We start from the raw sequence: 62,644 nt of genomic DNA, 5'->3' as shown, positions 1-62,644 counted from the left end.
TTTAACTATAGCACGGAAGAAACTGACAAATTATCCAACATGATGTCGTCGTTTTCTTCGATGCAGCAGATGTTGTCATTGGTGTCTCCAAACTCAAGTCCCGAGTCGCACATAGTGTTTACAAATCCCGGGGAAACAACTGTACCTCTTGATATGGTACAAAACGCCCTGGAGGTCTCCCCGGGAGTAGAGCCCCTGGCTATCCCATCAGAAAACGACATCAGCAACATATCATCGCCATCGTCATGTTCAGATAATGACGGCGTCGGCATTGACGTTTCCATACCGTCGACCCTCTCACAACAAAGCAGGCAGTTTTCCAACAAGAAGCCTCCCTATTCCTACGTTGCTCTCATCACCATGGCCGTCGAGAGTTCCACAACAGGCATGATGACTCTCAACGACATCTACAACTACATCGTCAAGAGATTTCCCTACTACCAAGACAACCAACGGAGATGGCAAAACTCCATCAGACACAACCTCTCCCTCAATGACTGTTTCGTCAAGGTGCCCCGACCCCCAGGGAAACCAGGCAAGGGTAACCTGTGGGCTCTGCATCCTTCTTGTGGGGACATGTTCGGTAACGGCAGTTTCCTTCGTCGTTCCAAACGTTTCAAGTCTGCTCAAAAACAACGCCAGGATGACACCACTCTTCATCAGGTCAGTCCGAACGGACAGTTTGGTCTTTACGGGGTTCCGCCCCCCTACCCAGGTTTCAACCCCCTAAGTCTCGGTCCCTTACCCCAAGGACTGACCCAGACTTATCCTTACACCACAGCAAATAGGCCTGACCCCAGTCCCTGGACTATGACATCTCCTACAGGCTACTCTCCTCCTACAGCTGGCTACTACAACGCCAGCAGCATCAACAACTCTCTGACCGGCTCCCCTCTCTCCAGCTCTCCTCCGGGATGCTCGTCCCTGGGTGGGACCTACATGCCACAGATGCCATATCCTAGTTCTCTCACAGACTTCTCACATTCATGTTACCCAGCTCTTTACCAAGCCTTGACATTTTCGAAGAGCAGTTCAGATGTTATCAGCGATTCAGTAACCAAAGCGGAAAGTGGCTGACAATCTGTACTTTTTGATCATCGACATTGAATACGTTTTTGTACCCCACTTGCATAAAAAAGTGCTATAATATTAACCATTAACATCGCTGATCCAATTGCCGTGTGGCATTCAGCAACTTCATCACAAACGAATATATGTGATCCTGTACATATGTTATAAATGGCTAATATAATAAAATACAATTATTATAGTGATTTGTATGTGTTTCTTGTATACAATTTTCAACAGCAGTATTTCGTAAGTCGTAAAGCCTCATCTGTGCTATGACAATCCCCCACCAAATGATTTCAATATTGGGAACGCCACCTGTAACTCTACATCACTTCTGACAACTTAACTTAATGGTCTATGATTTGCCTATATTTTTAGATAATAGAATTTTGTTATAACACTTGATAATGGAGTAAACACGTGTACAGTGATGGCGTTAATCTGCTATATATGTTCAGGCCTCTGTGCAGATGCATTGTCGCTTTCCCTGGCATATTTTGAAACTGACAATCGCCATCAATCTTTTACCAAGGTGATTTATTTGTGGAACAGTCTGTATTTCAAATACATCTTTACCCCCTGTCGTTAACACTATTTAGTTCAAAATACATCCGTGACCAATGAATAGCAAATATTGGAAACCGGTTCACTAACTTACATGTATGATATTATAACGTGATATTTGATGGAACGAGCTAATGATTCGTGGGAACAAAATTATATATTTCTTATCCCATTTTCGTTTTCCAGGGTCCTCGACAAAGCTCCAATTCAGGTTAATCTTTACGTGTCTGTTAAGTCTAGCTAAACTGTTTATATTTCGTTTATATTCGTATAATGTATTTTTCCTCCGTGACATCAAATGAAAGGGAAACACTCCACACTCGACTCCCATGTGAAACACCACATGTCCATCAGATCGGTAATGTGACCAGTGCCAAACCAACATCGCATGTATCAACTATAGTACCGGTACACGAACAAACACAATATATAACGGTATACATTACAGCAACTTTACTTGAAAACCTGGGTCGTATATAATTTCTAAATATATTATGAAATATGACATATATTATGATAAATTTAACTCATCATCATAATTGTCTTGACCGCTGTTGGCCCATGATAACGGTTTTGAAATGTTCAAGATATGTGACAGCTTCAACTTAAAATCTGGACAGTTTCAACTTAGTATATGCCAGGTCAACATATCCAGGGAAGTAGCGGTGTGTGTATGTGACAGTTTCAACTTAGTATGTGCCAGGTCAACATATCCAGGGAAGTAGCGGTGTGTGTATGTGACAGTTTCAACTTAGTATGTGCCAGGTCAACATATCCAGGGATGTAGCGGTGTGTGTACGTGACAGTTTCAACTTAGTATATGCCAGGTCAACATATCCAGGGAAGTAGCGGTGTGTGTATGTGACAGTTTCAACTTAGTATGTGCCAGGTCAACATATCCAGGGAAGTAGCGGTGTGTGTATGTGACAGTTTCAACTTAGTATGTGCCAGGTCAACATATCCAGGGATGTAGCGGTGTGTGTACGTGACAGTTTCAACTTGGTATATACCAGGCCAACAAATCTAGGGAAGTAACGGTGTGTGTACGTGACAGTTTCAACTTAGTATATGCCAAGTCAACACCTACAAGGAATATCACCACTGCCGCATACCAACAATTAAATATTTTTTTAAGGTGGTTAAAAGCCTTAATATTCCAATATATTCAACTAAAACCCCAACGTTAATGCAGGGCAATATATCAGGTTAATATTGACCATGAACGTTGTTTGATATTAACAAACGTTTTAGAATAAGCCTTTAGTACCGGTACATGACGAAATCGTTGGTTTTTGTTGGTTTAGACATTATGACAAGTTTAAAAGTCAGTTCTTTATATTTGTCTTTGTCTAATGTGACAGACACCTGCATTCACTTTCCATAACGATCTGCTTTGTGAAATTTCCATTAAAATGAATTTAGCTTCCTGTCAATATTCAAAATGTTTAATCGGTAAATAAAATACTTTTGGCTCCCTGCAAAATAGGATTATAACGCTTGACGCGTGCAGTCAGTCCGCTACTGTCGCCACCTCGTGCAGTAAGACAGTTGCTACCCCGCCTACGTTGATCCGGCGGGGACCGGGGTTGGAGGCTTGTGGAGGTTTTCTGGGACGAGGTCACTGGTACAAACGTTCCGACAATGGTGCATTAGAACGCGTAAGCAAACAGAATATGGATCAATATTTTCTCTTTCATGAATTAAAGTGATAATCTCGTTCTAATTAAATTACAATTAGGCTATCAAGTCACGGATTCCGTTAATCCTAATCCAGCGCTGATTTGATCTCGTTAGTCGTTTGACGACATCAAAGAAGCCGCCAAGCCCATGTTAATGCCTACAAGTGGGAGACAGCAAGCTTCATTCATGTCCTCTCACCTCGTTGTTAAGTCACCATGTTGTTTAGACACACTGTTGTTATGTCGCCGTATAGTAACTGCCTTGGTTAAAAAAAACTTATTAGTCGTGAATCTCAGTGGGGTCGAATTTTTAAAAATGAAATATAACTTTGATATTAAAACTCTTTGCTGTTTAGTAATATGAATGTTGAGTATCAGGTAGTAAAGACATGCAAAGTACTTCTGAGGTTCTAGCTTTCTTTGTGCCAATCGTTTAAACCTACATACATAAGTAGATGTTAACGAGCATGAGATGTTTAAGTCAACACAGATAATCTGTGTTTACATTGTACAATTGCACGTCCTCGGGTGATCTGTGCAGCTGAACAGCCCCCACACCTACAACAACACCAGACAGATCAGCATAGCATGATCGGCCAATGACAGCACACATTTAATTAACGCAAATCTCTTTTTCTTCTTCTATGTGTAACTTGTATTGTTATCCAGTTTGTTCGCCAAAGACACCTGAATCTGTTCTGGTATAAATGCCCAGGATGTGGAAAGTATCGACATATAACACTAAAGCATCCTGTTCTTCCCTTGGGTAAATATGACGAGTTCAGTTATGCCTTGTGTAAACCCCTTCCAGGTGTGCCGTGATGGAGACGAGAGCACCCGCTGTCTGACGCAGCAGTGGCCGTCTTCGACATCCCTCTTCACGCCGGTATCTCACCCGTCCTTACATTCTCTACCTGTACAAAGGGACGTGGACGTTAAACACAGGCCTCAGCATACGTCTGTGACAGAAAGTGGATGGAATACTACACACACGGAGACTTTGCCCAGTGACCAATATAACCTGTCAGTACACGAGGACAACAGCATCCTGCCATCACCATCATCTTCAGTATCCTCCGACAACGACGATGATATCAATCTCAGCTTTGACAGTGTGTCAGGAACGTCGACCCTCTCACAACAAAACAGGCAGTTTTCCAACAAGAAGCCTCCCTATTCCTATGTGGCCCTCATCACCATGGCCGTCGAGAGTTCCACAACAGGCATGATGACTCTCAACGACATCTACAACTACATCGTCAAGAGATTTCCTTACTACCAAGACAACCAACGGAGATGGCAAAACTCCATCAGACACAACCTCTCCCTCAATGACTGTTTCGTCAAGGTGCCCCGACCCCCGGGGACACCAGGCAAGGGTAACCTGTGGGCTCTGCATCCATCTTGTGGGGACATGTTCGGTAACGGCAGTTTCCTCCGTCGTTCTAACCGTTTCAAGTCTGCTAAAAAACAACGCCAGGATGACACCACTCTCTATCAGGTCAGTCCGAACGGACAGTTTGGTCTTTACGGGGTTCCGCCCCCCTACCCAGGTTTCAACCCCCTAAACCTTGGCCCCTTACCCCAGGGACTGACCCAGACACTTCCCTACAGCACAGCAAACAGGCCTGACCCCAGTATCTGGACAATGGGATCTCCAACAGTCTACTCTCCAACAGCTGGCTACTACAACGCCAGCAGCGTCAACAGCTCTCTGACCGGCTCCCCTCTCTCCAGCTCTCCATCAGGACCCCAAGTGGTCTACATACCACAGATGCCATGTGCCCAGTCGGACCACACCCACACAACTTACCTGGCTCTACAACAGCACTTCGCACCCAGACAGCACACAGGACATCTTTACCCAAGCCTCAGCACAGCATTAGCAAATGATCAGTGACGAAAGACTGGAAGTGGGCTCAGTAGTGCTCTGAACAATAACCATTGTACATGTATCTCACTGTTATACATTGACTATTTATATGCTTCTCCGTATGACGCCTTTGTAATATTGAATGGCACATACAGCATTTATTTATGAATAAACTATTTATTTCCAGAATTTTAAAAGTTGCTGGTTTGTTCATGGGCATTTGGCATTGCAAAATCATTTGACAGGAACAAATCTACACGACACATTCTTATCATGGCATATTGATGTATTGCTGCATTACGTTTACATAATGTATTTTAAAGAGTTGCACAGTGAGTGAGTCAGTGGGTTTTGAACAGTCTTACAGTGAGATCAGAAAACCACAGCTTGACATAAGAGCGAAACCTATATTGACATCATGTACCTCTCCCATATTAAAAACCACTCATGGTGAATTCTATTTATCATTTTCATTTCGAAATTGTGGTATGTTATGCATCCAGATATATTTATTTATTGGGAACGTGAAACAAACTTAATATCCATATACCTTCTCTGGTATTCCTGGACCCCCAACCTGATTGAACGATATGTTACAGCATATTTGCAACTTTATATATTACAACAATAACGATGCACTTTGTTGTATTTCATCATATCTGCGGTGTAATTCCACAACTTTAGTCATTCTAACCACGCTCTAACTTGTGGAGGGGGGGGGGGGGGGGGGGGGGGGGGGGGATAGCTGACAACAATACATTTTAGTCGATGTCATGTCGCTTTCAACGAAAAGTAGGCGCCGTTTGACTGGCACTGGACTTGGAGGTATAACATGATTAATGGTTTAGTTTCAGAAAGTTACAAAACCAGCAAACATCTCATGACGAGACAAAGAAAACTAGATGATTTGAGATTGCTGATTGTTGTCTCCTGGCGATTTGAACATGACGTATGCACGGGACGCTGTTATGCGACAGGGGGGTTCCAGGAACAAATCAAGCTGGGATGTTTCTGTGCTCAGTGTGTTTGATGGAATGCTTCCTGAAATTATTTTGGAAAATTGATGGTAGTTATCAGGATTTATGTGAGAGTTATGATTCACAGAATGGTTGTTCTTGTAATCAGTTACCTGAGAGTTTTGATTGGGTGGAACATTTTTGTCATTCAACCTTTGGACAAGGTGTGTACGCGGCAAAGTGATTTGTCAGTCCATCTGACGTCTGGACCCTGCCTGCTTTACACATTTTTACACATTTTGGTGGATGGTTTGACTTTCTCAGTACGACTTCCGATAAAGCATTGGTATGTAGAGTGTGTGACGGTATAAACAGCTCTTCATCATTCGCCAAGAAAATGGTCATGGGGATGTTATTTACAGTCTGTATCTGTGACCATCAGTCTGTAACCACCCGGTAACCTTCAAGAGCAGACAACAGTGTCACCCCCTGTCATCTATCAAAGGCTGTTTCCAACATCGACGTGACCAAAGGAATCCGTGTTGTTCCCTGAATAACCAGATCACGCACACCAGTGAAAAAGTGCTGTTTCCCGTTATCTAATTTGCATACTTACGTCACTGGGGTATGACATACATGTTTTTATGTCCTAGGCTTATGTCATGAACAAATACTTTAGTTTAATGATCATAAATGATATTCACTACTGACAACTTTATTAACCTTAAACGGTCTACATATTTTGGCAAACACTATTAGATTATAAAGTAACTATCCCGTGAAGGTCCGTTTTAGAATAGGTCTTCAGCAACCCACCCTTGCCGTAAAAGGCCACTATGCTTGTCGTAAAAGGCGACAAACAAACAAACAGTAACTGAAGTACAACTGAGAGTGAAAAATGATTCTGTGGTGGTGGATACTCTCGAAAAGGTATGCTGTGTTCCAACAACTGACATAACGAGTCCATGCTGCGTTTGTGTTTCTGTAAGATACGCAGTCGCAGTAAACTGTGCCAAAGGAAACACGAGAAACAGTATTTTTCAAATAAAGGATGCTATTCAATTATGCCTGTCGGAGAGGACAAAGGTCTCTCAGAAGTCATGAGGGTGTTTTTATATTATATATGTTTGATGACACTGTATTGTATAACATGAATGTTGAGGGGGTTACCTAAAAAAAGAAATTAATGCTGTTATCGGATAGCTAGTTGGTACAGAATCAAGTATCCACTAAGACAGTTAACGACGCACTTTAAATCAGCGACATATCACAGGTGCAGTCCTCGGGAGACGGCTTCATGTTTGTTCTCCGTCCACTGACATCAAAGTCAGGTGTGAACGTTTCTGGTAAATATAAAGCGCCAACGCATCATCATTAAAACCTTGTGAACTTTTCACTAATTTCAACTATATTTTTCATATTTAGAGGTATCATGAAAGGATTAAATAGTCATCATGAAAATGTCAATTTCATGACTTGGCAGGTCCATGCGCACGGAAAGAACTTTCAAACACCAATAACGCACTACAACGCTGCTCAACACTCGCCAGAAGAAGAAAACACGATTAACGTGATAAAAGAATTAATTTGAATAAGGACTACTATTATCATTCCTTCTTTACAACTCTCTTTAGGCAGAATATACTGGGAAATATCCTTCAAGTTGATCTGTTGTTTCTGGCCCATGGGTTACAGAATAGGATGGCATTAGGACAATGCTTTGCGAAATTTAATTCTATTTATTTGCAAATTGGATATAATATACTATGTTTGAAGGCGAGTGGACCACTGTCACCATAATAACCGTAACCCAGTAACCTAAGACGTGAGCGGGTTGTAACTGGTAAGTCGCCGGCCCGTGTCGGCAGACATCAAAGGGCCACAACGAAGCGCGGGCCAGGAACAAATGGTGAATTAAATGAGGAGAGACTTACGAACATTATCTTTATCCACAAATCCAACTACTAATCGCTGTCTGAAGACAGCTACACTTGCATTGTGGTCCGGATAGATCTAGTTTAGGTGATCGAATCTCGTTACCTGTGTAAAACTTTGGAAACGGTATTGGTATTGTCAAATAGTCTGAAAGACTGCCTGGTATTGTGGAAGATGAAGAGTAGGGGGAGACATCCACAACGATGATGCAGTCTAGAAACTAGTTAACGGAAGCACATATGCACATGTAGCCTAGTGGTTAAAGAGTTCGCTCGTCACCCCAAAGGCCCAGGTTCGATTCCCGACATGGGTACAATGTGAAATCCCATTTCGGGTGTCCACCGCTGTCATATTGCAGGAGAATTGCTCAAAAGCGGCGTAAACGCATGCTTACTCACCCACTCATTTATTCACAATGATACTACACAATAATGTACCCATTTTAAAGTCGTTTAAGTTTATAACTCCATGATGCTCTGAGAAATAGTATGTATTGAGAAAAGCCCAATGGTTACGGAGAACCACATTCACAAGGTGGTGGCACGGCATGCTGGATCACGCGTGTTTGCCATGTTGTCAAATACCACCGGTAAACTTTGGTAACAGCCTGAGCAACAATCATTCCGGTCTTGTTAAATTGTATTTCGCTGTTTGGAATCGGACTGAAATTCGCTTGCATACTATCTATTTTGATTTGTTAGTGTAGAACACGCCATCTCTAAAGATCACAACAGGAACAATCTTCAGCTTAACTGACACAGATTGAATGTTGCTTCTATGATCATCGATACCAACAACAGTTGGGTGCTGATTTGTTGTGATACCAATAGCTCGTTTATCAAGCCAAAAAGGTAAACCAGTAACAATTGCTCGTGTCATATATACCCACATTCGCACATTTTTGAAGTGAAATAAAAGTATACGTGTTAAGAGTACATCCAATTTCAATTTCATAGTCGGTCACGTGCATATACTTTCCATGCAAATATATAAGGATAATGACTTAATTGATTGCTCTTGTCTTACCGTGAATGGTGGTATACTCCAGTCTGTGTTTTTTTAGGTATAGTTCCTGTTAGTATTGCCATCCTTTTGAATTGCTAGCAAATATCGAACACCAATTTTCGACTTTATTGTGCACCTTTCAGTAGTCAGTGTGGGATAGTTAATATTGATTCTAGTAGTTAAAACTGACATGTTTAACAAAGCTGATCCGTGAGTGACATATTGGTCAATCATCCCCAGGGGGTTGAGGGTCCTGGGGGTACGCCGTAGCCAGTGGGTAAGGGTTTTGATTAGGGTGTGATGTACATCTTCCAGTCAGATCACAATCAGTGGAGGAGCAGGGATCTCATTACGAAAGTGTTACATGCATTGTTCCAATGGTTCCTTCAATGACACCCACAGTCATGGCCATGTAGTTACCCGGATGTACGCTGTGTCATGAACGGGTAATAACATATAGCACATGGTATATCACAGTTCTGGCCGCACGTCATATCTGCTGTACACCAAACCTGATGTCATTCATGTGTTATTGTGATCTTAATATCAAGTACGCCTTTTAAGAGTGACTCGTCTCTATTTGTGCAGGACCGCCTCCGTGGTCTTGTGGTAGAGCGTTCGGCCGCGTCATACGGAAAGACGTTAAAAGATGGTACTCGTTGTTACCCTGCCAGAGGCTCGGCATTAAGGGGCTAAAACAAGGACTGGTCGGCTCAGAGTCAGTATACTGTCAGAGTGGTGTTTTCATGTTAAACTGCGGCATGGTATCTCAGTGAGCTAGCACTATAAATCGGCATCAGCCCGGACTAGTACAAGCAGACACACACACACACACACACACACACACACACACACACACACACACACACACACACACACACACACACACACACACACACACACACACACACACACACACACACACACACGTGCATGCATGTCGCTATATATGTGCAATTTCATCGCACCTCACCTATTTGTGCATGATAGTCAGAACAATTTAACTGGAACTGATAGATACACCTTCAGCTAATCAGTAACTGTATTTTGTAGAATTGCATGCATCTATGAAAGATCTAATATTATAAACAATTTCCGAATTTAACGTATGTAATGTACACTGAAATGAACAATAGGTTCAACAATATCTTGAAATTAAAATCTTATCTTTGGACGATTCTTATGCTTATACACGTAGGGTAGAACTTGGATTGAAATGTGGTGGAAATGGCTTTAACGTGCTTGGAATATTTACCGAAGCATTTTATTTTTGCATAATAATGGCAATTCGTTGTCAGTGAACCACAGTTATCAGCAGCTACTTGTTTGTGGAGGGGAATTTACCAGCAGTCAGTTGGCACTAAATTCACTAAATGTCCCCGTTTGATCCATTCTTTTGTAATATGTTATTTCCAGTCAAATATGCTTTGTAAATTCTTTGTTCTATTTTGCTCGTAAAGTCCACACATACCCCTACTAACATATGTAACCGTTGGTATTTTCTACACGTTTTTCATAGTTTTCACAAGAAGAATCGTGTACAATTCCTACTGACAAAAGTATGTTTTTGTATGTGTCAGAGTGACAAGATGAATGACTTCAACGTTCCAAAAGTCAACCTTTCCTTTCTGTTCGAGTAATATTCCGGCAGCTCCAGCCTTTGGTCTCTACAATACACAACACTTAGGTACAATCGAACATGATCTTTGTATGAAGATTTCAAAGAGCGTCTTACGACTCAAAAGTTGTTTGATCAAAGTTACAACGTTTAAGGTATCAGTAAAGCTTTCAAAACGTTTTATGGTGATGGAGTTTCCCAAACATATGCTCATGATATAGTCGGAACCGTACAAGCTTCTCTGTTTTTACCAGAGATATATTGCGAAAATGAAAAGGGTTTTGTCGTTTTTATGTACGACTTGATTTGATACCCTGATGTGATAGCCTGGGAGTACGCTGTCTTTATATAGCACATGCTTCATATGTACATTACACTGACCATACATGTAGTAACTTATTACATCACTAACATCAGTAGAACTGCTCTTGTTCCACGATTTAAATATACTATGTCTTTAAGTGTGCATGTAATTACCCGCGTTCCTGATCGTATTTTTTTTATTTTACAATAATTTTACAGACAAAAATCGACTTTGATATGCATAAAAAAATTTGGAAATCAAATTGGATTAAACGATCTATTTAAAAGCGCTTCCCAAGCAGGAGTGGTTTAATGGTATGAACAATGGTGGGCGGAGCTTCAGATCTGGTAGCCAATAGGAATGAACGGCCAATTAAAGATATCACGCCTTCTTGTGAACGTTACCCATTCCAAATTACCCAACAATGGCTGACTAATCAAAAGACAAAGCTATCTGTATTGAGGGGATAATCTTTGCGGCGATATAAACCTAGGGATGGAGTAACGACGGTATACATTCCTGTACCTTCTCAGTTAAACCGCTGCAGAACCGTCACTTACGCAATGTTGAATCATACTAGTGTATCTCCGTATGGCAACGTGGCTGGGGATGCTGTGATGCAGGGTGAGACACCAGTGTTGCCGTCGTACATGTTGCCTCAAACATTTACAAGAGTGGCACTCACAAGGGAGACAACTGCGCCCCCAGGAACGCCGAACAGAATAGATGACATGTTCCTCGGAGAAACAGAGCGACAACAGGCAGAATTGCTCGATAACGACCCTCTGCCTTCACCATCATCGTCACCGTGTACAGATAAGGACAGCAATAACGAACTACTCATTGACACTGTCTCAGGAAGATCAACTCTCTCAAAACAAAGCAGGCAGTTTTCCAACAAGAAGCCTCCCTATTCCTATGTGGCTCTCATCACCATGGCCGTCGAGAGTTCCACAACAGGCATGATGACTCTCAACGACATCTACAACTACATCGTCAAGAGATTCCCTTACTACCAAGACAACCAACGAAGATGGCAAAACTCCATCAGACACAACCTCTCCCTCAATGACTGTTTCGTCAAGGTGCCCCGACCCCCGGGGAAACCAGGCAAGGGTAACCTGTGGGCTCTGCATCCTTCTTGTGGGGACATGTTCGGTAACGGCAGTTTCCTCCGTCGTTCTAAACGTTTCAAGTCAGGACACAAACAGCGACAAGACGACGCACTGATTCAACGGTTCACATCATACGGACAGTTTGGTCTTTACGGGGGCCCATCCCCCTACCAAGGTTTCAACCTGAATCTTACCCCCTTACCCCAGAGACTGACCCAGACACACACACCCAACACAGCAGGCACGTCTGACCCCAGTACCTGGACTTTGGGATCTCCTAGCGTCTACTCTCCTACAGCCGGCTACTACAACGCCAGTAGCATCAACAGCTCTCTGACCGGCTCCCCTCTCTCCAGCTCTCCACCAGGACCTTACATGCCACATATGCTGTCTGCCCAGTCGGGAAGCTCGCCTCTAGCTGGGACATATATGCCACAAGTGTCATCACCGAGCTCGAGTGCTATCCAAAATTTATATAATTATTCCTATCCTCAGTTGTGTCAGTCATTCACAGGAGCTTCACAGCCTATGTATTCATATGGTATGTCCAAATGAAGGCCTTGGCTGACAATCATATCATCTCAGGATCAAAAGCATCGATAATAGTGCTATCAAATTGCTTGTCATTGATGTAAAAGGCGTACAGGTACGCCACTATATAATTATATTATACATAAACTTGGTTGACACAGCAACGACTGATGTCTATGCATATATCACAAGTGACTTGAATTGTAAATGTACTCTTTCATGCTTTGATATAAGTTATATAATTATTGATATATATGTATAATATACATTCAAAAATAAATATGCTTTATCACAAAATTGTCTATTCTTGTGTAGTGGTGTTCTTTATCTCGATGTCTTTTTTGTACATCATCATGGCATCTCAATTTGTTCAGCGTGTTATCTCCCACTGCTGGATGTTGTACGTGTGTGTGTTCTCCATGCGCTGAAGCTTCAATATTGCCTCCTCGATATGGCTCAAACATCAAGTTATGATAGCTTCAAAATTGCCTCCTCGGTATGGCTCAAACATCAAGTTATGATAGCTTCAATATTCCCTCCTCGGTATGGCTCAACATCATGTGATGATAGCTTCAATATTCCCTCCTCGGTATGGCTCAACATCATGTGATGATAGCTTCAATATTCTCTCCTCGGTATGGCTCAACATCATGTGATGATAGCTTCAATATTCCCTCCTCGGTATGGCTCAACATCATGTGATGATAGCTTCAATATTCCCTCCTCGGTATGGCTCAACATCATGTGATGATAGCTTCAATATTCCCTCCTCGGTATGGCTCAACATCATGTGATGATAGCTTCAATATTGCCTCCTCGGTATGGCTCAACATCATGTTAAAATAGCTTCAATATTCCCTCCTCGGTATGGCTAACAATTCATGATATAATTGCTTCAATATTCCCCACTGGGTATGGCTGAAACATCATGTTATCATAGCTTTAATATTCCCTCCTCGGTAGTGCTGAAACATCATGTTATCATATCTTCAATATTGCCTCCTCGGTATGGCTCAAACATCATGTTATCAAGCTTCAATATTCCCTCCTCGGTATGGCTCAAACATCATGTTATCATACCTTCAATATTCCCTCCTCAGTAGTGCTCAAACATCATGTTATCATACCTGCAATATTCCCTCCTCGGTATGGCTCAAACATCATGTTGTAATAGCGTCAATATTCCCTCCTCGGTATGGCTCAAACATCATGTTATCATACCTGCAATATTCCCTCCTCGATATGGCTCAAACATCATGTTATAATAGCGTCAATATTCCCTCCTCGGTATGGCTCAAACATCATGTTATGATATCTTCAATATTCCCTCCTCGGTAGTGCTGAAACATCATGTTATAATAGCTTCAATATTCCCTCCTCATTACATTTTTAAAAGTAATCCCATATATTATATACAACGGACACATGTATCAGAGAAGGTAATTTTTAATCATTAATGTCCAAAGAAGGATTTTAATTAACGGTGGTAACCATAATTTGTTCCAAGCACCTACGGTATTCGGTAATAACATCAACAGTTTAAACCATAAGTCCCAAACACGAGAATCTGATGGCACACAAGTTCAGTAGCATGTATGGCCACCATGTGCGTTGACAACTGCCACACAACGCCTCCGCATGGACCTTGTGATGCTTGTGAACACATGATTGGGAAGACGACGCCATTGTTGCTGCAAAATGGTTGGTTCTGGAGAGTGCGCAGACTTCTGCCAAGGGCATCCCAGACGTGTTCGATGGGATTGAGGTCGGGAGACCTTGACGGCCAGTCCATGACGTTGACTCATTCTGAAGGAAATTCCTTGTCAAAATTGCTGTGTGGGGTCTGGCATTGTCGTGTTGGAAGATCAAACCGGGTCCATGTGCTGCCATAAAAGGCAGAAGTTTTGGTGCCAGTAACTGGTCGCGGTAAGCAGCAGCGTTGAGGTTGCCACGGATGACAAGAAGCCTGGAACGTGCATTGCCACAGAAAGCACCCCACACCATGACACTTCCGCCTCGAAATCTGTCAACTTCCTGTACACAACACTGGGCGTAACGTTCATGACGGCGCCTCCACACCCTCGCCCTACCATCCGCAAATCGAAGATTAAATCGGGATTCATCACTGAAGACGACTTGATTCCAATTCCTCTGAGTTCATCGTAAGTGTCGCTGTGCCCACAATTGACGTTGACGTCTGTGTAATTGAGTCAGAATCGGCCCGCAGTATGGCCATCGTGCTTGAAGGTGAGCCGTTCTCAGACGGTTTCGAACAGTTTGCGCACAAAGTCTACCCCTAAACAGTTCATTTCTGGTTGATGTAGCCGTCAAGAATCGGTTACGGAGGTGACGTAAGACAATCTGACGATCCTCTGCATGTGATGTCACACGTGGTCGACCTGGCTGAGGGCGATCAGCGGTGGTACCCGTTTGCTGTAGAGGCGTCTGTAAATCATAAACAGTCCGTCGACTACAACCCATCGTCCTTGCGACTTCAGCTACGGACGTTCCCGTCTGCAACATGCCGATGGCACGTTCACGTTGCACATTTGAAAGGCGTGGCATGACAAATGGCCGTAAAGACTTTTGTTTTCTTGTGTTTTTCTTTTCTTGTTAATGACTGCTAACAAGTATGGCTGAAAACACGTGCGGTATTATGGCCACGTGACCAGTTGCACGTGAAAAAACACTTTTGCCACTATAGTGCTGTGCACATGATTTTGATCGATTCACCTGCACAAAAACGGGTGTTATCTGAAGACAATACGTGGCCATGACTGGTCAAATTGTTAAAATTTTAGGATTGTGAAGTGTTTAATTTGGTTCAGTATATATCCACAAGGCATTGGAGTTTATTTTGCCATATCTTTAACATGTCATGGAAGATGTCTTTTTTCTCTGACGTGCTGGTCAGTGTACCCAATAATAAGTTGATCTCCATCGAGCGACGTCATAACCTAGATTGCAGCAAATGAAGTTTCTTTTCACGCGTTGAATGTAATTGCGAGGGTATGGAATCAGCGATGGTGTTTGGCTATAAACATCCAGCGTGTATGTAAACGCATGTAAACCCAAGCTCTCAACACTACATTCTCGTGGCTACCTCCTGACACCTTCACTGAAACCATGTCTGTTTTATGGCTATGTCCGTTTCACACACAGGCCATGTACCATGCACATTGACATTAGACGCTGCATCAAGCCAGAACCAAACGATCAGAACACAGCCACAGAAACTGATATACTTCACACTTAGTTGATTTAGTCATGGAAGAAATTTCAACAAAGTTGCTATTTTCCAGTTAAGGTGTAATTTTAATCTAGATTTACTTTGAAATAGTATTAGAATACTTGGTCGCGTGCAAAGATCCCTCAATGTTGTCATTTTACAAAGATCAGGTATACGCTCCTGTGTGCACAGATCCCTCAATGTTGTCATTTTACAAAGATCAGGTATACGCTCCTGTGTGCACAGATCCTATGTAGTAGTAGTAGTAGTAGTAGTAGTAGTAGTAGTAGTAGTAGTAGTAGTGTCACATGCACTTGTACATTACATGTACATTATACGTAGATTATACATATGACGCACAGTGAATCCAGTCAATAATTGACGTATATACACAAGTCATATAGAACGCATTAACACACATGTAGTAACTTATAACAACAAATATGTTGTGACATTGTTTGCCGTCTTTTAAACATCTTAAAAAGTATTGAACTTAAACTATTTCGAAAATGTATATTATTTAAAGACATATAAACTATTGAGTTGGTCCTACACCAAAGGTGACTTAAGATCCTCGTCACTTAAAGTAAACAACAGATTATCACTATTTTGGTTTTGGTTTTCATGTAGTGTGGTCGGATTACACTAAGCTGCTTGTTGCTTTACCGGAGTATCACGGGAGGGTGTCTGTATATGCTGAGGAACAAGACACCTTCACTTTGATGCTTGAGCCGACAAGAAACAAGGACTTGGCAATAGATAAATAATAGACTCTAACGTGCTGTGTCTGATATGGATCATCACGTGGTGACTTTGTTCATTTCGGGAAGGTAATCAAGTGGAAACAAGTCTTCTCAATTTGATGTGTAAATATTAAACGAAACAAACTGACGTTAAGATTTCAACTCTTTGATACAGCAAGATGGTGTCCTGTATGTACAAATGCGTATGAAGACGGTGGCCAGTGACATTAACCATTCGATCGCCGATCATGTTTAATTAGATGACATACGATAGTAAACTTCATGTGGGTATAAATATGTATTAGACACAATTATGATATTCAGTATTTCAGGCCGTATGGTCATAAGTACAGTTTGTCTTACATATATGACTTAGTCACGTGAATTTGTAGAACATTTTCACCTTACAGAAAATACATTGCTCCAGAAAATATCAAACGATTTTATAGTGTTTTCGGAATTGAGAATTTTTATACGCAACCGATTTATATTTATATGTTTTTTTCACAAATCAGGAATGTATGTTTACAGCACAATTTATTCAGAATTAAATTCTTTATTTATTAATGTCATAAATAAATCGCACACTGTATTACTAGAGTGTTAGTAATTGAACAAGTCCATCTTGCGGGGAATTGTTCGGTAACGGCAGTTTCCTCCGTCGGCACAAAAACAACGTCGAGAAGATCCTTCATTCCATCCTGCCAGTCCCTACGGACAGTTATGCGGGTTGTATAGTGGTCCATCTCCTTACACAAGTTTCAACCCCCTGAGTCTCAGCTCCTTACCCCAGGGACTGACCCAGACACACCCCTACAGCACAGCTCCTTACCCCAGGGACTGACCCAGACACACCCCTACTGCACAGCTCCTTACCCCAAGGACTGACCAAGACACACCCCTACAGCACAGCTCCTCACCCCAGGGACTGACCCAGACCCCCCCCCCCCCCCCCCCTACAGAACAGCTCCTTACCCCAGGGACTGACCCAGACACATCCCTACAGCACAACTCCTTACCCCAGGGACTGACCCAATCACACCCCTACAGCACAGCTCCTCACCCCAGGGACTGACCCAGACACACCCCTACAGCACAGCTCCTTACCCCAGGGACTGACCCAGACGCACCCCTACAACACAGCTCCTTACCCCAGGGACTGACCCAGACACACCCCTACAGCACAGCTCCTTACCCCAGGGACTGACCCAGACACACCCCTACAGCACAGCTCCCTACCCCAGGGACTGACCCAGACACACCCCTAAAGTACAACATGTAAACCTGAGCCCAGTATCTGGACTTTGGGATCTCCTACAGTCCAATCTCCTCTAGTCCTGCACCATGACCGTGGAATATATTTATTCTATGAAAAATAAATAAATCTAGAAACGCATACAAAAGCAAGTCTAGGCAGCTCTAGCTAGCTCTATTCCACAGCATAGGGAAATATTGTTTTTATTTTTAGAGTTAACTATCAGTTGATATTGAACCTACGCGTATTGACTATTGTGACAAGTGAATTGAGACACTGTATACAACCACATATACACACGGGGCGGTCGGGTAGCCTAGTGGTTAAAGCGTTCGCTCGTCACGCCGAAGACCCGGGTTCGATTCCCGACATGGGTACAATGTGTGAAGCCCATTTCTGGTGTCCCCCGCCGTGATATTGCTGGAATATTGCTAAAAGCGGCGTAAAATCAAACTCACTCACTCACTCACTCACATATACACACCTAGTGTCATTGAATGTTTATCCCGTTTATGAACAGAAATTCCACTGTTAAATAAAATGTACTTTTTTCTATTTACATATGAATATATATATATATATGTATTAATAAAAATCTTTTTAACATTTCTCTTTTTTTTCATATGTGAATTCCAGTGTTCGTTTTACTGTGCGATCACTCAATCGTTTTTAATCCCTGTTAAGTAAGGTCTTGTCGGGTAGGTTGGTTAGACATGCCCGTCTGTCAATGAAACGTATTCGTCATTATTGGTATTGGTAGTAGCTACATCTACGAGATACACAGATTCCTACAGCTGTGTAGTAACTCGACGAACCTACATCATGATCTGGCATCAAGGAAACAATCTGCAGAAGCGACACCTGGCGATTGTTACGTGAATACCGCTCGCTGATTCAATATTTATACTAGACTTTAGCCCACGACAATGGGCTTACAGTGACTGGTCACAGACTATTACTTGTGCTTGACCGGCTTACATGATTCTAGCTCCGGCGAAACTGTGTAACATTCGTCTTGCAATTCTTCAAATGTTTCGTCCAAAAAATGTGACCGGCCATTCATCTGCTTGTGTCAGTACTTTGTGTTCAATGTTATCAAGTGCAAATTCAATAACAGTAACAATTACATAATGCATTCACATAAAATCACATGTAAGTTGTCTACAGATATATACAGACATTTAAAATAGAATTTTCAATATTTAAAAAAAGAAATTCTAACAGGAAAAGGACTTCAGTCAATTTTGATAGATTTCAAATTGGAAAATGGCTGTAGCGGCATATTGTCTTAATTCTACCAATTTCAAGAACATGACATGGATATTTACAGCTTGACAGCACGTCAAGCACAATGAGATTCACAATCTGGAAACTGCCGTCTGTAAGGCATTACTATCTGGGATTTCCCAGCAATAGTGTAGCGTCTGTGAAATCATGGAAGGTGAGATGTGTATCTACCTAAATGAAGTTTCTTCAGTGTCTTACAAACACTCTGTGATGTAGTTTGTTTGCCCGGCTTGTGTTGAGTAGATGTCATTGTAGTGTTCTTTGACCATGCAACACTATGATACTTCAGTGTGAGTGTGTTGTTCAGTGTATGGAATATGATAACGCTCAATGCTGTGTTGGGGTGACGCCTGCTTTATCATTAATCCTGCTGTACTAAAGGGTACTTCTGGTTTGTTTCTGCTTCACGAAATATACCAGATCCTTCCCCCTCACCAACAAACGACGTACACTGTTCTGCAGTGATTAGTGTAACATAAATCAAACATTTCCAATCATGGTATATTTAACTTCAAGAAACATTTTCCTTGGATAAATGTGATAGCTACGCGATTAATTGCAAAGGGCAATGAAGAACGAAGAGTGGTATTTTTCACGATAAAACATTGTTCGATCATTATTCCATTTCTGGAGATTTGAATATGTGCTCGCAATTTGATGACGTCATATATTGGACGACGTTATTTTTTAGAGGGAAATGTCTAGTAAGTTGTTCCCCATAGATGTAGCTGGGCTGCGAGACAAACGCAGTGGCCGGACGATCGCATACTAAAGCGGGAGAGATATGACAATTGGTATGAGGAGAAAAGGTGTAGACAATCGACGTGAGGATTGTGAGAATATTCGGGAAAAAACAAACTTAATCCACCTGTTCGTAAAATGGACTTTTCCGTTGTCGGATTCTATTCTGGGAGTGATCATTATTAAAATGTGGTTTAATATTGTTAAAGCTTGTACACTTTTTTCAACATCCTTAAAGAGGCCGTAAATAATGTTGATGTCACACATAAGAAAAAAAACAAGATTTATATTTCGGTCTTCTGTGATATTGGATTCTGGCGTCTGGCGTCTGCATTGTCCCCTGCCGCTGTCGCCACCGTACTTACTCTGATTTCAGTATCGGGGCGATAGAAAGGGAGAAATGCAGTTTTACAGTAATCCATTTTGGAAATACGGTAGTCAATAGCCAGTTGATAAAGGGCGGCCGTGCTACTGACGGTGAATTAGGAAGCGTAAGAAAACAATAACTGCATCAATATTGTACTTGCTATGAACAACAGTCATAATCGGTATTTGATAAAACAATAGATTTTCTACATGTGGCTGGGCCTTCGAATCTTAATCCAGTTTCCTTTAAATCTTGTTACCTGGGCGGCTTCATCAAAGCATGTGGTGTTTTTCTAACATGTTCACGAACACCTCTAACATAATTGCTAAACCCCATGTAATGAACAGCATTGGGTGACAATCACATGGAGTTTGTCACCTTTACCAGATGATTTCATCAACTGGTATTCCACTTTCCGAGAAGCCAATCTCTGTAACACTTTCAGGTGTGCAATAATACACACATGTGCTGTAATAGAAGCAATCGATATAAGGAGGAAATATCTGTTGTTCAACTAAAACTGCAATGATGTTGCATTACTACCTGTAATGCTATCCCTTCCTCCTGGGTGTACAACATTAATATGACCATACAAATGTTTTGAATAATATAGACCTCTAAATAAAGAAGTGTTAATCTAGCTCACTATTTACAGAGTTGAAATATTCCGACAAACAGTATACACTATAACGTAGGGACAATTTCACAGTTTGTACAACATCATTTGTCCAATGAAGGGATCTAAATTTAATTAAGAGAACTGCTGACACAGATTATGCGTTGTTTCTGTAATGATCGATGCTGACAACCCGAGAAGTGTGATGCTGCGTGTTTATTGTGACGTCAGTAAGTGTAGAGACAACACATTAACTGAGTCATTAAGGCTCCCCGATACGATTACTTGCGTCATCCTTCACCAACATGCCACATCACTATTCTCTGAGCATTTGAGTATTTTTGCAATGTCCATGTTTAGCCTAAAATATCCCCTTCGTGCATACAAAGTCATAGCTTGAATATTAGAAGACGAATAGATTCTATTGCGATAATTTAAATTATTATCATCATTCCACTGACAACAACAAATGGAAAATACCTTGTAACAAATGAAAACTTGAGCAACAACTATATCAATATATTGGCCTGTTAATTTGTTTTTAATCATTCATTCTCGTACATTGTTCAGACAAAGGGGTATGTATGTAGGAGGTGTACTTGTACAAGATCTTGATACCACTCAGCTGCTGACACAGATTGGGTGTTATTTCAGTGATGATCGATACTGAATTGTTGTGATGTCAATAAGTGTAGAAACAACCTTTTAACGAATCCCTACGTCTCCCCGATTCGATTACCGCCTCCATGGCCCGTGACGTATCCGACATGTGGTGGTTATGTCACTTGGGACCATTCACTTACAACACATACATATGCCCAGCCTATCCCACTAAATATGTCACCAGGTGTCGCTGGTTTCAAAATGTACATACAGGTCACCATCACTCATTATAGTTCGACACAAAGATATGCCGATCCTTTGATCATAAATGTAGTGCATGTATCCCTCCTCTCATAGCGGGCTGTAGTGTATCCATTTACAGCATCTAATTTACAAGAACATTGGAATTATGATACCCAGCTCGAGATACTTGCCGTGAATCAAGACAAACAATTTAACGTATTTTGATACGTAGAATACGTCTTGTTCATTTGGCCTTTACCTTTACTTTTATCATCTAGACATATATTTGGTAAAATGTAATTTGTTCTACAGGGTTATGACATCAGTGTTGATTTAAGCTTTAGAACTTGACATGTACTTGATCCCCCGAGGGCTACTGGAACCCTATGGATATAGGTTGAGCTGCCTCAGTGAAAAGAGGGGTAGGAAAGCCTTTATCAAAATGTGTACTTATGTAATTACAAGTGTTGCCTTGTGGCCAAAATTCCTTTGTGTTATTCATCTAATGTAGAAACACATTCATCGCCATATATATTTTATTCGGCTTATGGTTTTTTGTGGAACATTAATTTAACTATGGTGAAGAGAAGTAGGTAGACATTTTTCACAGTATCATACATGTTCATTATGCAGGCTAGAGGTTCCTATCAATGTGGAACAAATGATTGGTCTGTAAGTAGGTAGGCGGGACTTATGTTTACCAGTAGCCAATAGCATCCGGGCGCATTATACACTGGCCACACCTCCTGTAATTCACCGAGAGTAGTACAGTCCAATTTACAATATAACAATAGATTCTCTCTCGGGGAGCAAATTGGAATTGTAAGATGTTTTCTTGGGGGATTAGTACAGGGATATATACTCCGCCGACAAATGTGAAGGCATACAGTCTCACTGTTACTCAGTTATAACACACTGGGTTTTCTGAGATAACAAAATGTTGTTCAATCCAGCAACGTTTCAGTATGGAAATGCCGTTGCCGACCCAGCTATGGCAATGACGATGACACCTCCATATGCAACACAGCTTCCTCCTTCGTCCAAGTTCCAGGTCGAGTCATATGTACCTTTACGTGAAGCTGACGTCAGGCCTGAACTCTCTCCTAGAGACATGAGGGAGTCTCTTCAACAGCATCGAGTTCCAGGCGGCGATCACAACACCTTGCCTTCACCATCTTCCTCACTGAGCTCCGAAAACGATGAGGAAGAGGACCCAAGTCTAGACACTGTCCCAGGAACGTCAACTCTCTCCCAACAAAGCAGGCAGTTTTCCAACAAGAAGCCTCCCTATTCCTATGTGGCTCTCATCACCATGGCCGTCGAGAGTTCCACAACAGGCATGATGACTCTCAACGACATCTACAACTACATCGTCAAGAGATTCCCATACTACGAAGACAACCAACGGAGATGGCAAAACTCCATCAGACACAACCTCTCCCTCAATGACTGTTTCGTCAAGGTGCCCCGACCCCCAGGGAAACCAGGCAAGGGTAACCTGTGGGCTCTGCATCCATCTTGTGGGGACATGTTCGGCAACGGCAGTTTCCTCCGTCGTTCTAAACGTTTCAAGTCGGCACAAAAGCAACGTCGAGAAGATCCTTCATTCCATCCTGCCAGTCCCTACGGACAGTTATTGGGGTTGTATGGAGGTCCATCTCCTTACACAAGCTTCAACCCCCTGAGTCTCGGCTCCTTACCCCCGGGACTAACCCAGACACACCCATACAGCACAACAGGCAAGCCTGACCCCTGTATCTGGACCATGGGATCTCCTACAGGCTACTCTCCTACAACTGGCTACTACAACGCCAGCAGCATGAACAGCTCCCTGACCGGCTCCCCTCTCTCCAGCTCTCCCCCGGGAAGCTCGTCCCTGGCTGGAACCTACATGCCTCAATGTTCATCTTCCAGCTTTGACAGGTCTAGAAATCCCTATGACTATTTGTACCCTAGTGTACATCAGTCACTCCCCAGTGCTACTAAGTCCATGCAACCCTCGGGAAACCAGTACACTAACATTATGTAATCATTCTGGTGTGGTACTGATGTATCATCACTACAAAACCAAAGTGCTGTTGAGTGTGGTCCAACTGTGAAAGGAAGCTCCGTTTATTACCATGCAAACTATTCTTAGTTTCATTGCACAATACGGACATATATCATGACTTACAGGTGGGTGTACACTTGTAACCATGTTTTGTATTGTACACTGTATATGTTTTCTTGCATATTTATTATAAAATGAATAAATATTCAGTGAATAGATTACATTTTTGTCTCTTAATATCACCACTGTTCGGCAGATTGGTTTCAAATCAAATGAAATTTCATCGGAATCGAGCACTGCAGCATTTTCAAGACATTGTATCCCTTTGTTCAATATTCTCTTCGGTGCCTTTAGCCTCAGTGATACGGAAGAAGATGAAAATTATTTTATGAGTGTGTCTCTCATACTATATATAATGCAAGTATGACATTAAAATAATTCATACAAATACGGCAATGGGCAAACCAGCAACGCATATACGTAATCTACACATTGATATTGATCTGCTGGTACTTAAAACATGATAATACAAGATGCATATAGTGGTTAAAAGAGTTTTCACAGTCTAGGTAGCGCATTATTTACTTTTCTTCGTTTAAACATTTGGGATGACAATGGGGCTAGTGGTTTTACAAGCCTATCGTTCAGCTGTAAGGATACAGTTTGGTCGACATTCATGAGATACCAAGTCACTCCTCGAATTGGAGTAAACACTACAGCCAGATTGACTATGTACTTCATCGTCAATTGTTCTATTATTACAAAGCTTACAGATTTTATCTGGGAATGTAAATTTGGGGCAAATACATCTACGAAGTTTAAATTCTAGTGGCAGAGTATCCCAAGGCAATTTAATCATGATATATGTTTGGTTAATATTATGTTAGTGCCCATTTCACCATGGACAGCTAAAGTTGGGGTTGTTAGTGCCTACTACTATGTAGACTACTGAGATGGGTTCTGCACAGCATCAATACAGCTAATATCCCCACTACTCCAAGCTTGATAACCATAGGACAAAACAAAACAAGCTGGACTAAATTGTCATTCAAGTATTACAAGATTGATGCCCTTTTTGCAGATTTCCATCTAATCAGACTCCCAAATACTGTATGCATTGGTACTTTCAACTTCACAGCAACCAATGGCTAAGTTAATTTCAGACGTTTTAACAGATTTTGGGCGGTAATGAAACATTTGGATCTTCTAACTGTTTGCAACAAATGCAACTCAGTCTAAAAGAAAACGTTCGATTTTTTTGTATAACAACGTCTGGTTTACTGCATATAGCGACGCCTGCTTGATAACAGCGTAAGAATCAATATCAAAAACGTTGCTAAAAGCAGTAAACCAGAAGATGTTATCCATAAAGTTGTACGTTTTCTTTTTCACAAACAGTCTAGCATTCGCCGTAATGACAGTGAGAGCGACATAGCTGGAATGGGGTTGGTTGTGGTGTGAAGCAACAAGTTGATAGAAGAAAGAAGAAGAAAAATGTTTTATTAACGTGTCACTGGAGGCATAAAAACAGTAACATAGCAAATATGGCATAAATTAAAAATACATCCACCGACCAGCATTGGCCAATGTATTGACACGAATATACGTGTTACATCAATAGTTAACATATAAAATATACATCAATGTATTAAAACGGGATTAATTGAGTAGTGACGTGATGTCAAGAGAGTATGTGACAAAGACGCTTATGCATTTTTGTTAGTAATACATTTTTGTTAGTAAAACGTATTACATAGTGAATCATTATTCATTATATCATTAAACTGGTCTGCTGGATTAAGTTGTAGGAAGGAGGGATCTAAACTAGGAATAGAATTAAACAATTTGTAACGTAGGTCTGAGTAAAGATCACAAGTTACAAGAAAGTGTATTTCATCTTCAACACAGTTGGTACAAAACTTGCAGAGTCTATTTATTGAAGGTGTTACAGGTTGTGTGTTTCTCCCTGATTCAATCTCTAAAGGCAGGGTTCCACACCGGAATTTACTCAGAATACCTCTTTCATGTCTATCAAGTGAAGCACTGACATACTTCTCAATATCATATCTCCCGATGTGTGCGTCATTAACTTACAGTCTGCACGTTGGGTCATGTCGTTATGTACTAGGTAGTCAAGAGGTGACAATTACAAAAGGTACCTCATGCTACATTACACAGTTGAGTTGCAGTTTCTGTACAAACAACTTTTCTCAATTAACTTGTTCTTGTTTGGACAATTGTGGAACCAGCAATAATCCGGAACTAACGCATGAAAAAGACTAGTTTAACTATATGACCGTTTGTAAATGACGACAGGTCCGCTACATATGATCGTTATACATACGGCCGACCTATGTTGACACCTGGTATGTTATTATGAAAATATCTGATCATTCAAACAAGGACGTTCTGTGATCGGCAGATCAGAAGCGATTTAAACAGTTAAGCTACCATATCCAGAAACTAAACGTTACTTAATTTAATTAACTAATTGTAGAATCTAAAATATAGTTTGTACCTCTCATATAAATGTAAATTAGAGAGTGAGTGAGTATGGTTTTAGCAATATTCCAGCAGGGGGGGGGGGGGGGCACCGGCGGCGGGGGACACTGGAAACGGGCTTCGCACATTGTACCCATGTCGGGAATCGAACCCGGGTCTTCGGCGTGACGAGCGAACGCTTTAACCACTAGGCTACCCGACCGCCCCACCTGGTTATGTGATACTATATATTTATTTTCTATAACCAAAGCATAATTCTTCAATCCCCAGAACACGTGTATGGTTGTTTTCTTAAAGAGCTTTAGTGGAGTGAATAAGTGTATCGCCTTTCGTCCGTTTCAAGTTTTCACTGGAAATAAGAACATAACAAAATGTTTACGGCTACTGGTCACAAGGCTGTCACTAGGGTCTGAGTTTCACCCCACGAAGAACATATGTAAAGCTTTGTCCTTGAAAGACACCCAGCATCAACCAGTCTTCTGGTTGTTCATTTTGAAGTCGGAAGATTGTTTCTGTAATTTAATTCGAATTTCGTTAAAGCGATTTAAATTTCGCCATCCAAGAAGGAACGTCCTTGTCGCCATCTTACTTACCGCGATGCTAGACCTTAACGACCGTATAGGTAGATAGGCCTGTGTCGGTATTCCACTCTGTGAAGGGAATACAGCGCATTGTTACAACTAAATCTTATTTAGAAAGACAAAGCAAACTGTAATTGGATCAATATTGTACTTACCACAAACAACAGTCATAATCTGTATTTGATAAAACAATTGGAATTCTATATGTCGTCGTCAGTTTTAATCCTAATCCAGTTCTGATTTGAACCCCCTTTCTTGGGTGGTCACATGAAAGAGACTCACACAGATCTGGTATTAAGGTAACAAGGTGATGTTAGGTGATGCCCAGTCTTTAATAGACTGCATCATGTTTTAACTCGAAGAATGGGAGAGACTGTTCAAACATACAGGTATCTTGTAAAGATGTGTTCTGTGCCATTGTCATCAGAGCAGGACGAACTCATGGGACAGATGAAGACTGTAGATAGTTAATTCGAAGTTGAGAAATATCGACTCATCATAATGAATGTAATAGAGCATCTAAAGAAAAGACCAGACAAGCATTTTTTGTTCGTTCACACATACAATGTATAGTAGTCAGTGAAAGTGTCATCAATATCCCCATTTGGATATTAAGTGTCACTCCAAGTGAAGCTGCTGACATAGATGTTGTTTCTGGGATGATCGATTCAGACAAAGTGTTGTGTTGAAATGTTGTGATGTAAATAAGTGAAAAGACAACCCATTACCCGCGTCATACGTCTCCCCTCTACGATTACTCGTGTCACAATTACCCCTGTGTAGTCACAATTACTTCTGTGTAGACACAATTACCCCTGTGTAGTCGCACTTTATGTTGCGCGTGGTTCCCTACTTCAAAACATTCTATGAAATCTCCCTAGTTGGTGTCATTCGACACATTTTGTTTACCTGCTATCTTAATATAATCTACACGTGAGATCAAAATTAGTTTCCATGAACAAGCAATGACCAACTCCATGGTGTCAGTTTGCACTAGCACAGTTGCTCATTGTTCTATCATCTATTTTAGATAAGCAGAAATGTTTGCAAATTCTGACTCTGAGCCGACCAGTCCTTGTTTTAGCCCCTTAATGCCGAGCGCCAGACAGGGTAACAACAAGTACCATCTTTTAACGTCTTTTGGTATGACGCGGCCGGGGATCGAACCCCGGACCTTCCGCTCTCCGGGCGGACGCTCTACTACTAGACCAAGGAGGCTGTCCGATACATGAAACAACAAGCTATTGAAATATAGATGGTGTTTATATAACCACGTGTTGTCTCAAACATTCTGTAAATATCCATAACGTACGAATGTTAGACAAGATATTGCAAAGGGACACGTCCTTTGTAATTCTACTGTGGACGAGTCCCTGGTTAATGACGTATCCCAAATCTAACAAACATAAAATGTCTTCCCAAAGCCTTCCCGGACATGTTTTGTAAAGCGTGGAAATAACATAAGAATGTTGTTTATTATTGTGTCAAACAACACGCCGTAATCATTTACATACAATAATACATACATGTGTATATTCAAATATTGACGATAGACGGTGAGTTGTCCTGCTAAAATGACCTAAGAGACACATAAAAGCAAATAAATACATAAGCAAATGATTTTTAAAGTAAATTATATACATTAAAAGTACTAGAAGGACGTGTTATTTAAGAACATACAGATTCAAATGTAGTTTGGCCTACGTGGGACAAACTCCAGGGTCGGGCGTGGCACGTATTCACAAAAACTCTTCGTCCGTTTGTACATAGAGGATACAGCTGCGGCAAGCGATGGAACTAACGCGTCACACTGCATTATAAACACAGCTTGGTTAGTGGGAGACATACTCTAAAAAGTGCTTACAGTAAAGTGGCTTTGCAGCCTAATTCTGAGATCTGAATATAATTCATAATTGATCAAAAAGTGAGTTTCATCCTCAACTTCGTGATTATCATTGGATACTTCGTCCCGCCCCGTCAGCACGCTGATAGTTGTTCCGTAATTATCAACACTGACAACATGAGAAAATGCATATAAAGGTTATTAACATGTCATTACATCTGCAGAGGCAAGCACATCTTTTCCTTCAATTGAGTTCCCTGGGCAGATTCTGCTTTGACGCCATATATAAAACATTTCTCTATTTTGCTTGAGAAACACAGTTTAGTGATATAATTTTAACAGCTGAATGTGCACCCTCCATTAGTTCCGAATCTAAATTGACGTCAATATTGATTATGGTATCAGTACTTGAACATGACCCCATATGGACAAGGGACCCTAAAGCACGTCAAGCGAATCCCGCGGGTGTTGATTTAGATATGAACAGAATAAAACGAAAGATATTATCTAGGCGTTCAATTTCTAATCAGATGTGTTAGCCACATGTATGTTGGACTACTAATTATAACGTTTAAGTAAAGAATGTCAGTAAAGATAAAAGTAACATGTTGTGAGGTATACATAGAACTCCACGTCACATGGTAAACATTTTTCAGTCCACAAAGGCTCATTTATTCACCAAAGCATGGACTACAAGGACAACATGGCTAAAACTATACACTCGGGAAGTGTTGTAACCCGACGAACAAAGAGGCGTCGACATTTGGGGCGCTGCAGACAAGTAGGCGGAGTTATTGTGAGCCAGTAGCCAATAGCAACTCGTAACAGTGACACTGGGTTATCTAGACACACCTCAAGCAGGTCGATGTGGTGTTGGTCCAATCAATTGTACATAAACAATTAGCTATCCAATTTATATTTTCCAACAGCATCGAGTTCCAGGCGGCGATTACAACACCTTGCCTTCACCATCTTCCTCACTGAGCTCCGAAAACGATGAGGAAGAAGATCCAAGTCTAGACACTGTCCCAGGAACGACAACTCTCTCCCAACAAAGCAGGCAGTTTTCCAACAAGAAGCCTCCCTTTTCCTATGTGGCTCTCATCACCATGGCCGTCGAGAGTTCCACAACAGGCATGATGACTCTCAACGACATCTACAACTACATCGTCAAGAGATTCCCTTACTACCAAGACAACCAACGAAGATGGCAAAACTCCATCAGACACAACCTCTCCCTCAATGACTGTTTCGTCAAGGTACCCCGACCCCCAGGGAAACCAGGCAAGGGTAACCTGTGGGCTCTGCATCCTTCTTGTGGGGACATGTTCGGCAACGGCAGTTTCCTTCGTCGTTCTAAACGTTTCAAGTCAGGAGACAAACAGCGACAAGATGAAGCCACCGTCCAACGGCTCAATTTCTATGGCCATTCAGGTTTCTATGATCGTCAATCGCCATACCAAGGTTTCAACCCCGTGAGCCTTGTCCATTTACCCTCGGGACTGACCCAGACACACCCCTACAGCACAATAGGCAAACCGGACCCCTGTATCTCGACCATGGGATCTCCTACAGGCTACTCTCCTCCTACAGCCGGCTACTACAACGCCAGCAGCATCAACAGTTCTCTGACCGGCTCCCCTCTCTCCAGCTCTCCATCAGGAAGCTCGCCCCTGGGTAGGGCGTACATGCCTCCAGGGAGCTGCCCAAGATCCACTATTGATGAAAACCTCCATTACTGTGTGTCCCCACATCCACGACAGTCATTCAGTGCCGTACCCTCCTTCAGAAACCTGCAACAACATCCCTGAATAACAAGACAACGACTCTTGTACCTATAGTGCTATTCACATTGATTTGTGGAATTAGTGTTTTGAAAAATTACATACATTGCAGTTTTTAGTTTTTGCATACACTGTCCCTGTGGTTCGAATGTTAGTGATAATTATGTGCGTTATTAAAGTTAATATGCTGCAAACCGCCATGTCGTGTGTTTCTGATATACAGTAGTACATGTATGTATGTGCATGTAAAATTATGGGTGTAGGAAGGACGGTGTTTGAATGTCCCCAGAATGTGTCCGTTGAATATTTCTTGAATAATGCTTGTACATAGGTATATACTTGGAATATATGACAGACTAGGCTGGGAGAAGATTTATGAGTATTTTACATGATATGGAGGGAGTAATTCCGGATAGACAGTCTGGGATTGCTGTAAGGACAGGGCAAGGATTGTGTGTATGGAGATATACGATATGTGTGTGTGTGTGTGCGTCTGTCTGTGTGTGTGTCTGTCTGTCTATGTGTGTGTCTGTCTGTGTGTGTGTCTGTCTGTCTGTGTGTGTATATATATATATATGTCTGTGTGTGTGCGTCTGTCTGTCTGTCTGTCTGTATATATATATATATATATATATATATATATGTGTGTGTGTGTGTGTGTGTGTGTGTGTGTGTGTGTGCGTCTGTCTGGCTGTGTGTGTGCGTCTGTCTGTCTGTCTGTATATATATATATATATGTCTGTGTGTGTGCGTCTGTCTGTCTGTGTCTGTCTGTCCGTCTGTGTGTGTATATATATATATATATATATATGTGTGTGTGTGTGCGCCTGTCTGTCTGTGTGTCTGTCTGTCTGTCTGTGTGTATGTTATACTCATAATGAGGGGAGAAGTGAATTGCGGACTGGTTGTATATATGGATCACGTGACTCTAGTCTATAGGCATGCTTCCGGACGTGATTAATACATATTAACTTTTTCATCAAGTTACAGGAAAGTCACCCGGACCTATTTATGGCACTCCTACATGCATATAAGATGTAGAATATAGAAATAGCAATTGTCCAAAAGGCATAGAACGATGAAACCCTGAAAACAACGTCGTCTGATCCGGGCCGTGTCTATGTGACCCCCTTCACAACCCATGGTGGCGCTGAAGGCTGATAGACCGGTTTGAGGGAGACTATTTTCAGAACAATGTCCGGTTAATGTAAAATATTAATGCAGACTGTTAATTAAAGGCGGAAATCCCTGTCGATGTCACCTCGTCTGCAGATTACAACCAGCGATGCAGCAGACGGTCAGGTATGTAGTGAACCTGCAGGCCCTATAAGATGCATTAATACTACAAGTAATTATATCTATAATATTAAGCCCGAGAATCGGAAACTCGGGGAAATAATAACTACTGTGAAAACAACATAGGACGTCCCCCCTACCCCTAACAGGTGAGGTGAAATGGGGTTTAACGTCGCGTCCAAGATTATTGCACTTATATAGCGACGTGCATGTACGTGTGTGTGTTTGTGTGGCTGCTTGTACTAGTCCGGACTGATGCCGATTTATAGTGCTAGCTCACTGAGATACCATGCCGCAGTTTAACAGGAATACCCCACTCAGACACAGTATACTGACTCTGAGCCGACCAGTCCTTGTTTTAGCCCCTTAATGCCGAGCGCCAGACAGGGTAACAACAAGTACCATCTTTTAACGTCTTTTGGTATGACGCGGCCGGGGATCGAACCCCGGACCTTCCGCTCTCCGGGCGGACGCTCTACTACTAGACCACGGAGGCTGTCCGATACATGTAACAACAAGCTATTGAAATATAGATGGTGTTTATATAACCACGTGTTGTCTCAAACATTCTGTAAATATCCATAACGTACGAATGTTAGATAAGATATTGCAAAGGGACACGTCCTTTGTAATTCTACTGTGGACGAGTCCCTGGTTAATGACGTATCCCAAATCTAACAAACATAAAATGTCTTCCCAAAGCCTTCCCGGACATGTTTTGTAAAGCGTGTATAACACTGAATGGAAAGTGACAGTCAAAAGAAACGTACGTCTGTAAAGGAGTGGAGTGCCACACTTTCACAACAAACAACCATGAATCCATTATTTACCCCAGTTGGCCAGAGGTATGCAGGGACACCTAACGTTTATAACAAGCATTTGCATGGTAAACAACTTCGTCTCCAGTTGGGCGATAATCTTCTGGACATTCGTGTAAGTATCTGATTCGTAGAAATCAAAAACAGAGTATACAGTTTACATCTCACTCTCTCATACACACATTTCATTATCAACTCTGTGGACTGCATATTGAGGTGAGGTGAAATGGGGTTTAACGTCGCGTCCAAGATTATTGCACTTATATAGCGACGTGCATGTACGTGTGTGTGTGTGTTTGTGTGGCTGCTTTTACTAGTCCGGACTGATGCCGATTTATAGTGCTAGCTCACTGAGATACCATGCCACAGTTTAACAGGAATACCCCACTCAGACACAGTATACTGACCCCAAGCCGACCAGTCCTTGTTTTAGCCCCTTAATGCCGAGCGCCAGACAGGGTAAAAACAAGTACCATCTTTTAACGTCTTTTGGTATGACGCGGCCGGGCGGACGCTCTACCACTAGACCAAGGAGGCGGTCGCATGTTGAGATATAATGCGATAAACGGTCATTATTGTCTGTTTGTTTGTTTGTTGTTTAATGCCGCACTCAGCAATATTCCAGCTATATGACGGCGGTCTGTAAATAATCGATCCTGGAACAGACAATCCAGTGATTGCCATCATGAGCATCGATATACGAAATTGGGATACGATGACATGCATCAACCAAGCCACCGAGCCTGACCACACGATGCCGTTAGTCGCCTCTTACGACAAGCATAGTCGCCTTTTACGGCAAGCATGGGTTGCTGAAGACCTATGCTACCCCGGATCTTCACGGGTCACTTGTTTTGTCTCCCTAATGACAACATACTTATGGACAGATGTAAAGTATTGTCACAAGGCGTGTGTAATACTACATATGCTAAGCACGTCGTACATGCAGCAAAGAAAGTCCATTCAACACACGGTTACACACTTTATGTAACGATTTCAGAAACAAAAAAACATAAAACGTTTATTTCGCTTCAAGGTCTTAGCTATGACATATTGAAGGTACATGTGAAGATATAAAATGTGACACAAGGCAGGAGACAGACGTGCGACACCTATACTTTTAACTACAACACACTCATACGTTTAATTAAACATCTTGAGGATTTCTTTTACAAATTGTGCTAGTTTTCATTGTTCTAACAAACTTTAAGTATTTAGTAACATATCATGTATATTCATATGTAGAATATTCATGGACACGTCTTCTTGTTTCTTGTTCAGTTTAAAGAAAAATATAATGGCATGCAGTCATTAAAAATACTATCCTGTAAGATTGTATACCTTTACTATCCCAGAATAATATTCCGCACATCCACTGCTACTGACACAGATTGGATGTTGTTACTGCTGTTACATGTGCTGACAATGTGACAGAGCATGGTGTTGATTTGTTGTGATGTCTGTGAGTGTAGAGTCAACTCAATTGATGCACCATTAAATCTCCCCGTTACGATTACTTGTGTCATTTGATTGTGTCATTTCTAGGGGGGCACGGGTGGGTGGGTGGGGGGGGGGGGGGGGGTATGCCTGTAACCCTTATTTATTAATAATCATTTCTAACCTTCCATTTCATCAGGCCATAACAGGTGTTGACTGTGATGGGAAATGATCATTAAGCACCATATACCCTTACTTGAAAACTGACGACATTGTTTGTTCCTAAAAACAGAACAGGAAGATTCTTGTATTGTCAAAAGACGTGAATTAACAACATCACTCCAAGTTATGCCATGAGAATCAAGTTGCCCTAATTTGCAACAATTTGAAAGACGCGTCTTTTTTCAGAAGGTTGTATAGAGGGGGAATATAGAGAATAATATTCCGCACATCCACTGCTACTGACACAGATTGGATGTTGTTACTGCTGTTACATGTGCTGACAATGTGACAGAGCATGGTGTAGATTTGTTGTGATGTCTGTGAGTGTAGAGACAACTCAAATGATGCACCATTAAGTCTCCCCGTTACGATTACTTGTGTCTTTTGATTTCAAGGGAAGGGGGGGTGCTGAGGGAACAGCTTAATTTTATGTTAATAAAAAACTCAGGCTCCATCTGCTTAAAAAACTCTCGATCACAATATGGCCATCCTGATCAATACATTGTATTTGGTGTGCAAAGCCAACAATCCAGTGATTGACATCATGAGCATCGTTCCACGCAAGTGAGATCATTGACATGCACCAACCAAGTCAGTGAGCCTGACCGACCGATCCCCTTAGTCGCCTCTTACAGCAAGCGTAGGTTGCTGAAGATCTATTCTACCCCAGATCTTCAGGGGTCACTTTCATTATTACACGTGTGTGTTTATGTGTGTGTGCGCGTTGGTGGGTGTTTTCAGAGAATCGCGAATCCTGCTTGGGACGTTGTAGTTAATTGGGATTAACTGCCACCCGATTTCAGCACTAAATGTTAAGAATTCCAAACCGTAAGAATTAGTATTACGATCCCCTTATTCCTCAATTCCACCGTTCCTAAAGTTCCAGAGAAGCTTACCGTTTTCAAGTGCCCTTTACTTCAGAATAGACATACTGTCAGCCTGACAAATAAAGTTATTTCCAATACTGCAATAGCAACATGTTTACTTCAGGGGCCTCTGAGATGGAAGAATCCAAGAACAGGTTAAACAAGATTGCCGACAAACTGGAGAAAAGACACCGGACCCTCAACATCCTCCGAATCATTTTCTCCTTATTCGGCATAACTGGTAGTGGTATTGTTCTGTTTGGGTCAGGATGGACCTTCAAAGACTTTAACGTGTCCTCTCACATCAGCGTGGTAGGAGCTAGCCTGGCGCTGGTGGCAGGACTTGTCACCTTCTCTATCAAACTGGTGCGGGATTTCTACAACAACAGATCCATCAGGGACACAAGAGACGTGTTTCTGGGAAGAGGCAAGCATTCCGACATATACATAGTTTCTCAAGACACCAGCCTTGTAACATTATCTAAACCGACCTTGTGTGCCTTCACTGACTTGATTCTGGAGCCCGAGGAACCACTACGTACAGCAAGTTCCTTCCTACTGCTGTGTTGTGGTGGCAAGGTATGGCGAGCTGTGGAGGATGTGTTTCTGACTATTCTGCCCGCATGGATACTCATCAGCAGTATCAAGGACCTACAGAAGATTTTTTCCACTGTTGTGGACTCGGTGTCCAGTGGGAAGAACCCACTGGTGATCATCCCCAGTTTGATAACGAACAGTTCGTTAGTACCCAGCCACAAAGACACCTGGCTCTCACTCAACGACCTTGGAAAGGCAATGGAGGTGTTGGACAGCTGTTTGGCTTTTGCTTGCTTTTTTGTAAACGTTGCAACTTTGTTGTATTTCAGCTATAAAGTAATCATGTGGAGAGAGAAAAACAATGCTAAAATTGCAGAAAAGATTCGAAACTTGGACACAGAGATGCAACTACAAGCATTGGCAAGTAGCGAAGATGTGTTAGTTGAGCAATAATGGTGCCCAATTCCCATAAAACATTCATTTCTAAAGCCATATTATGCGTTGAAAATGGTCACTCAATTGATCATTACATACATGTATACAACTACTATCATCTTTTGAATTAGTATTAAAGTATACTGTTAATATTCCTTGATCAATCCCAGAAGAGATACCAGTACCTCATAATTTAGGTGAGGTGAGGTGAAGTGGGGTTTGCCGTTGTGTTCAAGATTGTCACATGTGTGTTTGTGTGTGTTTAGCTGCTTGTACCAGTCTGGACTAATGCTGATTTTATTGTGGTAGCCCACTGAGATACCATGCCACAGTTTAACATGAAAACACCACTCTGACAGTATACTGACTCTGAGCCGACCAGTCCAGTCCTTGTTTTAGCCCCTTAATGCCAAGCCCCTGGCATGGTAACAACAAGTACCATCTTTTAACATCTTTTGGTATGATGCGACCGGAATCGAACCCCAGACCTTCCGCTCTCCAGACAGATGCTCAACCACCAGACATGGATGCGGACTGATACTTGAGACTAAACTGGGGATGAGGTGGTCAGTCATGCTGCACAAACACGTTGTGGGGTATTGCTCATGATATCAATAACTGGTTTTCCCTGAGAAGACTTGGCTATATATAGCACTGATATAGCTGTAATTTGTGACTGTGAAGTAAAACAAACTAATCCTAGAATTGTACAACTTGACAAGTGTGGTGGTCCTACAGCCCCAAACATATGTTGTATAATGAGTATGTCCTGGTATTTGATTCATTAGCTTATCTGGACACAGACAATCTATTTCACCTTTTATAAGAATTCAAAATAATGACATGAGATTATTTCTGTTTTGACATTTTTCGACCTAAACAGTGTGTCATCTGCACGTTGCATTTCCTGAAGGCAACATATTCTGCCCTATGTTCTCTACCTGCACTGCTGTGTGAGAAAGTGTCATAAAACATGTCACACAAACAAAAAACATCAACTTCATATAATCACTTGTATTTAGTTTATTTTTAACAACAATGTATGTACACTAAAGACATTTTAACATTAATGTACACTGGCCAAACAAATCATTCTCTGAATATTTGCTCCTGTCTGCCCTTACACTGAAAATTCATTGTGTTAGTGTTTCACGTCTCCTGACTTGGTGCACCTGGGAATATCTTATGATAACACTCTTCAAGCATCACAGTTAATTACAATAACGGGATCATGTCAAGATGAGTGCACAAATATCTGTCTTGTTCCAGTTTGTCATCACTGGAGTGAGTGAGTGTGGTTTTATGTCACTTTTAGCAATATTCCAGCAGTATCACAGTGGGGGACACCAGATATGTGTAATCACAGGAAGCAAGAATCAAACCTAGCCAGAGTTGTCTTGATGACCCTACTTTTCTACTATTTGGATCCTGGTTTTAAACTGCTGAGAATTTTACTACAACGAAGTTGTAAACTCAAGTCATTCATGAAATTTGTCACATAGGAATCTTTTTCTGATTTTTTGGTTTCAAACACCACAACCAAGTAAATCCGAGGGTCCACCCTGCTGATGAAGTAGGTGCTCTGGGCTCTCTGCAACAACAAACAGTGAAACTCCAACAAACGTTCCAATGTTAACGTTTCACAAACCACAACCATAATTTTAGACTTTGGAAAACATTTTGTGGACCTTGTGGAAAATATTTATATTTATATCCAGAAAAAGGATACATATGTTTATCTGATTTTAGGTTTTTCTTGTCAAAGGTTTATCTAATTGCTTTAACATGGAAGCTGTTCATAGTTTACATGATGTAACACAACATTAAAAGTATTAGTCTCAGTTTTTGGGAGGATTACATAGCAGCTTATCCTAGAAGCACGATGTACCTTGTCAAAGAAGCACAATGTACCTTGTCATAGAAGAACCACGTACCTTATCATGGAAGCACCATGTAGCTTATCATGGAAGCACAATGTAGCTTATCGTAGAAGCACAATGTACCTTGTCATAGAAGCACCATGTAGCTTATCATAGAAGCACCATGTAGCTTATCATAGAAGCACCATGTAGCTTATCATAGAAGAACCATGCAGCTTATCATAGAAGCACCATGTAGCTTATCATAGAAGAACCATGTAGCTTATCATAGAAGCACCATGTACTTTATCATAGAAGCACCATGTATCTTGTCATAGAAGAACCATGTACTTTATCATAGAAGCACCATGTACTTTATCATAGAAGCACCATGTACCTTGCCAAGAAGAACCATGTACTTTATCATAGAAGAACCATGTAGCTGTTCATAGAAGCACCATGTACCTTATCATAGAAGCACCATGTACTTTATCATAGAAGCACCATGTACTTTATCATAGAAGCACCATGTATCTTGTCATAGAAGCACCATGCATCTTGTCATAGAAGAACCATGTACCTTATCATAGAAGCACCATGCATCTTGTCATAGAAGAACCATGTACCTTATCATAGAAGCACCATGCATCTTGTCATAGAAGAACCATGTACCTTATCATAGAAGCACCATGCATCTTGTCATAGAAGAACCATGTAGCTTATCATAGAAGCACCATGTACCTTGTCATAGAAGCACCATGTACCTTGTCATAGAAACACCATGTATCTTATCATAGAAGAACCATGTAGCTTATCATAGAAGCACCATGTACTTTATCATAGAAGCACCATGTACCTTGCCAAGAAGAGCCATGTACTTTATCATAGAAGAACCATGTAGCTGTTCATAGAAGCACCATGTGCCTTGTCATAGAAACACCATGTATCTTGTCATAGAAGCACCATGTACCTTGTCATAGAAGCACCATGTACCTTGTCATAGAAGCACCATTTAGCTTATCATAGAAGCACCATGTACCTTGTCATAGAAGCACCATGTAGCTTATCATAGAAGAACCATATATCTTGTCATAGAAGAACCATGTACTTCATCATAGAAGAACCATGTAGCTTATCATAGAAGCACCATGTACCTTGTCATAGAAGCACCATGTATCTTGTCATAGAAGAACCATGTAGCTTATCAAAGAAGCACCATGTACTTTGTCATAGAAGCACCATGAAGCTTATCATAGAAGAATCATGTATCTTGTCATAGAAGCACCATGTACCTTGTCATAGAAGAACCATGTACTTTATCATAGAAGCACCATGTACTTTGTCATAGAAGCACCATGAAGCTTATCATAGAAGAACCATGTACCTTATCATAGAAGCACCATGTACCTTGTCATAGAAGCACCATGTACCTTGTCATAGAAGCACCATGTGCCTTGTCATAGAAGCACCATGTGCCTTGTCATAGTAGCACCATGTACCTTATCATAGAAGCACCATGTACTTTATCATAGAAGCACCATGTATCTTGTCATAGAAGCACCATGTACCTTGTCATAGAAGCACCATGTACTTTATCATAGAAGCACCATGTAGCTTATCATAGAAGCACCATGTACTTTATCATAGAAGCACCATGTATCTTGTCATAGAAGCACAATGTACCTTGTCATAGAAGAACCATGTATCTTGTCATAGAAGCACCATGTACCTTGTCATAGAAGAACCATGTAGCTTATCATAGAAGAACCATATATCTTGTCATAGAAGAACCATGTACTTCATCATAGAAGAACCATGTAGCTTATCATAGAAGCACCATGTACCTTGTCATAGAAGCACCATGTACCTTGTCATAGAAGAACCATGTAGCTTATCATAGAAGCACCATGTACTTTGTCATAGAAGCACCATGAAGCTTATCATAGAAGAATCATGTATCTTGTCATAGAAGCACCATGTACCTTGTCATAGAAGAACCATGTACTTTATCATAGAAGCACCATGTATCTTGTCATAGAAGAACCATGTACCTTGTCATAGAAGCACCATGTATCTTGTCATAGAAGAACCATGTACCTTGTCATAGAAGCACCATGCATCTTGTCATAGAAGAACCATGTACCTTGTCATAGAAGCACCATGTACCTTGTCATAGAAGAACCATGTACCTTGTCATAGAAGCACCATGTACCTTGTCATAGAAGCACCATGTACTTTGTCATAGTAGCACCATGTACCTTATCATAGAAGCACCATGTACTTCATCATAGAAGCACCATGTACCTTGTCATAGAAGAACCATGTACCTTGTCATAGAAGCACCATGTACCTTGTCATAGAAGCACCATGTACTTTGTCATAGTAGCACCATGTACCTTATCATAGAAGCACCATGTACTTTATCATAGAAGCACCATGTAGCTTATCATAGAAGCACCATGTACTTTATCATAGAAGCACCATGTATCTTGTCATAGAAGCACAATGTACCTTGTCATAGAAGAACCATGTATCTTGTCATAGAAGCACCATGTACCTTGTCATAGAAGAACCATGTACTTTATCATAGAAGAACCATGTAGCTTATCATAGAAGCACCATGTACTTTATCATAGAAGCACCATGTACCTTATCATAGAAGCAGTTGACCTTGTCCTGGTTGGAGAGGTCAGGTGTGTTCTTGTCACTAATCATCATCACTACATTTGGCCAATGAGAGGTTGGACGTTCCTGGAACCAAATGTCACATCATTCAGTAAGTTTAAAATTATATGTGTAAAACAGATAAAAACGAGCATCATGGTGACAAGCCTCACTAATTTTGGTGAGGTCAATAGGTACACAAAAAGTCTATCTGCGATCTAATGTCTGAATCTGTAGAGATATACATTCAGTAGTGATCGAGTGACTGGTAATTTGAAGCAAGGGCGGTAACTGACTGTAAGAGTCCCATTTCCACCCTGCGCCGAACTAGGCTAGTATTATGAAGTTACAGTTTGGCTGGACTAACGCTTCTGTGCAATGTCCAATCAAAATCGAAAAGTTCGGATTTCAATGTTCAGATTTCGGTTGACTGCAGGATTTGCATAATGATGTGTAATGTCAACTTGGCATCGACAGATATTTTCCAAATCTTTTCATGTTTTAATCGAGGTGCTCCAGTGATTTAATGGTTAGACCTGTTTTATTACAATATAGATCTTGATCATCAATCAGATCGTCTTGACTGGGCGCCACCATTTTGTTTGAAGCAAATGCAAGTGATATGAGAGTTGGAATTTGATTGGTCAATAGGAGGGGCATAGAAGGGACATGACATGTAATAGCCACTGGTGGCGCTACAATCAGCCCAGAAATTCGAGCCTAGTTCAGCAAGAATGGAAACTGGACTTTTAAAGTCAGTTAACTACCTTGCCTCAGGAAGATGCACTAGGGTGTAAACATGAATGACATCAGGTGTCTCACCCCCGGTATAGACAATATAGCAGGGAAGGTGTTCAGTCCCTCGGGAGCCTCTGTAATCTTGTTGGGGTGGTGGTAGCCAGGTCCCTTGTATGTATCCTTCAAACCGTGACTATCTAGCACCAGGGACACATTGAAAGCATCACACTTCTTTTGGAAACTTGTGATTCTGTCAACAACATGGGCACAGGCAACTGATCATATCATCCAAGATCCATAAGCATCACACTACTACACAAGAGGCAGGTTATCTATTGTAGATGGGGGGGGGGGGGGGGGTTGGGGTGTCAGAGACTTTCTATGCAAGCAACAAATTAATGTGTTAAGGTTGACACAATGTCAGTTTTAGAGTATAAAACTACCTCACTACAGAATCCTTTATCACAAATGGACAGGAGTCCAGTGAGTGGGTTGGTAGGGCTTAGAACCATCAGCATCAGTTTAATTATTTCAAGTACCTGCTACCTACTTCCCTATGAAGTCGTCCGTTGTCTTGCTGGCCCAGCTCTTCATCTCCACGGGGACTGCCTGCTTACTGAGGACCTCATAGAAGTACAGACTGAACTGCAACAGTACACACATATAGGACACACTCACTCAGCACAACGAACATCACGAAAGGAGTATTGCAGAGTTTTGCAGAGCTCCAATGAAAGAAATATAACCTCTGGTAGTAACGAGAATGTGTTTTTACTCACAAACATATGTCTCCCCCCTCCTTTTTCTGATACATTTTAGGTTCAAGTTGTTACACAGCAAATAATAGACTGGAAAGGTAATGATTTCATGCAGAAATATTCATTAGCTGTAGAGATTTGGTGGGATACAAATGGTACCTGTTTGAGACTAAGTCCAAATTGTTTCCATGCAAACACAAGAAAGTAAAAGAAACAAAAAGTAGAAAAATATGAAGAGGCAATAGTTGAACACGTGGTCATTGTATATGTGTAGTTTCAAGCAAAAAGCAAAAATATTCATTAGTTTGAGACTTATGACTCAGAAACCAAGCCTCAAGGTGTTTGAGACTAAATTGTTTCCATGGAAACATAACAAAATAAATTTGGAAATATTTTAAAATAGCAAAGGCACTAGTCAAACTGATGAGTAATGCATATGCCAAGTTTCGTTGAAATATGTTGAACTGTTTTTAAGTTAGAGCCAAGAAACAAACCCTACCCTTGTTTGAGACTAAGTCGAAATTATTTCCATTGAAATGTAAAAACTAAATTTTGGTTATGGCTTGGAATAGAATGGGATGCCAACGTCAACTCCTTTGAGGAGGAGGACATAATAACAGTCTTGAAAGCACATTAAAATCATCTCCACCCAACACATGCACTACCTGACCATACCTTGGCCACAAGCAGACCCTTGAATCTGGCGAGCCAGTGATAGACACCTGTCTGTACACTGGCCTTGGAGGTGCTGACAAACCCCTTCTTGCTCTGAAAACAATATCCTGTCATTACTATTTGAACCACTGATCCATCCTGTACAAGACAGTTGACATGGTTTGGCAGTGAACGAGACCATGTACCAGAAACCTAGGATCATGGGTTGAATCGCAGATTTACGGTCATCTTGTGTCTTGGTTTGTCAACACCATCATGTCGGAGACAAGCATCATTTGAGGATTTCCTCCCACATCAAATTGATGAAACCGAAATACTGTTTGAAAGATTAATTTTTAAAACAAACTCACTCACAAACTAGACAATTACTCAATACAACAACAAGATACTAGACGCAATCGCTGAAGCACACCCCAGACGGGGCACTTAGAGATAACCATGCACATAGAGACACACCGTAATGTAGAACCCATTTAGAATTCTAACCCAGGTAATACATTCATGAAGCATATATACAATGCTAGATATCAGAAGATAAACTGAATAGAACTGAACTGACAGAAAATGATTAATAAAAGACAAACAAAGTGACCCTAATTCTCACTGAAAAATATGCAAATATATATAAACGGACCAAATATTTTTTTCAAAATTGCACTTAAGCCCTTTTCAGTCATTATATTGTATATTCTTTGTTCTTACCAGGACAGGAATACCTCAGATAAGATAATACTCAGATAATTTTGAAGGATGCAAATTTATATCAATTATTGATGGACTTAATCTTCCTATGTTACAAATTACGTCATAGTGACATGTTTGTAAAGTTTGTGGCACAGGGCTCGGTTCCACAAGGCGATCAGCGCACAACTGCAGTCATAGGTCTATGTTAAAGTAAGGCAGTTATGATCACCTCAGTGCTTCAATAGCTTCCTGGAAAGGACTCCTGAATTCTAAAGGTAGAGGTATTAATTAATACGTGCCAACTTTTAATGTGTTTGAAGTATTATTCTGTTTAACTCAAATGGACTATGCTGTGGATCACGTAGATGTCTGTCTATTTACTCAGGACAGTAAAATTGTAAAATGTTATAAATGCAAAGTAATAAATAAAGCACAAAACGCACCCCCATGTAATACCAATTTTATGAAAGTTGTGAATAGTTCTGTTACAAATTATTCACTTGTTTCATATAATTGGTATTACTCGGTCAGGAGTTTAGTATTCTATATTTATCAAACTGTGCAAAGAACTACATATTTATATCATCTATGCCATCCATATTAATCTGTGTTTTTCCCATTCACGCAGTGAATTACTTACAAAGTGACTGAATCAGTCATGCCACCAGAGGCCATTGCTTTCTGGGCATGTGTATGTGCTTGTCAATGTGTATATGTTTGTCAATGTGTATATGCTTGTCAATGTGTATATGCTTGTCAATGTGTATATGCTTGTCAATGTGTATATGTTTGTCAATGTGTACATGTTTGTCAATGTCTATAATCTATAATGAACATATTGCCTGACAAATGAGACTGGATTTCGGACTGATTGTCTGAAATGAACTAGACTCATGTTTTCTACTCAGAGTTTCAGATAAACTTGTTTTCTGTGACACTGACTGGTTATTATCTAAAATGTACCACAGATTGCTTCTCTACTGCTTTTCTTTTCCATGTGAGAGTGAAATGCATTCAAATATTACATAATTTAGTACAATATCAACTGTACATATTACTGATGTATACAGTAACTAAAACAAGCATATTCCTTTCAAAATAATTATGTCAAGTCTACTTTTAAAATGAATACATTATAGAAACAAACAAGATGGAACAATTTATATTGACTAGCTCTGGAGTATTTACTTCATTTGCAATAGAATTTTACACTGCATAAAATCAGAAACTGAACACTATGTTAGTGTGTTATGTGTAAAATACAGTTAGTATGCCAAGGATTGCAATAGGACAATTTTACAATAATTTAAGTAGTCTATCAAGGCTCCATAGGGCTAGGGGAGGGAGTTTTTGTCTGGCATTTATTTCCACTCACAAATAATGCACTTTTTCATCATGCCAAACAATGAAAACACAGCGGCATAGTGGAATCTTTTGGCATGGAAAACCCGAATAATGAACAATTCATGACACCCTCAATCGTACAGGCTCGGGTGTGGGAGTGGCTCAGGCTGGAGGCCCAGCCTGGTGGATCCATCTACATGTATTATATTTGGTGACAGAGATGGTGAATAAGGGTTTGTACTGTAGTCAACAGCAGCTACATATCACTCTAAAGAAACTGCGCACTCGGATCTCCTGTGTAGAGTGAGTGAGTGAGTATGGCTTTACACCGCTTTTAGCAATACTTCAGAAATATCGCGGCAGGGGACACAGACATGGGCTTCACATATTGTACCCATGTCGGGAATCAAACCCGGGTCTTTGATGTGACGAGCGAATGCTTTAACCACTAGGCTATCAGACCTCCCTCCTGTTTAGAAGTTGGATATGTAACTAATGACAAGATAGCATGGATGCTCAACTTCTTCATTACAATTTAGTGTTGAGAAAGCATTGGAAACAAGAACAAGTTGTGGGGTTTGTGGTCACACAATTCTGTTCAGATCAATACTTTGTTGTTTAATGCTGCACTCAGCTATATTCCTAGAGCCGTTAAGATCCAGGTAAGAATAGGTCTTCAGCAACCCATCTTTGCCATAAAAGGCGGCTATGTCATTCCTAAGAGGTGACTAATGGGATCCGGTGGTCAGGTTCACTTGGTTGATGCAATCTCATCGTATCCCACTTGTATAGATTGATGCTCATGATGTCAATTATTTTATGATGTCATGATACTCGATTATTTACACACCAGCATCATATAGCAGGAATATTGCTGAGTGTGGCATTAAAAAAACAAACAAACAAACATATGAGGGCATCCTGCAAACACTCTGGACCAGACAAACCAAGGAATGTTATCACGAGCAATGTCCCACGCCATCAGAGTTCAATGACCACCAAGCAACAGAGCTGGACCACCTGACCAATTTTCATTGCCCTTTATGACAAGCATATATGCTGGGGACCTATTCCAACCCGGACCCCAATGGGGGAATCAGATCCTTAACCCTGTTAGTACCCTAGGTTTGAGTTGTAGGATCTATGAGCATAATGGCCAGTCCACAGCATCAAAGTTCAGTAGCGTCCTGGCATTAGTGATGTCTGCACACAAACGCAGCAACCTTCTTACTCCAGCATATGGCTTGTGACTGTTGGTTACACATAACACACAAAATCCACACACATATATTTGCAATGACAAGAAACAGATGAAACATCACACAAACTACAAAGCAAATAGTTCCCAAGCCTACAAGTGACAGTTAGGTATCTACCATCAAGCTTACCGGTGTAGGCTTATCCTTGGATGCAGGCTGAACAGAATGACAAGCAAGGGATTATGTATGATGGGCAGTTACAGTTAATGAGTCATACAAGCATCCATCTACTCTCATCCTTACCATGCTTACCAACAATCAGGAATATGTAAGTGTTGTAGGCCAGAGGCATAAAAGGTGATTTGTTATAAAGATAAGCTAATACAGATGTATGGTAGTACTAGTAGTGGTTCAAGTGCAATGAATTATGCTGCTGCAGAAATGATGGAGCTACCTAGTCTCTGCTGTACTGGCCAACACAGGTCTCCCATAGCTCACCTCTTTGATGGCTGCCATGTTGGCCCAGCTAGCCAGCTTGGTGTGGGCTTGGTGTAGCTGCAGCAGCGACGGAAGACACTGCCACTCCGACATGAGGATCTGTGCCTCGAGCAGGTGGCGCATCACATCACACTCCAGGCTGGCAACACAAGGACACAACAGTCAACATGACGCACGTAGACATCACACATGGAGACAACATTACACACATGGAGACACATCACACATGGAGACAACATCACACACATGGAGACAGCATCACACACATGGAGAAAGCATCACACATGGAGACAACATCACACATGGAGACAACATCACACACATGGTGACAGCATCACACATGGAGACAACATCACATATGGAGACAACATCACACACATGGCGACAGCATCACATATGGAGACAACATCACCCACATGGCGACAGCATCACACACATGGAGACATCATCACACACATGGAGACATCATCACACACATGGAGACATCACATATGGAGACAGCATCACACACATGGCGACAGCATCACGCATGGAGACAGCATCAAACACATGGAGACAGCATCACACATGGAGACAGCATCACACATGGAGACAGCATCACGCATGGAGACAGCATCACGCATGGAGACAGCATCACACATGGAGACAGCATCACGCATGGAGACAGCATCACGCATGGAGACAGCATCACACAGGGAGACAGCATCACACATGGATACAGCATCACACACATTGAGACAGCATCACCCACATGGCAACAGCATCACACAAATGGAGACAGCATCACATACATTGAGACAGCATCACACACATGGAGACAGCATCACACATGGAGACAACATCACACACATGGCGACAGCATCACACACATGGAGACAGCATCACACACATGGAGACATCATCACACACATGGAGACATCACACATGGAGACAGCATCACGCATGGCAACAGCATCACACATGGAGACAACATTACACGCATGGAGACAACATTACATGCATGGAGACAGCATGACACATGGAGACAACATTACACACATGTATACAGCATCACACATGGAGACATCACACATAGAGACAACATTACACACATGGATACAGCATCACACATGGAGACAGTATCACACATGGAGACAACATTACACACATGGATACAGCATCACACATGGAGACAACATCACACATGGAGGCAACATCACACACATGGTGACAGCATCACATATGGAGACATCACACATGGAGACAACATCACACACATTGAGACAGCATCACACATGGAGACAACATTACACGCATGGAGACAGCATCACGCATGGAGACCACATCACACACATGGAGACAGCATCAAACACATGGAGACAGCATCACACATGGAGACAGCATCACACACATGGAGACAGCATCACACACATGGAGACAGCATCACCCACATGGAGACAGCATCAAACAAATGGAGACAACATCACACACATGGAGACATCATCACAGACATGGAGACATCACATATGGAGACAACATCACACATGGAGACAGAATCACACATGGAGACAGCATCACACATATGGAGACAGCATCACACATGGAGACATCACACATGGATACAGCATCACACACATTGAGACAGCATCACCCACATGGCAACAGCATCACACACATGGAGACAGCATCACACACATGGAGACAGCATCACACATAGAGACATCACACATGGATACAGCATCACACACATTGAGACAGCATCACCCACATGGCAACAGCATCACACACATGGATACAGCATCACACATGGAGACATCACACATGGAGACAGCATCACACACATTGAGACAGCATCACACATGGAGACAACATTACACGCATGGAGACAGCATCACGCATGGAGACAACATCACACACATGGAGACAGCATCACACACATGGAGACAGCATCACACATGGAGACAGCATCACACATGGAGACAGCATCACGCATGGAGACAGCATCACACACATGGAGACAGCATCATGCATTGAGACAACATCACACACATGGCGACAGCATCACACACATGGAGACAGCATCACACACATGGAGACAGCATCACACATGGAGACATCATCACACACATGGAGACATCACACATGGAGACAGCATCACGCATAGCAACAGCATCACACATGGAGACAACATTACACGCATGGAGACAACATTACATGCATGGAGACAGCATGACACATTGAGACAACACTACACACATGGAGACAGCATCACACACATGGAGACAGCATCACACATGGAGACAGCATCACACATTGAGACAGCATCACACACATGGAGACAGCATCACACATGGAGACAGCATCACACATGGAGACAGCATCACATCACACATGGAGACAGCATCACACACATGGAGACAGCATGACACACATGGAGACATCATCACACACATGGAGACATCACATATGGAGACAACATCACACATGGAGACAGCATCACACATGGAGACAGCATCACACACATGGAGACAGCATCACACATGGAGACATCACACATGGAGACAGCATCACACACATTGAGAGAGCATCACCCACATGGCAACAGCATCACACACATGGAGACATCATCACACACATGGAGACATCATCACACACATGGAGACAGCATCACACAAATGGAGACAGCATCACACACATGGAGACATCATCACACACATGGAGACATCACATATGGAGACAACATCACACATGGAGACAGCATCACGCATGGAGACAGCATCACACATGGATACAGCATCACACATGGAGACATCACACATGGATACAGCATCACACACATTGAGACAGCATCACCCACATGGCAACAGCATCACACACATGGAGACGGCATCACACACATGGAGACAGCATCACACACATGGAGACATCACACATGGAGACAGCATCACACATGGCAACATCATCACACATGGAGACAACATTACACTAGGAGACAGCATCACACATGGAGACAGCATCACACATGGAGACAACATTACACATGGAGACAACATTACACTAGGAGACAGCATCACACATGGAGACAGCATCACACATGGAGACAGCATTAAAATCTTTTGTATCATTATGTATCAATGTGGTGGCAACATTGTGATGCTAACATGATGTACTGTTGTTCTTGAGTGTTCAGACAATGGTTATAACCCTACCTGAAGGATGACTTGAGAGGGCTGAGGAGTGGATGGTGGAAGCCCCGACTGTGAGCCTGTATTATGTCAGTAACCATAGTAACCAGGTCATCAAAACTCACATTCCTGTGGACAGCAACTGAAGATATCTGCTCATATCTTGTTTTGTTAAGTGGACAACACAATCATATAACTCTGATGAGTACATAAACTAACTACATTCACATAAAGCAGGAATACCACTAGGAAGCCTCCTGAGATGGTCATGTTGATAATCATATAATATAACATTTGGGTAGAAAGATGAAAAACAATTGGTGCCCATGCAATGACTTTAGGAACATAACAAAATGGCACAAGTATGTTGTCTGTTTTGGGAACATAGCAGAGAGAGTAATCTGGGCTAGGAGATACATGTTTGTCTATAACTGCTAGTTATACCTGATGCTAAATCTTATCAAAATAGGTAGACACCATTTTACATGTTCTAATAGATTCACAATACATCTGAGGTTTACATCCCTAAGATTAAATCTCTCGACTAAACAGTCTCCAGGATACAGATCCATGAGCCTCTGTCTGGCTGTAAGGTAGTGACTCAGCTGACCACTCAGATGTGCCAGGAGAATGTCAAGGTCCGAGCGAAGAGTCACTGGTGTCTGAGACAAGCTGTCAATACGCTGGAACTCCTGAACCAGGAACTGGTAGTTGTTGCGCAGGTTCTGTGGAGGGAAGAACCAAATCAGTTTCATCTTAAAATTAGACCCTTGGTGGTGGTGGTGGTTGTGGACAACACTTTAACTGAGCAGCTCTATGGGTCTCTACTGATTTAAATATAGCCTTTCAATATGGTTGGTATACCCATCTTCCAGAGGCAAGTGAGTTAACAGACTTTAAAAGTTCAGTTTCCATCCTTGCCAAACTAGGCTGGAATTATGGAGATGTTTTTGCTGGACTAACAAGATATTGACATCCGGATCATAATCAACATGGCAACTGACGTGCCGAATTGGTTCGATTCGAGGATTAGCAGAGCATGTGTACCCTCAGCTGGGCGTCAACACATATTTTCCAATCTTTTCATGTTTTTATTCAAGGTGCTCAAGTGATATGATGCACTTTACGAGGGAAAAACAGTTTTATTACAACAAAGATCTTTATTATCGATGAGATTGTCTTGACTGGTCACAACCAATTTGGTTGAAACAAATGATATGAGAGGTGGAATCTGAGGGGGAACATTGAAGGAACATAATTCGTAATAGCCACTCATGGCACTACAATCAAGGCCCTGAAATTCCAGCCTAGTTTGGCAAGGATGGAAACTGGACTTTTAAAGTCAGTTAACTCCCTTGTCTCAGGAAGATGGGTATAACCCTAGATATTTCTAAAGACGCTACACTGAGTCAAAATCAAAGATTTCTTATCACGTACATACCTGTGGGCAAAAGGAGAAATCAGGGAGGAAGTAACAGCCATATATAATGTTTCTTTGTTTGTCTGTTGTTTAACACCTCACTCAGCGATATTCCAGCTATATGTCGACAGGCAGTAAATAATCAAGTCTGGACCAGACAATCCAGTCATTGATATCACAAACATCAATCTACGCAATTGGGATGACATGCATCATCCACGTCTGACCACCTGATCCGGTTGCCTCTTACGACAAGCATGGGCTTGCTGAAGACCAATTCTAACCTGGATCTTCATAGGACAGCAATATATTATATTCATTTTCACAGTATGCTCAATAAGTATTGCAATGTGTATTGTTTCAAAATGAGCAATTCTGAATAAATGCAAGGTTGTTATACTTACCTGACGCTACACAGTGCTTTAACTCCCCTACCTTATACAAACAGACAGTACTGGAATGAAGAGACAGTTGAAACCACAACCCGTGCCTCGGCATCCATAAGTTATCCCCCTTGCCCCCTACTCCCTCATATTCTTCACTGTACAACAGCAGGCGTAGAGTAGACAGTGGCGCCAAACAGTAAGGCGGAGGAGGCAGGCCCAGTCCAGGTGGGCCTATAGGTGTAGCATCAGGTAAGTATAAAACATTGCATTGAATCAGAAGTGCTCATGTTTTACCTTAACTGATGCTACACAGTGCTTTATTTGACTGACATGGAAGATGGGCTTACTGTCAGAAGTGCCAGGCAAGGAACCCTTCAGACGACAACAAGGTAGCAGCTCCTAGTATGGCATCGGGGGTTGGTCAGGTGCTGGGGGGCCAGGACAAGTGGACCAAATCTATGAGTACCCTCAACGTCTTCAACAGAAAGGTTGCGAAGACAGATACAGAGGACCAGAAGCATCCCTCCATGATGTCGTCAGGATGGAGGGCCAGTGGAGAAGACAGGGCATTGATCTCATGCCGATTGGAGGAGGTAAGTTAGCCCGACGATAGGCTCTCATGAAAGCGGAACGAAGCCAAAGGCACTGTCAACGATGCTGTTGAGACACCTGAAGATATTGTCGGAGAGCTCGAACCGGGCAGAGAGTGAGTTCCATGTTATCATCTGGACCAATGATCTCCAAAAGAGAAGGGACATGAAACTGCCGATCAGGTTGGCCAGGCAGTTGATTTTTGGCGACAAAGTCCCAGCAAAGAACAAGGTGAACCAGGCCGTGAGGTCGCTGTTCGAACCAGACCTGGGTCACATCTAGGGCATGAAGCTTGCTAACCCTGGCCCCCATGGCAAGTGCCAGGAGAAAGCAAGCCTTCAAGGTGAGATCTTGAGGCGCAAGCAGTCACGCGAAACAAGATTTAAATCCCAAGCTGGAGGATTGAACTTCTTAGTCTCATCCTCCAATCAAAATCCTCGGACCATGGCACAAAGTGCAGGGACCGAGGACAGTCACTAGCGGTCATCAAGACCGAACTGAGGGCAGCAAGTTAGGTCGCAATTATGGAACCAGCAAGGTGACCAAGAAGTCAAGCAGAAGGCCTGGAACATGTAAGATGAGGGCTACTTTGTGAATGACCTGGGGGAGAATAAGTGGGGACGGAAAAGCATACACACTTAGGCCGACCCAGGACAGAGCGAGGCCATCTACCTCCCAAGCAGCTTGGCCTGGGACTGGAGACACATACACTGGCAACTGGTACGGTGGTTGCTAACCCTGGCAAAGAGATCAACGTCTGGAGTTCCAAGGCGATCGCATAAGAACAGGAAGCCCTCTGGGTGGAGCACCCACTCCATGGGGTATGGACGATTGGGTCTTGAAAAGTCTGCTCAAGGAGAGAAACAAATCCCACTACAGTGAAGGAACCCAACGATGGCCTTGGTGATACGCATGAATAACCACGGAGCCATGAAAATTCCAAATGAGTGTACTTTCCACTGAAAGTGCTGGCCTGGAAGATGAAGTGGAGGAATCGTTGCATGAATGGGAACATGCAGGTAGGCATCCTGTAGGTCCAGACTGATGAGGTGGCGCTGGGAACAGATGGAGATCATCTGAAAATGTAATGGAGGTGTGAGATAGTGAAGATTGAAGAGCGCCAGATTGTGAATCATCCATAGTTTGGATGAAGCCTTTTGGGGCTATGGGAAGACGGGGGGAAAAGAATCCTGGCTGGATGGAGTTGGTATCCAAAATACGGCTGAACAGGGACAACTGGCACAGAGAGTTGCCAGATGTCAGGCATCTCAAGGAGGTCACATTTGTCGACGGTCCCCACCAGAAAAGCGATGATGTTGGGGGGGGGGGGGGGGGGTGTCTTGTAGACCAGTCCAGCAAATGATGTTCGCTGTTGAGAGAGCTGGGAAGACAGAGGACGCTTCATGTTACTATGGAGACAGACGCTGCTGGTTAGCGTCTCAACTCTGGGCCTCCTTGTAACTGTCAGGATCTGGCTGTTCGAAAGAGCCGGATCAGACAAAGGCTGGTGCATCAATTGCGGGTCTCAGGAAGACTGTTTGAGTAAGGCAGAGCACCTAGCGATGGTGATGGATCCAAGGCAGCATTGGACATGTGTACAAGATGTCGCTGTTGCCAGTCAAACACAGAAAGGAGCTGTCAACAATCTTGTATGGCTGAGCTGGTGGGAGGGGGATAACTCGTGGATGCCAAGGCACGTGGCTGTAGTCTGTTTCAACTGTCTCTTTGTTCCAGTACTGTCTGTTTGTATGAGGTAGGGAAACTAAAGCACTTTGTTGCATCCGGTGTGGTAAAACTTATATCGTATGTATAGTGCAATAACCCAGTAGATATACTACTCAAAAGAACATGAATGTTTTTTGCTATCAACTATTTTGACGGGATGCCTACAGGATAATGTGCCCCCATATGATATGGCCACATGTCGTTATGTTTCTCCCTCATTAATCAGAGAAGATCAAGTACTAGCATGATTAGGTACAACATACCTCTCTTGCTCGTCCAATAGGATTAAATCTCTTCTGCCCGAGGAAAGTGAGTGACATGTACATCTTCTCGGCAGCGGCCAGCTGGGACAGGCACTGGATGATGGTGCCCCATGATGCAGCTGTGGACAGCTTGTGGACATCTTTGTCCTTCTCCTGAAACACACAAAAATAATCATATCACTTCAATACCAGATGGCAACAAATACAAGTCTACAGTCTGTACATGTTTCAAATTTGCCTGTTTCCATGTAACTACATAAAAAATAGGTGAGAAGAAATGCATTAAACATGCAAGTGTACTTGTTGTTAATGTGCTAAAACAAGCTGCATTCAAGATTATTGCCATTATATAGTGACGTACACATGTGCGTGAGTGGCTGCATGTGTGGCTGCATGTGTGGCTGCATGTATGCCGGACTAACACCGATTTTATAGTGCCTTCCCTTTGAGATACAATGCCACAGTTTAAAACAAATACCCCACTCAGACACAGCATACCGACTCCAAGCCGACCAGTCCTTGTTTTAGCACATTAATGCAGATCGTGAGATTAGTTAACAACAAGTACCATCTGTCACCGTCTTTTGGTATGACATGACCAGGGATTGAATCCCTGACGCATTTCAGCAGTTTGGCTCCTGAGATTTTCTAGTGCTTTGGTCCTGCCCCACACTTACATGTGTTGTCTCCATGGGCAAGTGACTTTGTGCAATGTGCCTCTGTTCACCCAGCAGTGAATACTTGGGATGAGATTGCAATGTGGTTGTTAACCTTCTAGCTCCTAAAAGTAACAGGCAGCTTGTATACTCCCCAGGAAGCTGAGAATGATTGTTGAATTTACATTGATATATTGACCGGGAAAATAATAGCCCTTTGAGCATATGCCCCTGTGTGTTTTTGTTCCTTAACTTGAATTTGACAGTTACTAGAGTTAGATTGTTGAAGAAGGTGATACATGTACAGTATTAGATCCTAAATGAGACCCGTGAAGATCCAGGGTAGAATACATCCTCTGCAACCCATGCTTGTCGTAAACGGCGGCTATGCTTGTCGTAAGAGGCAACCAATGGGATTGCGTGGTCAGGTTCACTGACTTGGTACATGTCATTGTATCCCATTGCATGGATCAATGCTCATGATTTCAATCACTGAATTGTCTGGTCCAGACTCAATTATTTACAGACCGCCATCATACAGCTGGAATATTGCTGAGTGCGACTAAACAACCAACAAAAACATAAATAAGATAGTATGATATAAAAATCAGTGGACGAGCACATACACTGAGTTCCTTTGCTTTATCAAAGGCAAATTGGCTGAGCAGAAGGAAATAGTTTTCCAGAAGCGTCTCTTCCTTGGGTCCTGATGGAGTGGATGAGGTAGAGGATGACCCTGTCTGTTCAGCCATTACCTGTAAAAGGTCAGATTATCAGTTACAGAGGCATGAGTGTTCCCATGCCACACATCTACTGTGGCATACAATTGATAGGATTAAAACTGTTCCATGGTTGACTTGTAGAAAATTCTTTTGTCATGAAACTGTTTTCAATCTGTCTAAACTATTTATATAACCTCATCTTGATATCCTTCCAAATTAACTGTAACCGGGGTGTCTCAATGACACAAATCATCATTCTACAACTGGCTTGTCTGTGCCAGATCACATGGGCTGTTGTAGATGCAATAGTAATCAATGGTAATGACCAATGCTGATTGCAGTTTCGTGGTTCATACAGGTATGGAATACTAAAATTTGGTCTGCTGTGAGTATAAACAGTTTAGGTCACTTATTCTTATATTAACAGTGTCTTGTTTACTACTGGCCAGCAATCTCAGTTATAGCTTGGGCGTGTTTATATTTAATAGGTAAATTCGATTCACAGTTCCCAGCGGATGCCAACAGCTGACTCGGTAACTGCAACACAGCACTCGCCAGTGGACAGATGGATGATTGTCAATAGGGACACGGGTTACGGACGGTGCGCTATGCAAGTAACCGTAACAATTTACCTGAGCATAAACTGTTTATACTAGGAGAAGAATAGCATCTTGGTTTTACAAGCGTCATCTGTCAGTGAGAACCAGGATTCAGTACCTTCCGGCAACAAATTGCCAGCAAAATCTCTTCTGACACCGATCTGTGTAAGGGGGGCAACTCTAATGTATTAGGGTAGTTAACTCCCTTGAGCGGTTGCGACGAAAGCTTTATATCCTTGACGCCTGTTGTGCCCTTAAACCTACAATGGTCTTAAGTCTACAATATTCATGAGTGGGCGTGGCTTGTGTATGCACGTGACACTATCTTCCTCAAAGCTGTTGATGTCTAACGAACGCATCGCTGTCTCGGCTGTCATTGCGCGATACGATGTTTCCCTCACAATCTCTACATCAGGTATATAACATGTAGTTTATGTGTCTTTGAATATTGTGCTGGACTATATTTGCGAGCCTCGACTTCGGACAGATCGAAAGTTCCGAGAATTACAGAGTCAACCCAACTCGCCTCACTCCGAAACATTCGGTGGTGTACATTAGCCCTCATCGAAACATTGACATGTCTTTGCTATTACTCGCAGATCCAACACATTAAAAACCTCTTGTCATCATGCTCCATACTTATACAATATACCTTTCTCTACTTGTTATATTCAAGAGCAAAGCAATCTCTGCTATATTCAAGAGCAAAGCAATCTCTGCGTGTGGCAAAAGTTGGTCAACTACAAGATGCAACTATATATTTTTTATTTCCGAAACCCTGAAAAGATTCCAGGGAGTAGATTCACATGGTGTCCCAGAAAAAGAGTTATCATGCTTGTGATATAAATATATAAAATAAAATCCAAATGGTGCCTAGAACAATGTTTATTAATCAGGCCCATGGCTCAGGCAATTAGGACTTGCCAAATCATTCTAGACTTGAGTTGGCTGCCTTTCTCCATTTATTCTAATGTGTCTGAGAGACAGAGGTTCAGGAATGTGCAATCTTCTTTCTGGATAAAAATAACCATATGAACAGATTCTGAACAGAAAATGAAGTAAAAAGTATGAAATTCAATTCCATGTATTAAAGTGACACAACTTTAATCTCCAAACAAAAAAATATATGATATGATGCCCTATTTGTATAAAATCTGTTTGGAATTTATTTTTCAAATTCAATATACATCTATGAATAACCATTTGGCAAATAATAAAATTAGATATCATACATGATCAGTGATGATATTTTCCATTATTCCAGATAATAATAGATGAGCATCTAATTGGATCTAATTAGATATGAGCACATGCAGTTTAATGTTACTCAAGATGGAAGATCTGTCGAAATGTATGAACAACATGAAATTAAAAAACCCAGGTAAAATAGACATAACCGCATTGATCATGATCTGACAGTTTCATCAGAAATAAAAACAGATTTGTTGGTATTAATCATTGCAGAAGTCTTTACTGGAACTTTCTAAGTCTCAAGTAACTTGAAATGCTTTGACATAAGTTTAGTCCCAGTCAAGACTACTATTTTTGTAAAGGTGCAATTTTTTCATGTAAATTCTTATTATGACATTCACTCTCTCTCCCATTTCAGAGAAAAAATGGTGGCTTCCTTAGCGTATCAACAGAAACCCTTGAAGCTACAGAAGGTCTTAAGTCTACAATGATGGGGTGGCCCCTCCCTGGACCCCCCAGGCAGTCATGGGCTGTTGCATAGGCCCCTCCTGATCCCTTTGACCATGCAAAACCCCATCTTGGCTGAACAATTTCATTCACTCTCTCTCCCATTTCAGAAAAAATGGGCGGCTTCCTCGGCGCGTCAAGACAACAGCCAGTGTGCACCTCAGAGGTTCTTCCAGCTTGCCAGGTGAGCTTCAAACAGCCCAAGGCACCCTAGGAAACTGGTCAAAAATCAAATCAAAATTCTTTTTCTCTCTGTCTTTTTTTAAAGAGCTTGTGTAGACTTAAGACTTTCAGCAGGTTTAAGGGCAGCTATAGGAGCCCTTAAACCTGCTGAAAGTCTTAAGTCTACAATGATGGGGTGGCCCCTCCCTGGACCCCCCAGGCAGTCATGGGCTGTTGCATAGGCCCCTCCTGATCCCTTTGACCATGCAAAACCCCATCTTGGCTGAACAATTTCATTCACTCTCCCTCCCATTTCAGAAAAAATGGGCGGCTTCCTCGACGCGTCAAGACAACAGCCAGTGTGCACCTCAGAGGTTCTTCCAGCTTGCCAGGTGAGCTTCAAACAGCCCAAGGCACCCTAGGAAACTGGTCAAAAATCAAATCAAAATTCTTTTTCTCTCTGTCTTTTTTTAAAGAGCTTGTGTAGACTTAAGACTTTCAGCAGGTTTAAGGGCAGCTATAGGAGCCCTTAAACCTGCTGAAAGTCTTAAGTCTACAATGATGGGGTGGCCCCTCCCTGGACCCCCCAGGCAGTCATGGGCTGTTGCATAGGCCCCTCCTGATCCCTTTGACCATGCAAAACCCCATCTTGGCTGAACAATTTCATTCACTCTCTCTCCCATTTCAGAAAAAATGGGCGGCTTCCTCAGCGCGTCAAGACAACAGCCAGTGTGCACCTCAGAGGTTCTTCCAGCTTGCCAGGTGAGCTTCAAACAGCCCAAGGCACCCTAGGAAACTGGTCAAAAATCAAATCAAAATTCTTTTTCTCTCTGTCTTTTTTTAAAGAGCTTGTGTAGACTTAAGACTTTCAGCAGGTTTAAGGGCAGCTATAGGAGCCCTTAAACCTGCTGAAAGTCTTAAGTCTACAATGATGGGGTGGCCCCTCCCTGGACCCCCCAGGCAGTCATGGGCTGTTGCATAGGCCCCTCCTGATCCCTTTGACCATGCAAAACCCCATCTTGGCTGAACAATTTCATTCACTCTCTCTCCCATTTCAGAAAAAATGGGCGGCTTCCTCGACGCGTCAAGACAACAGCCAGTGTGCACCTCAGAGGTTCTTCCAGCTTGCCAGGTGAGCTTCAAACAGCCCAAGGCACCCTAGGAAACTGGTCAAAAATCAAATCAAAATTCTTTTTCTCTCTGTCTTTTTTTAAAGAGCTTGTGTAGACTTAAGACTTTCAGCAGGTTTAAGGGCAGCTATAGGAGCCCTTAAACCTGCTGAAAGTCTTAAGTCTACAATGATGGGGTGGCCCCTCCCTGGACCCCCCAGGCAGTCATGGGCTGTTGCATAGGCCCCTCCTGATCCCTTTGACCATGCAAAACCCCATCTTGGCTGAACAATTTCATTCACTCTCCCTCCCATTTCAGAAAAAATGGGCGGCTTCCTCGACGCGTCAAGACAACAGCCAGTGTGCACCTCAGAGGTTCTTCCAGCTTGCCAGGTGAGCTTCAAACAGCCCAAGGCACCCTAGGAAACTGGTCAAAAATCAAATCAAAATTCTTTTTCTCTCTGTCTTTTTTTAAAGAGCTTGTGTAGACTTAAGACTTTCAGCAGGTTTAAGGGCAGCTATAGGAGCCCTTAAACCTGCTGAAAGTCTTAAGTCTACAATGATGGGGTGGCCCCTCCCTGGACCCCCCAGGCAGTCATGGGCTGTTGCATAGGCCCCTCCTGATCCCTTTGACCATGCAAAACCCCATCTTGGCTGAACAATTTCATTCACTCTCTCTCCCATTTCAGAAAAAATGGGCGGCTTCCTCAGCGCGTCAAGACAACAGCCAGTGTGCACCTCAGAGGTTCTTCCAGCTTGCCAGGTGAGCTTCAAACAGCCCAAGGCACCCTAGGAAACTGGTCAAAAATCAAATCAAAATTCTTTTTCTCTCTGTCTTTTTTTAAAGAGCTTGTGTAGACTTAAGACTTTCAGCAGGTTTAAGGGCAGCTATAGGAGCCCTTAAACCTGCTGAAAGTCTTAAGTCTACAATGATGGGGTGGCCCCTCCCTGGACCCCCCAGGCAGTCATGGGCTGTTGCATAGGCCCCTCCTGATCCCTTTGACCATGCAAAACCCCATCTTGGCTGAACAATTTCATTCACTCTCTCTCCCATTTCAGAAAAAATGGGCGGCTTCCTCGACGCGTCAAGACAACAGCCAGTGTGCACCTCAGAGGTTCTTCCAGCTTGCCAGGTGAGCTTCAAACAGCCCAAGGCACCCTAGGAAACTGGTCAAAAATCAAATCAAAATTCTTTTTCTCTCTGTCTTTTTTTAAAGAGCTTGTGTAGACTTAAGACTTTCAGCAGGTTTAAGGGCAGCTATAGGGGCCCTTAAACCTGCTGAAAGTCTTAAGTCTACAATGATGGGGTGGCCCCTCCCTGGACCCCCCAGGCAGTCATGGGCTGTTGCATAGGCCCCTCCTGATCCCTTTGACCATGCAAAACCCCATCTAGACTGGACAATTTCATTCACTCTCTCTCCCATTTCAGAAAAAATGGGCGGCTTCCTCGGCGCGTCAAGACAACAGCCAGTGTGCACCTCAGAGGTTCTTCCAGCTTGCCAGGTGAGCTTCAAACAGCCCAAGGCACCCTAGGAAACTGGTCAAAAATCAAATCAAAATTCTTTTTCTCTCTGTCTTTTTTTAAAGAGCTTGTGTAGACTTAAGACTTTCAGCAGGTTTAAGGGCAGCTATAGGAGCCCTTAAACCTGCTGAAAGTCTTAAGTCTACAATGATGGGGTGGCCCCTCCCTGGACCCCCCAGGCAGTCATGGGCTGTTGCATAGGCCCCTCCTGATCCCTTTGACCATGCAAAACCCCATCTTGGCTGAACAATTTCATTCACTCTCTCTCCCATTTCAGAAAAAATGGGCGGCTTCCTCGACGCGTCAAGACAACAGCCAGTGTGCACCTCAGAGGTTCTTCCAGCTTGCCAGGTGAGCTTCAAACAGCCCAAGGCACCCTAGGAAACTGGTCAAAAATCAAATCAAAATTCTTTTTCTCTCTGTCTTTTTTTAAAGAGCTTGTGTAGACTTAAGACTTTCAGCAGGTTTAAGGGCAGCTATAGGAGCCCTTAAACCTGCTGAAAGTCTTAAGTCTACAATGATGGGGTGGCCCCTCCCTGGACCCCCCAGGCAGTCATGGGCTGTTGCATAGGCCCCTCCTGATCCCTTTGACCATGCAAAACCCCATCTTGGCTGAACAATTTCATTCACTCTCCCTCCCATTTCAGAAAAAATGGGCGGCTTCCTCGACGCGTCAAGACAACAGCCAGTGTGCACCTCAGAGGTTCTTCCAGCTTGCCAGGTGAGCTTCAAACAGCCCAAGGCACCCTAGGAAACTGGTCAAAAATCAAATCAAAATTCTTTTTCTCTCTGTCTTTTTTTAAAGAGCTTGTGTAGACTTAAGACTTTCAGCAGGTTTAAGGGCAGCTATAGGAGCCCTTAAACCTGCTGAAAGTCTTAAGTCTACAATGATGGGGTGGCCCCTCCCTGGACCCCCCAGGCAGTCATGGGCTGTTGCATAGGCCCCTCCTGATCCCTTTGACCATGCAAAACCCCATCTTGGCTGAACAATTTCATTCACTCTCTCTCCCATTTCAGAAAAAATGGGCGGCTTCCTCAGCGCGTCAAGACAACAGCCAGTGTGCACCTCAGAGGTTCTTCCAGCTTGCCAGGTGAGCTTCAAACAGCCCAAGGCACCCTAGGAAACTGGTCAAAAATCAAATCAAAATTCTTTTTCTCTCTGTCTTTTTTTAAAGAGCTTGTGTAGACTTAAGACTTTCAGCAGGTTTAAGGGCAGCTATAGGAGCCCTTAAACCTGCTGAAAGTCTTAAGTCTACAATGATGGGGTGGCCCCTCCCTGGACCCCCCAGGCAGTCATGGGCTGTTGCATAGGCCCCTCCTGATCCCTTTGACCATGCAAAACCCCATCTTGGCTGAACAATTTCATTCACTCTCTCTCCCATTTCAGAAAAAATGGGCGGCTTCCTCGACGCGTCAAGACAACAGCCAGTGTGCACCTCAGAGGTTCTTCCAGCTTGCCAGGTGAGCTTCAAACAGCCCAAGGCACCCTAGGAAACTGGTCAAAAATCAAATCAAAATTCTTTTTCTCTCTGTCTTTTTTTAAAGAGCTTGTGTAGACTTAAGACTTTCAGCAGGTTTAAGGGCAGCTATAGGAGCCCTTAAACCTGCTGAAAGTCTTAAGTCTACAATGATGGGGTGGCCCCTCCCTGGACCCCCCAGGCAGTCATGGGCTGTTGCATAGGCCCCTCCTGATCCCTTTGACCATGCAAAACCCCATCTAGACTGGACAATTTCATTCACTCTCTCTCCCATTTCAGAAAAAATGGGCGGCTTCCTCGGCGCGTCAAGACAACAGCCAGTGTGCACCTCAGAGGTTCTTCCAGCTTGCCAGGTGAGCTTCAAACAGCCCAAGGCACCCTAGGAAACTGGTCAAAAATCAAATCAAAATTCTTTTTCTCTCTGTCTTTTTTTAAAGAGCTTGTGTAGACTTAAGACTTTCAGCAGGTTTAAGGGCAGCTATAGGAGCCCTTAAACCTGCTGAAAGTCTTAAGTCTACAATGATGGGGTGGCCCCTCCCTGGACCCCCCAGGCAGTCATGGGCTGTTGCATAGGCCCCTCCTGATCCCTTTGACCATGCAAAACCCCATCTTGGCTGAACAATT

At 42.3% G+C, this 62,644-nt stretch overlaps 7 protein-coding genes across 11 annotated transcripts in view; 6 read left to right on the top strand and 1 right to left on the bottom strand.

Moving 5' to 3' along the window:
• LOC124131466 (protein lin-31-like) overlaps positions 1-1,077 on the top strand; it is a 1,116-nt gene extending 39 nt beyond the window's left edge. The window contains exon 1 of the mRNA XM_046494751.2: positions 1-1,077. This exon is cut by the window's left edge and continues 39 nt beyond it. Within this exon, the coding sequence (XP_046350707.2) occupies positions 1-1,077 (1,077 nt within the window).
• A 3,009-nt stretch (positions 1,078-4,086) lies between these two features.
• LOC124131468 (forkhead box protein unc-130-like) lies at positions 4,087-5,214 on the top strand. Its single transcript, XM_046494752.2, has one exon. It carries the CDS (start codon positions 4,087-4,089, stop codon positions 5,212-5,214), a length of 1,128 nt encoding a protein of 375 aa, XP_046350708.2.
• A 6,354-nt stretch (positions 5,215-11,568) lies between these two features.
• On the top strand, positions 11,569-12,675 carry LOC124131469 (forkhead box protein D2-like). Its single transcript, XM_046494753.2, has one exon. The coding sequence runs from the start codon at positions 11,569-11,571 to the stop codon at positions 12,673-12,675; it is 1,107 nt and encodes a 368-aa protein (XP_046350709.2).
• Positions 12,676-22,575: 9,900 nt separating this feature from the next.
• On the top strand, positions 22,576-24,001 carry LOC124131424 (forkhead box protein E3-like). The gene has a single exon (XM_046494704.2). The coding sequence runs from the start codon at positions 22,673-22,675 to the stop codon at positions 23,762-23,764; it is 1,092 nt and encodes a 363-aa protein (XP_046350660.1). The 5' UTR covers positions 22,576-22,672; the 3' UTR covers positions 23,765-24,001.
• A 5,668-nt stretch (positions 24,002-29,669) lies between these two features.
• LOC124131470 (forkhead box protein B2-like) lies at positions 29,670-30,522 on the top strand. The gene has a single exon (XM_046494754.1). The coding sequence runs from the start codon at positions 29,821-29,823 to the stop codon at positions 30,520-30,522; it is 702 nt and encodes a 233-aa protein (XP_046350710.1). The 5' UTR covers positions 29,670-29,820.
• Positions 30,523-31,592: 1,070 nt separating this feature from the next.
• On the top strand, positions 31,593-36,258 carry LOC125372362. Of its 2 annotated transcripts, none has more exons than XM_048382112.1 (2): positions 31,593-31,797; positions 35,259-36,258. In XM_048382112.1, the coding sequence occupies exon 2, from the start codon at positions 35,270-35,272 to the stop codon at positions 36,122-36,124; it is 855 nt and encodes a 284-aa protein (XP_048238069.1). In that variant the 5' UTR covers positions 31,593-31,797; positions 35,259-35,269; the 3' UTR covers positions 36,125-36,258. The 2 variants fall into 2 exon arrangements, with proteins under 2 accessions (XP_048238069.1, XP_048238067.1); XM_048382110.1 differs by lacking the exon at positions 31,593-31,797 and adding an exon at positions 32,593-32,724.
• Positions 36,259-37,113: 855 nt separating this feature from the next.
• LOC124131425 (KICSTOR subunit 2-like) lies at positions 37,114-56,227 on the bottom strand. Of its 4 annotated transcripts, none has more exons than XM_046494705.2 (12): positions 56,085-56,227; positions 55,357-55,485; positions 54,075-54,227; positions 50,254-50,414; positions 49,714-49,851; positions 46,526-46,664; positions 46,217-46,243; positions 42,801-42,893; positions 41,918-42,012; positions 41,452-41,617; positions 40,615-40,716; positions 37,114-37,697 (listed from the first exon to the last, which is right to left on the bottom strand). In XM_046494705.2, exons 2-12 carry the CDS (start codon positions 55,480-55,482, stop codon positions 37,524-37,526), a joined length of 1,374 nt encoding a protein of 457 aa, XP_046350661.1. In that variant the 5' UTR covers positions 55,483-55,485; positions 56,085-56,227; the 3' UTR covers positions 37,114-37,523. The 4 variants fall into 4 exon arrangements, with proteins under 4 accessions (XP_046350661.1, XP_046350662.1, XP_046350663.1 ...); XM_046494706.2 differs by having other exon boundaries at positions 56,170-56,221; XM_046494707.2 differs by lacking the exon at positions 46,217-46,243 and having other exon boundaries at positions 56,085-56,221.
• Positions 56,228-62,644: the final 6,417 nt, after the last annotated feature.

This window comes from Haliotis rufescens, unplaced genomic scaffold (assembly GCF_023055435.1).
Source record: "Haliotis rufescens isolate VD_foot unplaced genomic scaffold, xgHalRufe1.0.p SCAF_1, whole genome shotgun sequence".
Classification (NCBI taxonomy): Eukaryota; Metazoa; Mollusca; class Gastropoda; order Lepetellida; family Haliotidae; genus Haliotis; species Haliotis rufescens.
This window is presented reverse-complemented; position numbering and strand designations above follow the sequence as displayed.

What these genes read in the sequence shown, in the direction of transcription:
- LOC124131425 (XM_046494705.2), bottom strand. Translation starts at nt 55,482, where the DNA reads ATGGCTGAACAGACAGGGTCATCCTCTACCTCATCCACTCCATCAGGA. An exon ending in ATAAAGCAAAGGAACTCAGT is followed by an intron (nt 54,228 to 55,356) that starts GTATGTGCTCGT and finishes TGTGTGTTTCAG; the next exon opens with GAGAAGGACAAAGATGTCCA. An exon ending in CCAAGGATAAGCCTACACCG is followed by an intron (nt 42,894 to 46,216) that starts GTAAGCTTGATG and finishes TATTGTTTTCAG; the next exon opens with AGCAAGAAGGGGTTTGTCAG.
- LOC125372362 (XM_048382112.1), top strand. Translation starts at nt 35,270, where the DNA reads ATGGAAGAATCCAAGAACAGGTTAAACAAGATTGCCGACAAACTGGAG.
- LOC124131469 (XM_046494753.2), top strand. Translation starts at nt 11,569, where the DNA reads ATGTTGAATCATACTAGTGTATCTCCGTATGGCAACGTGGCTGGGGAT.
- LOC124131470 (XM_046494754.1), top strand. Translation starts at nt 29,821, where the DNA reads ATGGCCGTCGAGAGTTCCACAACAGGCATGATGACTCTCAACGACATC.
- LOC124131424 (XM_046494704.2), top strand. Translation starts at nt 22,673, where the DNA reads ATGTTGTTCAATCCAGCAACGTTTCAGTATGGAAATGCCGTTGCCGAC.
- LOC124131468 (XM_046494752.2), top strand. Translation starts at nt 4,087, where the DNA reads ATGACGAGTTCAGTTATGCCTTGTGTAAACCCCTTCCAGGTGTGCCGT.